At 37.0% G+C, this 69683-nt stretch overlaps 7 protein-coding genes across 23 annotated transcripts; 3 read left to right on the top strand and 4 right to left on the bottom strand.

Moving 5' to 3' along the window:
* Positions 1–5070: 5070 nt before the first annotated feature.
* LOC103431975 (probable sodium/metabolite cotransporter BASS1, chloroplastic) lies at positions 5071–13591 on the bottom strand. The gene is made up of 7 exons (XM_008370148.4): positions 12895–13591; positions 12372–12465; positions 12237–12270; positions 11894–11948; positions 6019–6102; positions 5646–5933; positions 5071–5355 (listed from the first exon to the last, which is right to left on the bottom strand). Exons 1-7 carry the CDS (start codon positions 13468–13470, stop codon positions 5203–5205), a joined length of 1284 nt encoding a protein of 427 aa, XP_008368370.3. The 5' UTR covers positions 13471–13591; the 3' UTR covers positions 5071–5202.
* A 900-nt stretch (positions 13592–14491) lies between these two features.
* LOC103431991 (protein FLX-like 1) lies at positions 14492–23486 on the bottom strand. Of its 10 annotated transcripts, none has more exons than XR_001789715.3 (8): positions 23303–23473; positions 22170–22829; positions 21904–22067; positions 21676–21758; positions 21323–21483; positions 17237–17332; positions 15509–15632; positions 14492–14841 (listed from the first exon to the last, which is right to left on the bottom strand). XR_001789715.3 is itself a non-coding variant. In XM_008370165.4 (5 exons), exons 2-5 carry the CDS (start codon positions 22748–22750, stop codon positions 21391–21393), a joined length of 921 nt encoding a protein of 306 aa, XP_008368387.2. In that variant the 5' UTR covers positions 22751–22829; positions 23303–23486; the 3' UTR covers positions 21132–21390. The 10 variants fall into 10 exon arrangements, 6 of the variants coding, with proteins under 6 accessions (XP_008368387.2, XP_008368396.2, XP_008368391.2 ...); XR_011573233.1 differs by having other exon boundaries at positions 21676–21752; XR_011573235.1 differs by lacking the exon at positions 14492–14841 and having other exon boundaries at positions 14979–15632; positions 21676–21719.
* A 2039-nt stretch (positions 23487–25525) lies between these two features.
* LOC103432019 (uncharacterized) lies at positions 25526–27140 on the top strand. The gene is made up of 2 exons (XM_008370190.4): positions 25526–26326; positions 26904–27140. Exons 1-2 carry the CDS (start codon positions 25688–25690, stop codon positions 26949–26951), a joined length of 687 nt encoding a protein of 228 aa, XP_008368412.2. The 5' UTR covers positions 25526–25687; the 3' UTR covers positions 26952–27140.
* Positions 27141–28038: 898 nt separating this feature from the next.
* On the bottom strand, positions 28039–31457 carry LOC103432031 (bidirectional sugar transporter SWEET2-like). The gene is made up of 7 exons (XM_008370199.4): positions 31145–31457; positions 29699–29735; positions 29358–29574; positions 29107–29265; positions 28880–28999; positions 28591–28748; positions 28039–28344 (listed from the first exon to the last, which is right to left on the bottom strand). The coding sequence occupies exons 1-6, from the start codon at positions 31203–31205 to the stop codon at positions 28635–28637; spliced, it is 708 nt and encodes a 235-aa protein (XP_008368421.2). The 5' UTR covers positions 31206–31457; the 3' UTR covers positions 28039–28344; positions 28591–28634.
* Positions 31458–38108: 6651 nt separating this feature from the next.
* Positions 38109–44602, top strand: LOC103419076 (rRNA 2'-O-methyltransferase fibrillarin 1-like). Of its 2 annotated transcripts, XM_029089124.2 has the most exons (7): positions 38111–38251; positions 38701–39113; positions 40272–40367; positions 40535–40612; positions 40744–40920; positions 43720–43788; positions 44236–44602. In XM_029089124.2, exons 1-7 carry the CDS (start codon positions 38236–38238, stop codon positions 44404–44406), a joined length of 1020 nt encoding a protein of 339 aa, XP_028944957.1. In that variant the 5' UTR covers positions 38111–38235; the 3' UTR covers positions 44407–44602. The 2 variants fall into 2 exon arrangements, with proteins under 2 accessions (XP_028944958.1, XP_028944957.1); XM_029089125.2 differs by lacking the exon at positions 43720–43788 and having other exon boundaries at positions 38109–38251.
* A 2705-nt stretch (positions 44603–47307) lies between these two features.
* Positions 47308–50785, top strand: LOC114819667 (trifunctional UDP-glucose 4,6-dehydratase/UDP-4-keto-6-deoxy-D-glucose 3,5-epimerase/UDP-4-keto-L-rhamnose-reductase RHM1-like). The gene is made up of 3 exons (XM_029089123.2): positions 47308–47536; positions 48374–49948; positions 50038–50785. Exons 2-3 carry the CDS (start codon positions 48386–48388, stop codon positions 50479–50481), a joined length of 2007 nt encoding a protein of 668 aa, XP_028944956.1. The 5' UTR covers positions 47308–47536; positions 48374–48385; the 3' UTR covers positions 50482–50785.
* Positions 50786–52083: 1298 nt separating this feature from the next.
* On the bottom strand, positions 52084–65688 carry LOC103408057 (alpha,alpha-trehalose-phosphate synthase [UDP-forming] 1-like). Of its 7 annotated transcripts, XM_070808247.1 has the most exons (19): positions 65488–65688; positions 64283–64455; positions 59276–59702; positions 58966–59063; positions 58424–58812; positions 57631–57745; positions 57368–57469; positions 56677–56827; positions 56444–56532; positions 55751–55799; positions 55479–55579; positions 55017–55204; positions 54557–54674; positions 53841–54017; positions 53642–53764; positions 53469–53556; positions 53184–53314; positions 52987–53085; positions 52084–52713 (listed from the first exon to the last, which is right to left on the bottom strand). In XM_070808247.1, the coding sequence occupies exons 3-19, from the start codon at positions 59631–59633 to the stop codon at positions 52312–52314; spliced, it is 2778 nt and encodes a 925-aa protein (XP_070664348.1). In that variant the 5' UTR covers positions 59634–59702; positions 64283–64455; positions 65488–65688; the 3' UTR covers positions 52084–52311. The 7 variants fall into 7 exon arrangements, with proteins under 7 accessions (XP_070664348.1, XP_070664347.1, XP_070664349.1 ...); XM_070808246.1 differs by lacking the exon at positions 64283–64455; XM_070808248.1 differs by lacking the exon at positions 65488–65688 and having other exon boundaries at positions 63898–64309.
* Between the last annotated feature and the right edge of the window lie 3995 nt (positions 65689–69683).

Here is a 69683-nt window from a genome sequence, read left to right as displayed (position 1 = left end):
ATGGAAATATATATATATATATATATATAAGTGTGGGGCTTTGAAAGGTCAAATCAGTTGAGGAAAGGCTTTAAGCCTAAACCCCAAACCTAATGGTTGCAGACATTTTCGGCAGAATTGGTTGAATATATATATATATATGGTAGTATCACATGGATGTTGTCACATTGGGATATATATATATATATATATATATATATGTATAGCAGCGTCACATCAGGCAGGTATATATATATGTATAGCAGCGTCACATCAGGCAGGTTTATATATATATATATATATATATATATATACACACACATATATATGCTGATTGCATGGCCGACAAATCACATCAGGCAATCTGGTTTACATGTATATATGGGCAGGCCTGGAAATTTTTATTGACCTCGGCCCCAATTACTCTCGGCCTCGGCCCTGCTCGACCCCAATTATTCTCGGCCTTGGCCCTGCTTTATGATATTACCAGAACAGAGGTGACTTTAATGCCGAGGAACAAAATTTGTTTCGGCAATACGACGAGATGTTGTTGGCTATGAACCAGTTAATTTCCTTAGCCATTCGGCTTACGAGCCGAAGCTCAAGGAAACTGGGGGGCTGTGTTTGGACCCAAAATTACATCATCGGCCCGTACAATCAAGGCCGTTAGGTGGGCATAGCTCCTAACCGTCGGATGAAAAGTGAATTACATATATTTTTAATATATTTCACGATAATTATTCTGATATCAAGATATTATCCATCAAAGTGATTATCTTGGAGTTTATGTTAAAGTATTTTTACGTCAACAAAAAGATTTTTTCTCCAACATGATTATAGTTATATTTCATCTTATCATGTAGTCTACGGCAGTTAGAAGTCTAATTCACTAATGATATACTCGATGGGGTTCAACTTGATGAGGCATCTGTAGTATTTTCACTTGGCCGGTCAAATAGGGATATGCCACGTGAGTTATATCATGCATGGGATGAGCAAGAGATAAGGATGGCATACCATGAATTATCGGAATTGTTTCCCAGAGTCATCACCATGTATGCACGTGGTCAAGTATTTGAAATTTTGAGCCTGGCTATCACCGATTCAAGTTGTGATAATCGTTAGTAAAGGGATTAGCTTATCAAGAGTTAAAAAATGGCGGTGATATCGTGTATTAGCACGGGGAGGAGGTGGTAAAGTTGCAATTAGAGTCCACAAAATTATCAACCGCATACTCGTCCCTATAAATACAAGACTCGGTGCAACGGGAGAGGACCTCCAATTCAACACCACAAAATTGCCGTGCGCAAACCCTCTCAACAACTTTGAGATTTTTCTATTTTCTTTTTCGCCAACACATCTTCAATTTGGATAAACAGTACTGTGAAGGCAACCGGTGATATCTTCAGTCGGTATAGATAGCACTGTCACCGTAGAATCAGTCGGTCTCGCAGCATCTTCAGTCGGCATAGATAGCATTGCGTCGAGGGTGACTAGTTATCTATCCAAGTCTCAGTCGAGAAGATTTTTGAATCTTTATTGGCAGAGGTCATCTCATTAGCCTTTTGGGCGAAGTTGGGTGTTACAAATTATTACATTCGGCACATTGAAAGCCAAATTTGATATTGAACTTCGCAGAACTAGCAGCCTTGTCTTCAGGCTCTAGAACCCGAAGGTCGAGAGTGTTCCTTCCTCGGCCGCAGTCGCAAGATTCAGAAGTCAGCAGCGCACCCAACGCAACATCAACAAATTTTACTCCTCGCCCGAGCTCGGCCGACGAGTTGGCACGTCGCACATACAACCGAATGACGTAGTTAGCTCATAGATTACTCGGCATACGCACCACGTAGGCTTGGTAGTTTTTAGGGTCAACAACAACATATATTACTGAATTTAATGGCTGAATGTGTGATCAAGAATCCACAAATATCTAGCAAGTGGAATATCTAAGCAACTTACACTAGTAAAAAAAAAACTCTTGTGTGACGAAACACACATCATCATCCAAAGTCACTTTGCGCGACGAAACTCTAAACTTCGTCGCTCAAAGTCTTGCGTGACAAAATTTTGTGCGACGAAACAACATTGTTGCGCAAAGTCTTGAACGACGAAATTTTGTTCAACAAAAAAACACATCGTCATGCAAAGTGTCACATCTCGGCCCGGGCCCCCACCACATCTCAGGCTCGACTCCGTCGTAGCACGATATTATCCGCTTTGGGCCCCGACCACGCCCTCACGGTTTTGTTTCTGGGAACTCACACGAGAACTTCCCAGTGGGTCACCCATCATGGGATTGCTCTCGCGCGAACTCACTTAACTTCAAAGTTCCGATGAACCTGAAGCCAGTGAGCTCCCAAAAAGTCTCATGCTAGGAAAAGATGGGAATATACATATAAGGCTTACATGATCCACCTCCTGGGCGATGTGAGATGTTACACAAAGTCTTTACAAAAATAAATAAAATAAAAAATTATTTTTTAAAATCTTTGCGCGACGTAATTCAAATATTTCGTCGCCTAAACCAATTTATTTTCGTTTTTTACTTTGTACGTATAACACTTAAGAAATTGAACGGTATATATATTTGTTAAGTAGCTTTAAATTTATTATTGTAGTTCGGATCGGGTTTTTGTTAGAAAAATATATTATTGTAGTTCGGATCAGATTTTTGTTAGAAAAATATATTTTAAATTGACGATCGAATTAATTCATTGTATTCATATAGGGTCAAGGAGTGTAACTGTAAAAAAAACATCAAAATCGAAGTTGAAATAACCGTTAAATCGTGATTTTTAGTTTATAACCGTCAAAAAGTTTTGTCTCATTCCTTGATCTCTAAATGTTTGTTTTTTGCGATTTTTGGCGTACATGATCTCGAAGTATATACAAACAAGTTTGATCGTTGGATCGTTGAAGCTAGTTTCGTAAAATGCGTATCCCATTATTATTTTTATATTTTATATTGTTAAACTAAATTATTTTTTTATTTTTTATTATTTTCTTTGCGCGACGAATACACATTTGGTCGCCTAAACCTTATTTATTTTAATTTATTTGTATTTTAAATTGTAAAAAATTATTTTCTTTTTTATTATTTATAAAAATTATTTTTATAAATTTTGCTCTACGAACCAATATTTCGTCACGCATAATCCTTAAATTTGGACGGAAGCCAAAAACAGGACTTGGGGATTTTTTTTAAGACTTTGCGCAACCAATTTTTTGTCGCTCAAAACTTTGCGCGACCAACACTTCTTCACGCAAAACTCTAAAAATTTGGGCGGGCACCAAAAATGGGACGCGGAATTTTTTTTTAAGACTTTGTGCAACCAATATTTCATTGCGCAAACTCATATCCTTCGTCGCGCAAAGTGTTACGGCTTTTAAAACCAAAATAACTCCTCCACCATTTTCTCAATGTTTTTCTCTACTCTTACCTCTCCTCTCCCTTTCCCTCTCCCCAAATCTGATCCTCTCTGTCACACTCACTTCTCTCACTTAATCTCTCTTCTCTTTTTTCACTATCTCTCACTTTCACTCACTCTCTCATCTCTCTCTCACTATCTCCTCTAATTCTTTCACACTCACTCCTCCCTCTCTCATTCTCACTCACTCTCAATCTTGCCAAAAGGTATATTCTCCCCAAAAAAAAAATTCATTAATGTGTATTTGGAGTTAGTTTTGAGTTTGGTGTGGGGTTTGGGGTCGAGTATAGGATGAGGAGTGAAGTTTGGGGTCGGATTTGGGGTATACCAATTTTAGGGGAGATTATGCCAATTTTTTATTATTATTTTTTGTTATTTTTCTGTTATTTGACTATATTTTTTTTTGTAGGGAATCGTCGTGACTTTGACGGCTAAAGTTGAGGATTAAGACGCTATCAAAACATATCCGCTGCCACTACCACCACAATAGACTTGTATTAGGATTTTATTATTGTACTTTGTTAATTTATGTGTACATTTTGAATATATTATATATATTGGATAATTTGATCACTATTTTTCATATGTAATTTTATTTTGAATATGTCAATTTAAATTAAAGTAATTAAAAATATCATACAATTAAATTAAATTAAAAAAGTAAAAATTCGAAAAATCTTACGGTACCAAATATTTCATTGCATAAACAATTAATATAATTAAATTAATATAAGAGAAATAATAAAACAAAAAGTCAAAAAGCTTGCGCGACAAAATATTTCGTCGTGCAAAATATTAAATTAATTTATTTTAATTTAAAATTTTAAAATATTTCGTCCCGCAAAGTTACTTTGCGCGACAAACTTCGTCATCGCGCAAAGTAGCTTTGCGCGACAAAGATTAATTTTCATCATGCAAACTCTATCGTCACGAACCATGCACGATCAAACTTTCATCTCACAAGGTTTTGCGCGACGAAATTGTACTTTGCGCAACAAACTTGTTTCGTCGCGCAAAGTGTTTTTTGTAGTAGTGTTAAAATGCATTGATGTATAGTAGGGACTCAAAGTGCATACCACATATCTAAATATTTGGAAGAAATCTTTAGAGGACAGACATAAACATCTGCAAGGCCTGCCAATCCAAATGAAAATTCATAAATCAAACAGCTCTCGCATAAGTATACAATAAACGATCTTATTTGAATGAAATTTGGTGGAAATGATTTGGTGGGGTGATTGATTGAGAAGTTTGGGACACTTTTTGAGGTTTTGATTTGGGATTAGGGATTAGGGATTAGGGATTTGAATTGAAATATAAGACGAATGAATTGGATTTGTATATGTAAATTAGGCCAATTGATTAAAATAGTGTACCTGCTCTCTTGTTTCCTAGTTCAATCTTCCTTTTAGATTTGACTATTTGTAACTTTTCTTGTCCAAGATAGAGGGAATATATAGGGTAAAATAAAGAACCGAAATGGTGGATTGGACGTAGGATAAGAAATAAAAACAAAACCTACTAGAAATTGATTTTAGTTTTCAGTTTTCATTTTGTTTACTCTTTCCTAACCTCCCGCCGCCATTCCTCCATCTTTGCTCATCCCTCCTTTATCCTTTATATTCCCCCTCTATACATAACAAAAAAAAAAAAAATCCAGAGAGAAAATCAAAGGATTCACATTGAAAGGTAAAGTACATACATTGTTCAACTTATTCACAGACCAGCACCGGAAAGTGCAAATCCAACTGTTCCGCAGCTAAAACGTTCGAAAAGAAATTCCGACAGATACATTTCAATCTTGCTTCTGGGTTGGTACGGTCTGTCTCCAGAATCCTGCCAAGGCACTACCCAAGATTGAATGAGAAACGCTGGAAACAGCACATGGTACCGCAGTTAGAGGGTTTCCGAAGTGCTGACCGGCTAGAACAATTCCAAGCACCGAATTCTGAAACATAGAAGAGCCGATAACAACACTAGAAGACAACTGATAACGCATACAAATTGACATGGATTCTTTCAATCATATATACACACACATCACACGTGTGCGCACCCACACAATACAAGCAATCATATGGCTTTGGTTCAGAATGAAATTAACAATTGACTGTAATGTCGTTTCGATTGAATAAATGAATGCAAAGTCTTTTCACTAGAAAGTAAATAGCAGTGGAAAAGCTGTGAAACTCTCTTTTAAAAAATCCAGAAGAAAAAAAACAATCCAATGATGCTTACCTGCATGCCAACCTCGATGGAGATAGTCCTTGATGATGTGACATCGAGCCCAAGCATCCTTGAAAAGATGTATCCAAAGAAAAATCCACTTGCATGAAGAAGAGCGGAAGCAAGCACCACTTGTTTACCAGATGTAAGGATTGCAGATGAACTCTGGGCAATTGCATTCCCACAAAGAACACCTACAGTTGCTACAGCAATGGGTGGCATCACGGGGGAGACGAATTTAACCAGGCCTTGGAAATACTGATTCAGAAATGCACCCGCCAAAACAGGGAGAAGCACAACCTGTGTTCAAAGCATATGGTACCTTTATATAATTTAAAACAGCAACAGCTATAACAAGACAAAGGCAAAACGATTGAAAGCTTACCTGCAGTGTTGAGAATAAGAGCCCAGCTGCATCTACGGCAACATATTGGCCGGCAAGTTTAGCTGTGAGAAATGGGGTCATGATCTACAATATAAAAGGGTAAAAGAAGTAAGGTTCCTTGAAAAAAGCTTATAATTTAAGTCATTAGTAATAGTAACAACAACAACAACAACAACAAAGCCTTTTCCCACTAAGTGGGGTCGGCTATGAATCCTAGAACGCCATTGCGCTCGGTTTTGTGTCATGTCCTCCGTTAGATCCAAGTACTCTAAGTCTTTTCTTAGAGTCTCTTCCAAAGTTTTCATAGGTCTTCCTCTACCCCTTCGGCCCTGAACCTCTGTTCCGTAGTCACATCTTCGAACCGGAGCGTCAGTCGGCCTTCTTTGCACATGTCCAAATCACCGGAGCCGATTTTCTCTCATCTTTCCTACAATTTCGGCTACTCCTACTTTACCTCGGATATCCTCATTCCCAATCTTATCATTTCTCGTGTGCCCACACATCCCACGAAGCATCCTCATCTCCGCTACACCCATTTTGTGTACGTGTTGATGCTTCACCGCCCAACATTCTGTGCCATACAACATCGCTGGCCTTATTGCCGTCCTATAAAATTTTCCCTTGAGCTTCAGTGGCCTACGACGGTCACACAACACGCCGGATGCACTCTTACACTTCATCCATCCAGCTCGTATTCTATGGTTGAGATCTCCATCTAATTCTCCGTTCTCTTGCAAGATAGATCCTAGGTAGCGAAAACGGTCGCTTTTTGTGATCTTCGCTAGATTGCTCCAGTCATTAGTGTGGATAAGTATATAAATGGATAGAGATAGGAAAGCAAACACAAGATGTACGTGGTTCACCCAGATTGGCTACGTCCACGGAATAGAAGAGTTCTCATTAATTGTGAAGGGTTTACACAAGTACATAGGTTCAAGCTCTCCTTTAGTGAGTACAAGTGAATGATTTATTACAAATGACATTAGGAAATATTATGGGAGAATGATCTCTTAATCACGAAACTTCTAAGTATCGGAGTGTGGTGTCGTCTTGACTTGCCTTATCTGTCTCATAGGTAGATGTGGCATCTTCTCTGGAAGTACTCTTCCTCCATCCAGGGGTGGTATCTTTAACTGGTGGAGATGCACAAGGTAATGTATCAATTTCACTTGAAGCTTACTTGTAGTTTCAGGCTTGGTCAAGCGCGATACAAACCATGTAGTAGGAGTCCCCCAAGTCGCCGAGCTAGGGGGTCTGCTGAAAGAGGTGACAGATAAGGTAAGCAATCAGAGCTCCGACTGATTGTTCACCTTCTCCCCATCTTGCAGCAGCATGAAGGATAAAGAGAAGAAAAATGAGAAGAGATGATATGAGATACTTTTGCTTTTGAAGAAGTAACTTTCCACAGGCTTATTCTTGAACTGAGCTGAAGGGTTTTCTGGTTTCCTCCAGAGTATAAGGCCGACTGGAGAATTTGAGGGTCAAAACAAGTCCATCAAATCTAGAGTACGTTCCACCCTGCTGATATGGGATACTTTTGCTTTTGACAGAGTAATGGATGTATCGGCACGTGTGCTGTTACGCTTGTCTCCACATGCTTCCTTGTATCCTTCGCACTTGCCCTATCTGTTCCTCAAGCAGATGCGGAATCTTCCCTGGAAACATAAGATGTTGAAGATGAGTACTCGAGAGCAATGTCAGGTAAGTAATCAGGTAAGGGGTTCCAGGAAGTCAGTTCCTGGCTGGAAGCTTGATTCCAAGTGCTGACTGATTGCTCTCTTTCTCCTTGTCTTGCAGGTAAAAACAAGGCCAAAGGAAAAGACAGGGAAAAAGCATGATATGGGATACTCTTGCTTTTAACCCTGATGATATGAGATATTCTTGCTCTAGTATAGCTTGTTTGCAGAGGTATTATCGGGGGGAAAGAAAGCTGAATATTTCGAAAGGCTTCGTTGGGAGTGCCCTCTCAGATATGATGAAGGGTTGAGCATTTTTGCAGGTCTGCCTGTCCGTTGGGGATGGAGGTCGACATATATAGGAGTCTCCCTAACAACAAGTAGTAATGTTATTCCTTTACCCTGCTTGGTCATAGCACAATAGTGGGAGCTGCCAGTTTCACATGTTTTAACTCTGTCAGAGCACTTTGAAAAAAGTGGTCTGTGGTATCTGGCTCTCGAGATTCGGAGAACGATGCCTCTTCGATTTTTGAGAAAGCAATCATGCTGGGGGTCTGGCTCTCGAGATTCGGAGAGCAGTGTCTCTTCGATTTTTGAGGAAGTAATCATGTTGGGAGTCTGGCTCTCGAGATTCGGAGGGCGGTGCCTCTTCGATTTTGGAGCAAGCAATCTTGTTGGGAGTGTTGTCTCGAATGTGAGTAAAGGTTGGGCATGTTTGCTAGTCTACCTTGCCACGAAGCACAAAGGTTGACACACAGGGACTTTCCAATTATCCAGCAATGGTACTGTTCCTTTACCCTCTCTTCGATTTTGAGAAAGTAGTCATGTTGGGAGTCTGGCTCTCGAGAATCGGAGGACGGTGCCTCTTCGATTTTGGAGCAAGCAATCTTGTTGGGAGTGTTTTCTCGAATGTGAGTAAAGGTTGGGCATGTTTGCTAGTCTACCTTGCCACGAAGCACAGAGGTTGACACACAGGGACTTTCCAATTATCCAGCAGTGGTACTGTTCCTTTACCCTTGTGGGTAATAATATGGTAGCTAGACCTTCAAAATTTATGTGTCTAAACTTTGTTAGTGTTGTTTCTTTGCAATTCTTTTACCCTTCTTGGTCAGAGCGATGTAGTGGGAGCTGCAAGCTTCACGTGTCTCAACTTTGTCAGAGAACTTTGGCAAAGTTATCTGTGGTACCCATGAGCTATTGTTGCGTGTGGGAAGTGGGTGATTGAACAGTAAGATTCATGTGCTTTCTACTTCACCAGAAGTCTTCGACAGAATGCCCATAATTTCTGCAAAGCTGAGTGTGCGTGTGACAGGTGCTGACAAGGCTAGAAAAGTAGGTGCCTCTTCGATTTCTGAGATCGGCCCTCGTGGTCTCAAAGCAGCCCAGCTTTTGAGAAAGCGAGCGCCTCTTCGATTGATTCGGAGAACGATGCCTCATCGATTTTTGAGAAAGCAATCATGCTGGGGGTCTGGCTCTCGAAGATTCGGGGAGCAGTCTCTTCGATTTTTGAGAAAGTAATCATGTTGGGAGTCTGGCTCTCGAGATTCGGAGGGCGGTGCCTCTTCGATTTTGGAGCAAGCAATCTTGTTGGGAGTGTTTTCTCGAATGTGAGTAAAGGTTGGGCATGTTTGCTAGTCTACCTTGCCACGAAGCACAGAGGTTGACACACAGGGACTTTCCAATTATCCAGCAGTGGTACTGTTCCTTTACCCTTGTGGGTAATAATATGGTAGCTAGACCTTCAAAATTTATGGGTCTAAACTTTGTTAGTGCTGTTTCTTTGCTATTCTTTTACCCTTCTTGGTCAGAGCGATGTAGTGGGAGCTGCAAGCTTCACGTGCTCAACTTTGGCAAAGTTATCTGTGGTACCCATGAGCTATTGTTGCGTGTGGGAAGTGGGTGATTGAACAGTAAGATTCATGTGTTTTCTACTTCCCCAGAAGTCTTCGACAGAATGCCCATAATTTCCGCAAAGCTGAGTGTGCGTGTGACAGGTGCTGACAAGGCTGGAAAAGTAGGTGCCTCTTCGATTTCTAAGATCGGCCCTCGTGGTCTCTGGGTAGCCCAGCTTTTGAGAAAGCGAGCGCCTCTTCGATTTCTGAGATCGGCCTTCGTGGTCTTTGAGCAGCCCAACTTTTGAGAAAGCAAACGCCTCTTCGATTTCTGAGATCAACCCTCGTGATCTCTAAGCAGCCCAGCTTTTGAGAAAGCAAACGCCTCTTCGATTTCTGAGCAGGCGCCTCTTCGATTTCTGAAGCTCCGTCGAGTGCAGATTTTTATAGGGGCTGGCATTAAGTTCCAAAGCACACTTGAATCTCCACCAGTAGAAGCTTCATTCTTGCACTTCTAAGATCTTGATTTGTCCGACCTCTTCTCTCTTCAACAACTTTGAAAATGTCTGGCCCCTCCGACCGTCGTTTTGACTTGAACCTTGTTGAAGAGGCAGCCCCGCCTTCTCCAGACAACATATGGCGCCCATCCTTCGTCTCCCCTACTGGTCCTCTTACCGTTGGGGATTCCGTGATGAAGAATGATATGACCGCTGCGGTGGTGTCCAGGAACCTTCTCACTCCCAAAGATAACAGACTACTTTCCAAACGGTCTGATGAGTTAGCTGTTAAGGATTCGCTGGCTCTCAGTGTTCAGTGTGCAGGTTCTGTGTCTAATATGGCCCAACGCCTATTTGCTCGAACCCGCCAAGTTGAATCATTGGCGGCTGAAGTGATGAGTCTCAAACAGGAGATTAGAGGGCTCAAGCATGAGAATAAACAGTTGCACCGGCTCGCACATGACTATGCTACAAACATGAAGAGGAAGCTTGACCAGATGAAGGAAACTGATGGTCAAGTTTTACTTGATCATCAGAGATTTGTGGGTTTGTTCCAAAGGCATTTATTGCCTTCGTCTTCTGGGGCTGTACCGCGTAATAAAGCTCCAAATGATCAACCTCTGATGCCTCCTCCTTCTAGGGTTCTGTCCAGTACTGAGGCTCCAAATGATCCCCCTCCGGTGCCTTCTCTTTCTGGGGCTCTACCGACTGCTGAGACTTCTCCTAAGCAACCTTTATGAAGGCTCCCTCTTGTGTGTTTATTTTGACTCATGTATATGTACATATTTGTAGCTTATTGGGGATATCAATAAATAAGATTTCCTTCATTTCAACGTACTGTGTTAAAAACACCAAAGCCTTCTTCGCTAAGTTCTTTGAATTTTCTTTTGTTGAAGCTTGTATGTTGAAGCTTTCTGAGTGGAGCATGTAGGTTGGGGTAGTGTTCCCTTAATTTTCCGAGTGAGGAAAACTTCTCGGTTGGAGACTTGGAAAATCCAAGTCACTGAGTGGGATCGGCTATATGAATCTTAGAACGCCATTGTGCTCGATCCTGTGTCATGTCCTTCGTTAGATCCAAGTACTCTAAGTCTTTTCTTAGAGTCTCTTCCAAAGTTTTCCTAGGTCTTCCTCTACCCCTTCGGCCCTGAATCTCTGTCCCATAGTCGCATCTTCTAATCGGAGCGTCAGTAGGCCTTCTTTGCACATGTCCAAACCACCGTAACCGATTTTCTCTCATCTTTCCTTCAATTTCGGCTACTCCTACTTTACCCCGGATATCCTCATTCCTAATCTTATCCTTTCTCGTGTGCCCACACATCCAACGAAGCATCCTCATCTCCGCTACACCCATTTTGTGTACGTGTTGATGTTTCACCGCCCAACATTCTGTGCCATACAGCATCGCCGGTCTTATTGCCGTCCTATAAAATTTTCCCTTGAGCTTCAGTGGCATACGGCGATGATTATAAATCCAAACAAGAGAATTGGTCATTTCAATTTAAAAATTCTGATTTTTGTCCAAATTTCAAGTTTATTTCCCATGTCCAAACGGTGGGTTAAGGTCTAATCTTTCAGCAGATCACTTTAGGTTGAGAATCGAACAAAGGAAAATTTTACTCATAATTCATATTTACCAAATCATTTCCAAAGGGAGATAGTTTGATGCTCCCCGTAGCTTTTGACAGGCAAAAGAAATTGATATGACAGAATGTTAATTAAAATTTAATTTTTCCGCAAGTTTTAGCAGAAAATTTGATTCAAACTTATCTTTCTAACCAGTTTTCAATGTATGTGCAAAAATTTGGACCATACCAGTTCACCACTTAAAGAACAAAAAAATATCAAAAGAAATTTATGTCAGTTTACCAACCACAGCTGATAAAGTGCTTGCTGCTGTCATTAAAACCGAAAGTGCCACATTTCCACTGCAAAAACAACAAGGTCATCAGATCCTCTGGCCAGGAGAGGGGAAAAAAGTAAAGTAGACTTTTGTCACCCTAGTTTTTGAAAGTTTTAGTATCATCCCTTTCGGTCTTATTCATCTGAGAAGCAAGATGGTAAGCAAGGTGCAAGTGAAATGAAGGCGTGCCAATCCTGTAATATTTTTTTAATATAACATACCCATCCAACTCACCAACACTCTGTTGGGGCTGGCAACATAAAGGGGTGGGACAATTACGACAAGTTGATACTATTTCAGATGATTCATGTACCGTGCAATATAAGTTACAATGTTACTTGCTGTTCCTGCAAAGAATTAACCGGGGAAAAATTGTATTCAGAAAGAGCGGTGAAGATTGAGTAAACATAACAACGATATCTACGAAAAGACTGGCACAGATACATACCACCTGGGCAGCAACCAACCAATATCAAACCAGCTGCATAATACGATGGCAAATTCAAAAGCTTGCTCACAAAATATCCTGATAAAGGCATCACCTGCAAGTAGCACTCACCATTTAAATCGTAAATGTTACATATTTGCGCCTAAACAGATCAAAGGACACATAACCATAAGTTTTAACCCCAGTACAAAACAACATGGAGTTTGAAATGTTTGCAAGATCAAAGTTGTTGACACTGGAGCCTAAGATAACAGGAGGCTGAACACTGCAAGGGTAACTAAGAGTGCTAAACAAATTTATATATTCGGAGTCGCCAAAAACAAAGACATTTCCTTGAAGGCTTGAACTGGAAAATTAATACAAATATCAATGATTTTATGTGATATGAACACAAAGGCTAATGACTACAACAATGAGCTATATGCATCAAACAAAATGTATTGAACGGCATTCAGTATTCGATTCAATTATGTACTAATTAAATATAAGCATTAATATACATATGAAATGTGGAGCTACAGACCGAGTACTGAAGAACAAAGCCAGCAAGCAACTCCTTGGGCATAGCCAAGGCGCCACGAAGGTCGGCGAAAGTGAGGGTCATGCCCATGCCGAGCATGGTCAGTGTCAAACCTAAGATGTTGTAGTTGGGTGTGACCCAATTGAAGGAGCTCGGCTTGAGCAGCCCCAACAGGCACCCCAAAGCAACCCAAATCGGAAATGCAGTCGACACAGCCTCACCAACCAGTTCAACCCAATCTCTGAAACTCCTAGTCGCATTTGCGTTGGAGTTGTTCGACGAAATGCCGCAGTGAAGCGGAGCTAGTGGTAATCGTGCGTTCTTGGCTGTTGGTATCGGTGAAAAGGGATTCGAGGGTAGATGCCAAGTGGGTTTGCTGGGAAATTGTGGTTGCAATTGTGGTTGCGAGTTGCAGTGGGATCTTAGAGCGAGCTGAATGGAAGAAGAGGAAAGAGATGTGTTGGTGTAGTGAGAGAACGGGAATGATTTGGATGTCGGTGGCGATTGGTTTGAAATGGGGTTCGGTTGGAATTTGAAGAAGCCTGTGATTCCATGGGGATATGAGAGTGACGACTGCATTTTCCCTCTCCGGCTAGTGAGTACTTGATTTCGCTTTCAGGTGTTTACAGTGTTTTGCAACTGGCTCTTCGTCATCTAACATGCACATGGCAGTCAAGATCTAAAATTCTGTTATCCACACACCTATTTTTACTTTTCACACACCTTTGTTAATTTATATCCGTTGATATTCTTCAATTCATCCGATCCGACAGCCGAAAACCCAAAAGGTGTGGGAGAAGTAAAAAGGGGTGTGTGAATATCACACCCCTTCTCTTAACGAGGCACTTCCAACAAGAGAAATTTAAAAAAGTAACCATATTTTAGATCTCATAAAGAATTATAATCATTATTTTAGTTTTATGATAATTCTAACCAAAACTTGATGTAAAAGTACTAATATACCTTTAATAACAAAAAAATTCACCATTGCTCTTAACCATGAAAAAACAATAATTAATTAAAATCTTGAAGCATTAAAGAGATAGCCTCTTGAATACTACCCAGTACCCCTACTCTCGAACCCCTCCATTTCCTACACTCTTTTTTAATTAATATAAATAAATAAATATATATATATAGTAGATATTGATAATCAAATGTAATCAGAGAACATGAAAAATGAAGATAACCTAGTAAACTAAACATAAAACCATGAGAAATCGGTAAAGGGTGCTCTTTTGGTTTTTGGTTTAAGGTGAGAAACCAGATGGTTGCGAGAGAGTTTAAATGAGGTTTTGTTTTTGTTATGAGAAACTCTAATATTAAGGGTATATTAGTACTTTTACATCAAGTTTTGGTTAGAATTATCATACAACTAAAATGGTGGTTATAGTTCTATATAGAGTCTAAAATATAGTTACTTTTCCAAATTTTCCTTCCAACAACGGATGGCACTTGAAAATGATAACCATATCAAAGTTGATTTTCGGACATTTTCTCCTTCTCGACGCCTCTCTATTTGTATTTTTTTATTTTCTTTTGATTCCATGCAAAAGGGCTAAAGAAAAACGTATTGGAAGAGAAAAGGGGTCTGATACGATTTGAGATCATAAAAAGTAGAGGATAGCTTTAATGAACGTTTTCAGTTTTCTTAAAATCTTCATTAGTTTTCAAATATGACATTGTTTACCATTATTGTGTTTCTCATGCATTCTCCCTTCTGTAATAAAGCAACCACCACCACCTCATTTCCACTTCCACCGTCGCCACCATTTTCCAGAAGCCACCACCAATTATGCCACCAACACCCTCATAATCACCGCCGCCGCCACCATATACCACATTACCTATACGTTCGGTATCAACCCCCCGTCTACATTACCTACGGTATGTATCCAACTCCGTTTCATCTTGGGCTCGATTCCGAAATTTGTATTCATAAGTTTCCACCTACAATAATGCATGCAGGGAAAAGGGAACTTTGTAAATATATCAAAACAAACCCAGGAGATTTATAATACCAAGCAAAAGACTACCCTCAATTTACCCTGAAAAATAGAAAGTTACCCTTCCAATCCAATCCCAGAGACCGAAAAAGGCTTAAGATTAGGTTGTTTTTTTCCAATCATATAACAATTTCTTTCTGTTTTTTGGTATCATGTTCAATGTAATTCAATAGGGTAAAGAACATTAACAGGATCGTTTATTTTTCGCTCACCGTCGATTTGCTCATAACTGTGTTATCTCACTTTGGAGACTCCTCTTCAGGGAAAAGGGTTCTCCGTCATAAAACTAAAAACCATTATGGCGTTGGCGTGTTTGGATGAGGAATTTCCAAGTACCAAGAGATTTAGTCAAAATTATTTAGAGGTGCACTAGAAAACATTAGATAGATGGATTGAAAATACGCTACATGAGCATTACAAAGCGACTAAATAACGGCTTCTCAAATGGCTCCTTGTAAGCAGTCATTTCAAATGCATCAATCAAATGCTCTGCAGTGCACTTCTACAGTCCTTCCTAAGTCCCTTGGTACTACTACAATCCCTCGTCCAAACACAACATTAGTATCTTAGAAACGCCTGATTAAAGTAGTACGTAGTGCGCAGGAGGATACCATTTATGGTCGGCCAACATACGATCATAAGATCGAACCGCCTGGTTGTTTGTTCGTTGCATTAAGATAACAGGGAACCAAACCATTCTTGCCTTTAGCTTGTGCCGCAATAAGAAATCACCACCTGAGAATATAATTCAACTTACCAAATAAATTGCATACAACAAAACTCTTTGAATATATGCAAATGCTTGCAATAAATTCATAAAAACATTTGCATACAAACGTAACAATGCAAATAATGTCGAGCCAAACATGGTTAGCACTTGTGAATCATGTTTATTGACCCGCAAAATCGGACACGATTATTTGATTTTCAATGTGTTCCTATGGAGCAATCATACACTAAACTCCAACAACTGCGTCCACAAGACTTCTAGACTAGGTTGAAATACTACTAGAAGGATTTCAGTGGGTTATTACGAAGCAATCAATTGCTCAGCCCCAAATGGATCATCAACTGTGTCCACAGTAAAGCTTTCACAAGGCATTTCCATAAGAGGAACTAGGTTGACGACTCTAAAAGGAAGGTTTTTGGCCTCTACCACAAATTGAAGCTGACCAATTCAGATAGTAAGGAGTTGAGTCGTCAATGGTTCTTTAACGAAGGAGAGGAAGATTGGGAACTGGTTTGAACCACACATTAAGTACTTAATAAGGAAAATAAAATGAATCAGCTTACAAATTTTCGGTAGTTAAATATATCCTAGTACACATATATCCTGTCTGAAATGTCTCCTTTTTTATTTTTTCAATGGAGACTTGTAAGAGTAATTCATTCTTTTTGTGTATGTGAAGAGTAATTGATCATTGTGAGAACTTATGTTTGATTGTGGGCACACTATTTTAGACAAAATCAAACCAAGTTGGCGGAGCCCTATTTTTACCCGAGTCTCCTCTTTTTTCACCTCTCCCATCCAATCACTCCCTCTCTTCTTTTCTTTGTCTAATCTAACTGCTAACTTATATGGGGATTATTCAATTCAAGACGGTTCCAGCAACCCTTGAGCTTTCTTTGAGAACTGTGTCACGGAACTTAAAATTAAGCGGCATAGGAATTGAAATAATCCTCTGGGTTATATTTTTTTATTCCTTCTGAAAATGTAGACTTTAACTGACCCCTAAAACCTTAACCTGGGTTCTCTCCTTAAACCCGCACCAAAAGTAACTATGTCGCTATTCTCAAGAGCCACTTGAACCACCAGAGTCAAGCTGATTCTTTCTTGCCAACAACATTTACAATCTCCCCACAAATCCGTGTATGTCTAATCTGAAGCACAGGTATCCAAGAGGTTTAATCAGCAATCGTCACCTTTAGCCATTGCATATTAATTAAAGATTCTCTTATTACCTTTTAGGAAACCTTTATCCAGATTTTAAAACCCTAAATCCTTTGTTCTCTCTGCAAAGTTTCACTCTTCTCATAAGCTTATTTTGGAAATTCATTAGATTAACCTATGTGACAACTATTTCTAGAATCATGGCTCTAACTTTCCAAGTCACTTTAGTAAGAGTATCAATCTTGCATCACCACATATGAGCCCATTCAATATTTTCAAAATTTGCTTATTACATCATGTATCTGTCTTCTTTTTCAAAAAAAATTCTAAAATGGTACTATTACCTCATTTATAATGTATTCTGTGCTTAATTACAAAACAAAAATAGCAGTAGCATCGAAATGATAAACCAAAAAAGAAAGGTGCAAAGTTGAATGGCTAGACATACCTCATGAGCAGATTTGCAGTAATCGTGAGCGGAACTCGAGAGAACATTGGACATACATGGAAGGCAGCAGATTTGCAGGGTCAAAAGATTGTGAACCTGGAGATGAAGACATACATGAAGAATATCAGAGACCAGAAAAGCATATAAACATGTCATCATTTCCTCAATTCTAAAAGATGCAAGAGATCATGAACAAAACTCAAGAGAAAATAGGACATAAAGACAGACTTGATTAAACACAAATTCAATAGGAAACAGCATTAGTTACAGATTCATATCTCCATTCCACTCGAGAAAAGTCATGCAATAGGGTACCATATGCAGCTAAACCCTGCTCCATTATACAGCTTCTTAAAATGAGTATAACATACTTACACATAAACCAGCTAAACACTGCCTCTGTCACCCTCCCCAAAATACAGGAAAAAAATTTAGGTGGCAGTATAATCAGATGGATGAACTAGTGTATCGGGGCAGAGAGAAAACTAAGCGGCCCTGACGTAAGGCTTAAACCATCATATCAGATAAGCATAAGAACTTAAATATAAAGTTCTACATCTGAAAGTTAGTTATGCATTTATTTTAGTCCTACGTATAAAATAACACCCAAATAAAGTAGTTGAATCATATATAATCTTCCAAACAGTGCCGTGCTCTAGTAAAAGCCAAAAGAAAATTCATGTACAGTTTTAAGATCATAAAGTTGTGATTTCCATAATGGAACACACTACACAAACTAAATGTTGCGCATAAAGTTTCTGTGGTGAGAGCTGGTGGTAAATCTACCAAGGGGGGTTTCATGGTCCAAAACCCAGCCATGTTGCCAAGAAAAGAAAGAATGCTGTCAACTGAAAACGTCAGCTCCTCCTAGGCTAATTCTACTATGAATACTTTAAAAAATTTCATAGTCAGTAATTTCAAATTCTCATCAGACGACATTAAGCTCAATAGTGCACCACAACTCAGATGCTTCATTACAACCCTTGCATACCTAAACCAAAAGAGGTTATATTCCCTTATGCTTGTAACAAGAGTTCCTCATGCTTCAATGTAAAGCCTTTTCATTCTAAACTCGATATCCAAAGTATCCAAAATGACTTTTGTTCTACCAAAATACTATCCAATTTTATATCCAGCTTTACTTGCTTCTAGTAATTTATGATATAAAATACTGCAGTCAAGAAGGAAAGCAAGCTCTAATTAACTTTACATTAACTACACACATAGCAGACCTGAAATACGAATCAGTCAGAGCTTGCCCATCACAGTAACAATGCAAAACAAAATATCCTGAGAATAAAATCCTACGTGCTGCCAAGGTGCAACCATGGAAGTCTAAACATTATTCCATTGATTTGAAGTCTAAGACCCAACAGGCGTAAATAAGAGGATCAAGGATACCAAGCACCAAACTACCTCAACCACAGATCACAAGGAAATTCCTAAAAAATGCCACTGACAAGGGGTTTGGACACAAAACTAATGAGTCCAGTTCTAAAGAAAACCCAATTTTGCAGTAACAACTAAGAGGGGAATATTTAGAAAAGCATAGAAGAACAAACAAAGACTGGGAAAAGTCAGAAATTTAAATCACTTACTTGACTGGAAACTCATTCTGCAGCTCCATTGTTGAAAGTCTTCTCAATGAACAGCATACCTCATATTATGAATACACTCCCCTTACATTTATGCTGTTGTTGTTCTAAAAGAAGCGAGATACGGAAAGAAAGTTTCCTTAAGAGTATCTCTTGAACTCAACTCATTGAAAAAACTCATCAAAAAATTGAGCACTTTCTCACAAGTTCACAACTAAAAAATCTATGCCTTGAACAGTCGACTCCCGTTGTCCCACAAATTGTCTCACCATAGTTTTAGTAAATAAATGAATGACTATAGAACTTATAATCCATAAGTCAAAAGTGAAGGGGAAGAATGAAGACCTCTCTTTACATATGCCATGCACAATGAGAGAAGAGAACGAGGGGTGAGAGAAGAGAGAGAAAGAGGGAACACTTTACTAAGATTTTCCTAGCCGTGCCGACAAACTAACATGCACAATGAGCGAAGAGAACGAGGGGAGATAGAAGAGAGAGAAAGAGGGAACACTTTACTAAGATTTTCCTAGCCGTGCCAACAAACTAACTAAATTGTTCCACTAAGAAAACAGATACAAGGAATCTAACTCAAATTATAAGCAGTGAAAATTGACTTCAAACAGATTCAAGTTTCCTCGGTGCAAAGGTTTCCTGGACATAACAAATCAAGCAAGGGGTAACAGCTCATTCAAACTTCACAGCAAGCCTGCACCGGAGATTGTAAGTGATTTTGAGGAGCGCTTCCACTCATGAGCAGCATAACTCAATGGAAACCAACATACTCACTCGAGACCCCCAAAGTACGACATAAGCCACCCAACAACGTCTAACAAAACTAAAATAAAGCCCATGGCTAACAAGTTTGTTTATGTACTGCTGCAAAAATTTGGTTATTAGCACTAACAGTAAAACAATGGCGAACGAAATCTTAAACGGCAATTTTCTATTAAATCTATGAAATATAATAAGTTAATGGTCTGTCCTTGAGTATTCAGTCCAATATCCCAAGAAATTTTTACATGCAGTTCTAATATTAATTGATGTTGCTACACCTTTTACGGATTCAATATGAATTCTTCCTTATTCCTTGTTTTGGGACTAAAAATGATATTACCAATCCCACAAAGCTTACTCCTTTAAATAATTTTGCATGCATTAAAAAAATGTCTTAACTCATTGTTTGTAATTAGAGTCTGAGTCTCGCCAAATACAACCAAAACTCCACAACTGGTATCAATCCAGAAATCTCCAGAACATCAAAATCAAAATCATAACCAACTAACCAAATAAACATGAAGAGTTGATTCACACCCTGTTGATTTAATGTGGGCTGTACAAAATAATACAGTAGTTTTAGAGCGTTTATCTTCTCATGTGTGCGGTTGTGTGATATGTTCTTCCTTTATAGGATTCCATGAAAAGTTAACTTTCCTGAGTTTTAAGCTAGCTAAGCTAGCACGACCATTATGATGTGAAAATGAGGCAACGATAATATAATAGAATGGACAATATTACAAGATGTACAAAGTCAACAGACAGGAAAAAAACAATATTGCTTAATACAAAAGAGGAACAAGAAACCCTAGGCATATAAAAATAAAAAATACATTGATCGTAGGTTAGCACATAACAAATTCACCAAGTGCTTACATAATAATAATGAAAGAAGAAATGACAAGCTACAATGATAAAGGACTTGAGTCCTCATATGAATTGAAGAAGTTGTACTACCAATTATCAAAGATCAACTTATAAACATTCTGGGCCTGTTTGGCACAGCATCTGGAAGAACGCTTTCAAATAACCAAAAGTGATTCTGAAAATGTTCGACAGAAAACTTAACAGTCCTTTAGGATTGTAAAAGCACTTGGGACTTTGATAAAAAATTGTTGTGCTTCTAGTAAAAGTTCTTCTAGCAGGACTGCTCCCCTAACACTGCAGTAACCAAAGTGCACAGGCAAGAAAGCTTCTAGGGCAGAAACCTAATTAGCCTTAATATATATGGGCAAACAAGATGCAAAGAGAAACTAACCTTAAACAATAAATAGGAAGAGTATTAATAAACCATATTTGCTAAGATAACAGAGTTCACAAGTAAATGACACGAATTCATAATCAAGGGACTGTAAAACACTAGCAATGTTCTTGCTTCAAACCGGACGAAATTCAACAAACTGACCTAACAAACCAAGCATCTGATATATGAAGAGCACAAAAAAAGTACAAACAAAATTCAGAAAATATTATCAGCTATCCATATACAACAGTTGGCAATGTTTATATATTAAGGAAACGGAGCATTGATATCATAATGAAATTCATTTTAGAGAACATAGTACAATATGTGCATCAAAGAACACCAAATTATGAAAACTTTACTGCACCATCAAGGCAATTTGATTTGTGATGTGTTTAGGTACAGTTACTAAAGGCCAAATAAACAAGAAAATTTCCAAAATGTCTACTATCAGATAACACTTCAATCACAGACCTAAGCATCTAATATGCTGCAGCCAAGATACCAGTCAGGACAGGGCTCAGCATCATGGATGAACTAGCTTATCTGTGTCCCTGAGCTCGCTGCATGTCATAAGCACCTGACGAACCGGGCATAGGAGTATACTGAGGAAAATTTTCAGCACCATTATGTACCTGAACAATGAGGGAGGAACTAATTAAAACATATCCTCACTTAGAAGAAAATAATGTATGCATAATAGCCCAGCAGTTTACACAGATATGAATTATTGCATGGGCACATACAAAACAAAAACATCAATGCTTTAATCAGGCATGCACACACACAACGCCTATTATGAATTCATGAAAGAGAACAAAACTTACAGGATTCATGCCATAGTTGGCAGGATAGGGATTTCCTGCATATCCTGCTTCAGGATTGCCATAATTTGCATTATAACCTACAGCTTTAGAGAAAATTAAAAGACAAAACCCACAGCAATTTCATGTGAAGTTCCAAGTAAAGAACATATAACATATAATTATCATCAATCTGTGCATATGGCTTCAATGTTACAGTGACAACCAATTTAAAAAAGCTCCAATGTATACCTGGATTTCCAACAGCAGCTGCAGCTCGTGCTCTCTTCTCAGTATTAGCAATTTCTGCACGAAGTTTCTCCAGCTCCCTAGCCATCGATGTCAAATTCTTCTCCATGATCTGACCATGCTCATAATTCTCTGCATATCCTTTCTTTTCATACTCAATGGCAGCTCTAAATGCAAACAAAAACTCATATGGTTAAAACAAATCCATAGATTATAGTCAAAACATAAAAATAAAATTCAAGCACAAAAATAAATCATGCAAAATCTACCTAGCACGTTGCAATTCCTGTTTCATTGCTTCAATTTCTGCTCTCAAAGCTGGTGCTTGTTGCAAATCAGCAGTCATTCTAGCCAGATCTTGTGTCATTGCTTGTGCCTGAGCCGAGAGCTCCTGCCTCGCAGCAGTGAGCTCCTTGATATCAGCACGAACCTGAAGAAGTTCATTCCGCATGGCCTCAACTCCACGAAGGTCCACTTCCAAACGAACAGACTTGTCATACAAATCTCTCATTTGAACATCCTTGTCTGCCCGCAGTGAATCAACATGGTAAGCCATTCGCTGCAACTCAAATTGGGCAGCCTCCAATTCCTGCTTAAGTGCAACATGGGTTGCAGCCAGCCTTTGGTTATCACCTAGAAGTCCTTGTATATCTTGATGTTGAGCCGCAAGATGCTCCTCTATTATTGCAGGGTGGGGAGGACGTTGTCTGGGACCCATGCCAAGCTGAGATTCTCTCATTTCCTCGACTAATGCTGGATGGGGCATCGGCCCAAGTCCTCTTCCATATGGGGATTCATGAACCGGAGGGGGCAATCCAGTATGAGGTGGTCCACGATTTCTTCCAGACATGATTTTCTTTTACTCAAAGACTCAACTATAAAAATATGCTCTTCTCAAAAATATCAACCAAGCCCGTTCAGAATCAAACCTGAATGACATCAAAATTAATCTCAATTATCTACCAACGACGAACTTATTTCTCACAGCCACCATCAACCTTAAAAGTTCAGCCAAACAATCAAAACCCAGCTAGAAACCTCAAATTTTAAACATTCGAAGGCATAATTCTAACCAAGTCTCTTTCTTCTAACTCACTCAACTATATTAAAACAAAATCGGAATTATAATCCATCAATTTAATCCACATCCATCTACCTAACCCTACGTTTGGTTGCCAAGAAAACACAAGAAATTAAAAAAAAAATCAGAATTCCCAAAATTATTACAACCCAGCAGAACTGAAACCAACTGGAATAATTACATTCAAAAAATTCGAATCATATTTTCGTTTTTCGCGCCAACCAAACAGAAAAGGAATTATATCCTGCGGAAAGTAAAGTGATACTCGACGAAGGTAGTTGAAACAGTAGGAAAAAAGCGCAAATTGTAGAAATTAATAACCTTCGGGAAGGTAGAGGGCTAAGAGAATCGTACGGAGTGGCTTCTGGGCATGGATTCCGTCTCCGAACGAGCTCGGAGTGGTTCAGAAACCCTAGCACTGCAGATTTTCCTCGCGGGGCTGTCTTGTGAATGAGAAGCAAGGAGGAATTGGAAATAGAATTTCATTTTTCTTTTTCTTTATTTTAAAATTTTTTTTTTAATAAACCATAATATTCGGTAAACTTTAACAAAAAAACCATATTTTTACACTAAATAGTCAATTCTGATACTATTTACTTTACACGTTATTTTGTTCTTATCGTTAAAACTCAAAGTTTTTAAGTTTTTTTCATTAGTTTTCCTTAATATCTATCTGTGAGCCTTTGCAAGGGTTTGCCATAAAAATGTAGTTCAACTTCGCATTTGATGAAATCGAACTTAAGAACTCTCACTTATAAATTACAAAAAATATCACTACATTGTAGGACCAAATGATGTGGTGCGAGTTTGTGTGATGGGCCATTGGGCCCCAAATCATATCCGAATGACATGTTTAGTTAGAAGTCGCCCATAAACACGATCAACCCGACACAATGAGTCAACCATAATTTAATGTCAAACTTGTCATTCAGGAGAGTTGAATCTAAATACCTCTTACTTACAAATGGAATAACATAACTCTTCAACTTTTTCGGACTCGTTTGGAAGTGTTTTTAAAATGACTGAATGTGTGTTTAGTTAAAATATTTTTTAAACCAATCCGTAATAAAAATCCATGTGGATCCTAGAAAAACAACTTCGGGCTGTTTGAAAGTGTTCATGTAAGCAGTATATATATGTGGTGCTTCTTTCAAAAGACACTTCAAGTGTTTTTGAAATCCAAAATTAATTTCCCCAAAAACGTTTACAGTCATTTTAAAAACATTTTCAAACGAGATGTTAGCCCATCTTCCGTAATTCATGAGTAGCGTCATGCTCTGTATACTAGTTTGTTTTTTTCTATTTTTTTTTTACTTTTGCTTGTGAAGAAATTGAAGTTCTACTATAAAACTAGCTGGTAATATAAGGCGTAGCTAACTTATTTATAAACTCATGTTAGGTCCCTTAATCTCAACATCTTGCCTAATTTCGCAAGATTTCTAAGTTGTGTGCTATTGACTTCTCTTCAATGAATAAATCACCAATCGAGAAAAGAAAATAACCTAGACCGCCACATATTTATTAAAAATTGGAAAGACTTTTATAGCACGAATATACTAACACAATAATATTCCGTATCATATAAGTTACTCTTGTTACACTTGCAACTCCAATACTTTTTTTTCTATCTAAATGCATGCATGTGCAATTGTTGATGGAACCACATCCCTTGCTTCCTATTTATCCTCCATTGTCCTCAACATAACATTGTATGTGACATCGTGTCACATTCAACCCAAGAAATGTCAAATCTCTTTATGACACAAGGAGATTATAACGGCAATTAGTCCTGCATTTGCGTTTGGACGAGGACTTTTAAAATTTTATATAATTAAAGATAAATTTACTAAGTAAGTTAGTGATGTAAAACAAATGGCAAAATAGATTTAAGAGGAAATGAACCGTCGAAAGATAAAATGACGCAATGAAAATTTGCAGATTTGGTGTACAAACTTCGATTTGGGCCCGTGATACATTTTCAGGAAAGAACAACAACACGAGTCAAACACATTGCTTTGTTGTAACATACGATGGATTTTGACCATCTAGGATCATTTCAGCATCCAAAACAGCATTTTAATTTTCATAATAAAAATTGAACATTTAAGTTGTCATCTGATTAATGTTGAAATAATGTAATTTTAAATGTTGGGAGTCCTTTAAGTTGTTCAATGAGTCGTAATATGTCTACTTAAAGCCTTTGACTGTTTCAATGTACTTATTCAATCATCAATTAAACAAACAACTTTTTGGGATTTCTCTCTATTTTCTGGTGGATTCCAAATTAACAATTCTTCAAGAATTTATGTTTATAATCCTTATACACTTGTGCTACGTCAATTAGTCTCAAGTTCGACTAAAATTATCACTAAAATTATCAACGAATCCAACCGTATCAAACACATACACAACGAAAACTTGAAAGGGTATCACTTTTGCCTCTGTTCTCTCAAGGCAATATTATCCGCACTCCCGGTTTGTCATCTTGCACTCATGTAAGTAGTAGTGGTAGTAAAATAGAGAGAGAGAGAGAGAGAGAGAGAGAGAGAGAGAGAGAGAGAGAGAGAGGTTTAATTAGGGTTTAAAACAACCATGAAGACCCCATGACTGCCTTTACTCCCCAACGGTCGTAAAAACTCAACCAAATAGAGCAACTAAGCCCTGCAGCCAGGCGGTGGACCTTCACGTGTAGACCGTACACTATCAATGCAGAATTACTGCATGCACCTTTCTACGTATAAGAAATCATCATTCTTTTTCTACCTTTCCAAATATTCCCCATACAAAACCATCAAGAATCTAACTTTGTTTGTTACTGCACACCATATAAGGAGACGAGGGAATTCCATGGAAGCCTTGTGGAATTTAGAAGACAAGTGGAAGCTCTCAACCCAACAAGCACTTCTCCTCTTAGTTTCCGCTGCCTTCGCAGTCATCGGTCTTTGCATGGCAGCGACGGTTTTGCTAAAGAAGGCTCAGAGGAAGCAGGAGCAGCAGCTTGTGATGAGCAGCCAGCGAGAAGCTGTAGTAGGACAACCGAAATGGTCTGAGCCGAATTGTGGTTGGGGGTCGATAAAGAGAGCGTTGGTGAGCTCGGTGCGGTGGAGCAGAAGGAGCAAGTGGGAGGAGAGGCGGGGCGGGAGCTGGAGAGAGATGCCGCTGCCGCTGCTGGACAAAAGGGTTGAGGTTGAAGTGGGGTGGCGGAGCCATAACTCGGACTCTCCTGTGTGGCAGAGACCTATACTTATGGGTGAGAAATGTGAGCTTCCTAGATTCAGTGGGCTTATTCTCTATGATGAAAGAGGTCGGCCTCTGTGCGACTCCCACAAGGAAAGTAGAAACCAGGTAAAATTATCAATGCACTACTTTTTTCTTTTGAATTTTAACTGATTAAATTTATCTAATTATTTCCTGAGATCATAAATTTGCTAGTTGTTAACCAATTTCACAATCTTTAGCATGCAGAGACTAAGACATATTTTTCTGTGCATATATATAGTAATGTAGTGATCACATGACACATTAAATATCTGACGGTCTTGGCTTCATCAAGTTAGCTAAAGCAGAATACTCTCCTTGTGCACTCAAGTTTGAATTTTCTTCTTTGCTGTGTAGCCTATCGCCATGACTTTTCTTTTACATTCTCCTTTTCTAGAAACCATTTTATCGATCCCAATCCGCCCAAAAATGGTAGGATTAGAAGGGAGGACTAAAAACCATTATTCTCTACCTTCAATACTTGAATTTAGAGGATTATTCATTCAAATTCAAACACCAATGTCAGTAAATTACGTAAATCCGGGCAAAACACGGACATTTATCGATTGCTCATTGTGTACATTGAGACCGAAGAGAAACCTTATTTTTTGATCAATTGTTGCTTCTTTCTAAATCAACATATTGTTTTTGGTTTGATGTGCAGGAAAAGACTGGTGGTGTTGGCAGAACAACTTTGAGGGACTTGCTGTAGTTTTTCTAACAGAAATGTTCTAAAAAGATTTACCAACACAGTGTGGTAGGGATTTCAGTAGCCATGTGGTCCAGTTTTCTTCAATATATATAATAACCCTTTGTGAGAAAGGAAAAAATGAAGAGAAGATATGTGATCTAGCTACCAATGATGTGCATTATGAAGGTTTTGTGTTCAATGACAGAGAAACATAGTGTGCACCTAACAGAATGCATGATCGCTTCTCGCTTCATCCGACGATGATTAGAGAAATGTTATTGGCATTCCAAAAGAGTCATTCTGAACTCGTCTGTAAAGAAAAAGACGAGGGAGGATCCAGTGCAGAATGACTACTTTCGAGTGCTAACTTGATGATCCATAGAGGTTCCCATGTTCAAAATTAATCTCCCTTTCCCATCCACGTTCAAGAAAATATATAAACGGAGTTTCGAAACTCCGCATGTTAACCAACAAATATCTTAGAAAGCTTGGCAGTAAAGATATCGAAAAACTTGTTTCTGCAGAATTATTGCTATCAGCTAATCATCAGTCGATCTTATAGTTCCTTTCAGTCTAAATTAAAACTTTCTGCTCACAGCCTACTCTCATGCCTCAAGTACCTAGGCTTGCTACCCACGTTTCTTTTAAACCCTCCCGTGTTTTTTCGGAACAGAGGTTTCTAGTGAAGATAATATTTCTGCTATGTTCTGATGGTTTGCTAGAATGTTTCTTCTAAAACTTGAGGTGTATGAGTCAACAATTTAACTTTTTAAACGTTTTATGCTATACCACAAAAAAAGTTTATAATTCAGAAGACGATTGAATTTTCCTAAACTCCCTAAAAGAATACGAAACAAAATAGAAACACAAGCAAAGAGTAAAGTATTTCATGATTGATTCTGAAACAGGCAGGCACAATCACAAATCACATATACAAAAAGAAGCTGAGAAAGGAAAGTGGAATTGAAACCGCGGCACTGCATTGAGGCAGGATGTGTTTCACATCCGGACCTTGACTTCTTCCGTTCTTTTCCTTAAGATATATCAAAAGTGAAGCTGCTAAAGCCATATAAAAAAGGGCTTTACAGGTTTCAAGTTGATGTAGGAATGATGGGAAGGAAGTTGATTTCACGATCTTAAACAATTCCATCGTAGAAGTCATACCAAGTCATGAATGCTACAGATTAAAAAATGGGGAAAGTGGTGTGACAAACTCTTCAAAATATCTATGATACTCATAGATGCACTTTCATACATAAACAACAGAAGACGAGGAGAGAGGGAGTGGGAGGGGGATGACCCAAGACGCAGAGGAGATTGAAAGGCCGAAGAACATACTTTTTGCTTTCAAGTTGGTAACAAGCACCACTCTTCACTTCAATCGTTTTGCCTACTTGATAAGATTCGTTCTCACCTATTAACAGTCAAAGATGAATTCATTAGATTGGCATGACATTAACTTTACATTTACACAACTATTCAGGGAAGGGAAACCCATTACCCTGGCCACCAAACTATTTTGTGTCGGGAAAATGGAGCATATATAGCATTTATTTGCGATATATTTGACGCTCAGAAGGATCAGACTTGTACATGCTAGAAATGAGAAGAATAAGGTTTCCTTTTGCAATGAATAAAATAGATAAAAGATAACACTTACGTCAAAGTCAAAACACATGCACTCTTCTTGTTGCTGGAACTAATTTATTCATATGAAACTAACAACGGTTCTCTGGAGTCCTCTTTAGATGAATCCTTATAATAAAAGTACAACGCTAATTGTACAATCCCCAAAATAGTTCCTACTCCATTTGGGACCTGAAATGCATCAATAATGATACTGTTAGACCTGAGAAACCAGGAACATTAAACTGAATTGACGGCTCCAAATATCCTTTATAAAAACTAAGAAAAAAACATAGAGAAAATGTGCTGCAAGGAAATCTTACATAAACGAAGGGATCAAAATTAAAAATTCCATAAAGCAAGAAAGAGGTGCTCATTAGGAAGGTGGAAAGGGAGAGATAGAATGGCATAAATTCAACACTCCGTGTCTGGATCACCAAGTTCTGCAAAAACACAACAAAGTAAATAAGGTCAACGCAACAAAATACATAATTGATACTGACTTATACCAAAATAAAGCAAGTACCGCAAATGCCTTGGATTAACTTACAATTATAAACAAAGGAGACGCAAACATTGATATTAAAGAAGCACAACTAAGCAGTCCAACAACTAGCCGGCGCGTAGCAGCATCAGTAATTTGCAAGCTCCCAAAGACCATGATTGCAATTAGACCACAAACTGCTGCCAGCAATCCCAGCATCCTCACCTGCAAAGATAGAGGGAACTAACGGCACTTAGAACATAATAAGGCTTTCAGAAACTTCACTAAGGGTAACAACTGTGAGTAGTATAAGTAACCTTTTTTGATTTCTCAGCATATATTATGAAGAGGGTTATGTACACTAATTGAAACACCGCACCAACTGAATTGACCGTCATAACCAATATGTTATCAGAAGATACAATAGGTGATCCATACCACGTGCAGATCAAGCAGTTCAAAAGGGCATATATGTATGGGAGCCCTGAGAACTCTTCAGTGGCATGGTTTCTTATTATTCTTCTAAATGTGTGTCTGAAAGTAAGAAAATAAAGCCAGTTATAAACACAAACTGGGGAGTAAATGAAATAAAAATCGTTCTCTTTCTCATGTTTTCTGACAATGACATTTAAGTATTACCAAACTGATCAAAACTTACGCTGGTGAAACAAACAGCCCAAAAGCAAAGATGTTCCCTGCAACAGATATTAAAAATAAGTGGAACCCCAATATGTGTATATACTATATACATATATCATAATTATCATGGATTCAATTGCGAGAATCAGAAAGCACCACAGGCTGTTGATCACACTGACCACATGGTCAATTTAACACAATTAACAGCTTTTGGAAGCATTGCATGGCCAAAAGGCCCAAAACGCCTTGTAATAGCATTCACAAACACTACACTTGTAATATACTATATATATAGATATATACATACACACACATGCATGTGACAATACGATTCAGCACTCAGAATTTGAAACGGTGGGAAAGAATTTTTTTTAATATTTTTATACTTAAATTGCCTGTGTAACTGGGTGTTTCTCCTTTTAAAGTTCTAAGACATGATTTGCACACATGTCCAGGCATTAATATTTAAAAATTGTAGTGTAACACAAACATGCCGTTATAGTTCAACGCAAATTAGTGATGTCTGATATTCTGAATTTGTTATTGAGCACAGTAAACCTCAGAAACTACTAAAACATGGAAGTTAAAGCATCTGAAATCGAGTAGCTACTTAGATGGGCAAATCCCACATTTATGAGTCAACAGCTTCGTTTAGAGTAAGCGGCAAAAGCTTCAAGTCAACCTAACATGTGAATGTGCGTTTTTGCTCAGAGTTGAATGCATTGTTGTAGCTCAGTAAAAGTACAGCATTTTTGGAAGCCAAAAATCCTTTAGAGACAATAGAATGCGATCGGGACATTGCTTTCAGTAAATGCCATATTCCTAGCATCGAAATTTCTACTAAACAGGGCGAGAGGAAGATGTTTAAACCCGAGAACAGTCATGAAAATAAACACATGACAATACAATCAAATTACTTCCTTATTGCTGCTAAAGCTTTGAAATTTGACTTTTCGGGTGATACTTTGGGAGCCCCGCAAAAAGAGAATTCTTTGGTGATGCACAAACAATTGGTTTCATATATTTACAGTTCTCTCTAATCACTATAAAATAACATCAGTATCTCTTCGGATTTCAAAACTCTCGTTGACACCGACTTTGAACTAACAATCCTGAAATCAAACTATAACCTGGGCTGCTGAACTAACATGAAGACTTTTGCCTAGTTGACTAGAAATCAACAATCTCCTCTTCCATCACAATCCAAGACAACAGAGCCAACAGTTTCCCACAAAAATTAACCTGCTGGAATATCACACATACACCAAAAAAGGGCTTTCCTTTCCTTTTGCAATAAATGCAATACCAAAAACCAACAAGTTCTTCAATAGTAAAGGTTTAATCTTTAATGGTTAATTTCCAGTTCTTAATTAAGGAAAAATTAAATCCAAAATACAATAACAATTCAGACAATGCTCACAGAAAAACCCACAACTTAAAAAGGGGTTGAAGAGAATAAAAATACCTGCAATTCCAGCTGCATCTTTGCAGATTATGAGCACGGAATTTGAAGCTGTAAAAACCATCAGTCCCTTCAACTCCAACTCCACGGTAAACCAGCCAGAAAAATAACCCAAACCACCTTTTCAAATAAAACACAAGAGGGTTATAGTTAAACCCTCTCTCTCTCTCTGAAAGATTGGAAGTTTAGCAGAGCCCAGGTCTCTGAGAAAGGGAGAGGAGCAGTCTCCAAGGCTTTCAAGACTTCAACTTGGGAAGTTTGGCAGAGACCCTTATGATTGTTTCTGCCTCATTAATTATTTATATTTAGACAATTTACAAATGTACAACTGTCCAAAGGCTTTCAAGGCTTCAACTTGGAGAATGAAGATTTATCCGGATCCATGTGAGGATTCCGGATTCTTTAATTGTGTGTGTTTATCGTATATCATACAGAAAATATTTAAAATTGAACACAAATTGTACTTGACGAAAACTGACCGCATAATTTACGATGAACGAAAACGATTAAGATCCCATGGATCCTCATAAAGAGGATCCGAAGAGGTTCTTCATTCCAACTTGGGAAATACAAGATAGAGACTATTAAAAGCTGGAAAATGTAATGGATATTATTTTTTAGTATATTTTGTAGATTATATGATACATTCATTGATGGTTAAATTCTTTCTTTAATGATTTAAAGAAAAAATTTCAACAATCGTCGCATTATATAATATACAAGATATAAATATAGGGACTTATAGCCTCTTTGAATCAATCTCGTGGGGATCCTCCTGACGAATTGATCTCATCCGTTGGTACAAATCCAACCGTCGACTTAGTTCCAAGTCTTGCTCTTCCTTTCCCCAACTATCTCTTCCCCTTCCTCTCTTCTCTCAACTCCTCTTTCTCCCTCACTTCAAAGCACCCGCCGCCACCATGTCACAAACTGAATTCAATCATCAATCGTCATATTATATAGTAGGCTTATTGTGTACATTATGCGTTCCATGTTAATTTGAATGAATGTGATGCCTGCATACAGAAATCAAGCAACTTGAGTTTTATACATCTAACATTATTGTTACACTAGTGTAAATTCAAATATTGGTATCATAATTAAATGTTTCAGTCCACTATAAAAGTGTAATTTCTATGAGTTTAATATATTGGTATCATAATTAAATGTTTCGGTCCACTATAAAAGTGTAATTTCTATGAATTTAATATATTAGTATCACACTTATTTTTTTCGACCTAATATAAGAAAACACGTAACCTTCTTGTGTTTCTAACACAAAAAAATGGGAGTTTTTATAGAAACTGAGAGGAAAATATCTTTCTGAAATATTACAATTTCATTACTTAACAAAATAATTACATGAGTATGGTATTTATAGTCATAACAACAATAACAACTAATAACCTCTCTAACTAACTTGTACACATAGCACATTACAAGTAGGTAATTAAAAACAGAATGTATGTCATGATTTGGCATCCTCATCTTTACACCCCCTCAAGCTGAGCTTGGAAGAAGTTGGAGTTCCAAGAGATAGCTTGGATTGAAGAAGAAGAAACCAGTTCTTGGTCAAAGATTTAGTGTGAATATCAGCAATTTGGTCTTCAGTACACACATACCGAACTTGAAGCAGATTAGCAAGAACCAACTCTCGAATGTAATGATAATATATCTCAACATGCTTTGTTCGAGCATGAAAGACAGGATTGGAGGCAAGAGAGATAGCAGATATGTTATCACACCAGATTGTAGGTTTGGAAGATAAGGGAAAACCAAAATCATGAAACACCTTACAGATCCATGTAAGTTCAGCAGCAGTATGGGCCAGAGATCGATATTCAACTTCAGTGGAGGATCTAGCCATTGTAGGCTGCTTCTTAGCACTCCAGCTGATTAAGTTTGTGCCAAGATATACGCAAAAGCCGCTGGTGGAACGACGATCAAATAAACAACCAGCCCAATCGGCATCAGAGAATGCAGAAAGATTAAGAGAACTTGTCTAAAACCATAAACCATGATCAGAGGTGGCTTTGAGGAATCGGATAATCCTTTTAGCAGCTTGCAGATGAAGATCAGCGGGAGTATGCATGAATTGGCATACTTGATTGACAGCAAAAGAGATATCAGGCCTAGTCCAAGTCAAATACTGTAAGGCACCAACCAGGGATCGATATTCAGTGGGATTGGAGAGAGGAATGCCACTGTGATCCAGTTTAGTAGTGCCAAGAGGAGTACAACATGGCTTGGCACCGCCCATTTTGGTTTTCTGAAGCAAATCCAGAAGATATTTGCTTTGATGAAGAAATAATCCTTTGGATGAGCGTTGAACTTCCAACCCCAAAAAATAGTGAAAAGGACCTAAGTCCTTGACTGGAAACAGAGACCCAAGTTTCTGAATAAACTGCTGGCACACTGTCGGATCGGGACCACTGATCAAGATGTCATCCACATAAACCAATACTATAACTAGAACAGGATCTTTGATGACAAAGAGAGATGCATCAGAACAAGATTGAGTAAAACCAAAGGACTTGAGAGCTTGAAAGAGTTTATCAAACCATGCCCGAGGAGCCTGTTTAAGGCCATATAGAGACTTGTTGAGTTTACACACATGATTTGGCAGATTAGAATCAGTAAAACCAGGAGGTTGTTGCACAAACACCTCTTCTTGTAAGTCACCATGAAGAAATGCATTACTGATGTCAATCTGATTTAGAAACCAATTATACTGAACTGCGACAGTTAACAGAATCCGAATAGTGACTGGTTTAGCTACAGGGCTAAAGGTTTCTTGATAATCCAGACCTTGTTGTTGGTGAAAGCCCTTGGCAACTAATCGGGCCTTGTATCTGTCAACAGAACCATCAGGCCGTTTCTTAATGCGAAATACCCATTTGCTTCAGAAATATCTTTCTGAAATATTACAATTTCATTACTTAACAAAATAATTACATGAGTATGGTATTTATAGTCATAACAACAATAACAACTAATAACCTCTCTAACTAACTTGTACACATAGCACATTACAAGTAGGTAATTAAAAACAGAATGTATGTCATGATTTGGCATCCTCATCTTTAGTTTTAACGAAAAGCTCACGGTACTGTTCATTTTAACGAAAAACCATATTTTTACACTAAAAAGTCAAACCTGCTACTATTCACTTTACCTTTTATTTTGTCCTTATCATTAAAACTCAAAGTTTTTAAGCTATTTTCATTAGTTTTCCTTATAAAAATCTCTTTCATGTCATACTTACGGTATCTTTTACCCACGTTGAGAACTATGGATGGAAAGTGTTAATTTGAACAAGAGCTGACACGGGTGGGCCGCCCCAATCACATGTATCATGACTATATGTTTAAGGTACTATTATATTTGAGTCGTATCAGCAACAAAAGAATATGCACATTATATGCCGTTTTCGGTGCATCTGGGTTCCATAATTTTTTTTTTATGGATAATGGTACCCAAATCAACAACTTAGGTCAAATTTTAAATCAAATGACGTGATTGTTGTTAATTAAAGTTTTTATTAACGTATTGTTTTTTATTAATGAGACATCATATGATTTACAAATTTAATCTAAAAAATTAAACTTCCAATCATTTTTTTTTAAATAATTTTTTTTTTTTTGATCTACCCAGAACTTCCTACTTAGCAATTTCATTCTTTGGGTAATTTAACACTCTACACAACCGGTCACCAAACCAATCAATTTCAGGCGCTTGATCAAATCAGACGGTGAGAAGAAGTCCTGTACGCGAACCCGGTCGCACCGAAGGAAAAATCGCATTAGGCATGCAACCCAAAAGATGTCTCTGGTGCCAAAAGATCCTACATACTCCCCCCATTCGACACTTCCATCATGACATATCATGAACATGGATCAGATCGTGGTTAATATTTAGACTGAATCTGGATTCGAAAGATATATGTTGGGGGAATTGAGAGACTGAATTATGGGTTATTTAAAATGGTGTTCAATCTAAAAGAATTTTAGGGTTTCAATTATCAAGGTTATAAATATGATTGTCAAAGTTTTACCTAAGACAGTAAGATCATTGGATTTTCAACTATCCTTGATTAACATTCATGAGTAATTCAAATGAAAAATGTAGAGTGAACTGGCAGAAGAGAAGAAGAAAAAAAAACAATACTGTCCGCATTAGGAATAAAATTACCATTTTGCAACTATACAATTAAAGTTAAGAGAAGAAATTGGTCAATTATAATAGTTTATGGGGATCTTCAAAAAAAAAAGTTTATGGGGTAATTGGCTAAAATTAAAGTTCATGGAAGAAATTGTCCAATTATAAAAAAATTAAAAACTCAAGGAGCAATGACTAAAATTAAAGTTGAGTGGAAAATTGGCAGCTCCTTGTAAGTTCGAGAGAAAAATCGACAAATATCTCATTATTTGTTCTAGTACTTTATTTATTTTTGCTTTGCTTAGATCAGATATTTTCAAAAAAGTATAGGAGGTGATGAAGGAAAAATAGTTTGGTGCTTTTTCAAAAGCTTGGTGTAATCTACTTATTTGCCACCAAACAAAACCAACAAGTAGTTTCCCAAAAAAAAAAAAAAACAAAACAAAACCAACAAGTACTTCAACATGGCATAGTATATAGATTATGTTTTTTTTTAAACAATAAAGCTTAATAAAAAAAGCTTATAAAGAAAAAACAATTAAAAAAGAAAAATTACTAAACTTAATACAATATTAACTCTAATTATGTGCCAAATTAGCTAAATCAACAATGAATTGTTAATTGTTAAGAAAAAAGTTAGTGAAGATCAAATCCGCACTAGAATGTATAAAATATAAACGTAGTTTCTTTCCTCCTCATAATAAAGTGCTATATATATGCCTAATATGTTTTTTAATTAGACCATCTTCAACCTTTGAGTTAAAACTTAAAATTTAGGTTTTAAACTAACCCAATCATTCTCTAATGGTTGAGCCTAAAACAAGTTTTGGTTAAAACCTAAACTTTGGGCAAATTTAACACACAATTCTACCCGGGGTTAAAAAGGATGGCCTACCTTATGAGCGTGGATGCGCCCGAAAAGTGGAGGTCACAACAAGGCGATGTGCCCTGAGTGTGAGACACTCAAGGGCTGACAGGAAGTGGGGCCCGCTCCTAACGAGCATGTCGGCCACACAAAATGAGCCCAACGACTCTTTTTCAATGAAGATTTTAATTTTTGGGTCGTTAATTGATCTAGCGGTCCAAATTCAAACCTATTTAATTTTAAAAAATTTAATACATTAAATCCAACGGCTGAAATCGACTATGTTCAAATCTAGCAGTAAAAAAAAATAAAAATAAATCTAAGGCGAAAAATAAATCCAACAACTAAAACAATTAAAAAAATTATTTAAATCGAAATTCACCAGAAACTTTATAAATACATGTTTCATGGGATCGATTCCATGTAGCTATTAAATTAATGATTAAAAGAAAGGGAACTTTAACGAAAAACTCCCGGTATTGTTCACTTTAACGAAAAACCACATTTTTACACTAAAAAGTCAATCCTGGTACTATTCACTTTACCCTTTATTTTGTCCTTATCGTTAAAACTCAAAGTTTTCAAGCCATTTTCATTAGTTTTCCTTAAAAGAAAAGGAGAAGCATGTGGTTGATAGAGTACTCCATAATTTAGGCTGAAAACAAAATTTGTCTAATTTTTTTAAGGATAAACTATGGATGATGTTTTAAAATATAGACGGTTCGGATGATGATATACATTACAAAATGAACCCTATAAAATGGAAGTCACAAAGTGTGTAAAAAATATGTATCCTCAAATCCTAATCCATATATATAATGAGTAATATTAGGTAGACTAAATTTGCAAACCAAATGATGTGTCATTAATAAGAAATAAGCACGTTAATCAACACTTAAGTACTAATACAATCATCAACTTCCATGTCATTTAGTTTACAAAATGTAGTCTACAAATTTAGTCTCTCTAGGGAGAATGAATTTCCAAACTAAATTTTGTAAACTAATGATGTGGTTGTTAATAATTAAATTATTACTTAAGTGTTGCTTAACGTGCTTATTTCATATTAGTGACATATTATTAAGTTTGCAAATTTCGTTTGAAAATTTAATCTCTCTAGTATTACCCATTTATATGTGTGTGTATATATATATATATTCTTTGAGTTAATTTTAGGTACACCATGATGCATGCATGCATCCATGCAGTTGTAAAGATGCCGTGAAGGGATGCAATTCTCTTCAACACGATCACTTTCAGCCTTTCACTTCAGCACGTCGCAACCTGGCTAAAGCTATACATAAATACCCGCTTAAGTATCACATCATCGTATATAATGAAAATAGTACTGCATGCTTTTGATTTTTAATTGCGATAATCTATCTGATTTGGAAGAGAGTGATGTGTGTTGATTTGATTTATAGCGATTGTTGGTTTTATTGTGTTTGGAAGATGAATGAGACTGGTAACGTATTGCCAATCGACAAGGATTATTAGTTTCAAACAAGCATATTAAAAAAAAGAATATTGCTTTAGAAAATGAAAGTAATAAAAATAGTTTTATATCTTAAAGAGATGATAATGTATATACTAGTTTAATCCGAAAATGATTTTCTAATAAAAAAAGTAATGACGTCATATCTACAAAGACGTTCTAATAGAAGGTTATACTTCTCACCTCGGTCTTATTAGGGGAAGGCTAATGCACCACCTAGCCGGTGTGGTGACGTCTAGAAGAAGAAAAATTGTATGACTGTTGCCTCTTTGTGCGAGAGGCACCCATTCAATTTCTTTAGATAACGTTGCCATGAACCGTCGCCTCTTTGGGCATTTTTTATTTTATTTTTCTTTATGGGCTTAAATTTGAACCCTAAGTTGTCCGTAACACGAAATTCCCTCTACCCACGAAATTCCCTTGGGCCGTAGCTGAACTCCCACTAGCAGGAAACTCTATATACACTCCCTTTCCGAGAAACCCTAAACCCAAAAGCGCTCTGTGTCAACTTCCACCTCCTCTCTCAATTTGATCGCATTCTCCTTGCTTTCTTACTAATCCCAGTTTGCCTTAACAATGACAACTCCAAGAGGTATTATGATATTATCACTTATATTTTCATCGCCTCGGCTCGGTCTACATTTACCTGCATATAAATTCATGTTTCAGGTTGTCTATTGCATGAATTTAATCGCACCGACACCTATGTCTTTTGCTGTTATAGTATTATTTGTGTATATTATGAAATCTGTACCATTTTGTTTTTGTCAATAATGATTCGGACTTAAGACCTCCAAAACTGACTAAACCCTAATTTGTTTGAAGAGTTTTAAATATATGTGTGCGGGCTCTGCTTGTGCATGTTTAATTGTTGCTATAATGCTATAATGCTATGTAGCTAGGTATGTGATATTTCATATTCAACATGTAGTCGGCTTTTCTTCCTTAGCACTGAATGAATGTCTTTGTATGAATAAAACTATCTACTCTAGATTAATGATTATCCTATGCTTCTTGGATTTTGGATTGAATATAATATAGGTTGTAGTGGTGCTGCTCGTGTTGCCCGCAGAGGCCTTGCTGCACCTCCTGGTGTCCGCAGAGGACCGCCTCCTGGTGTCCGCAGAGTACCCCCTCCTGGTGTCCGCAGAGTACCCCCTCCTGGTGTCCGCAGAGTACCACCTCCTGGTGTCCGCAGAGTACCACCTCCTGGTGTCCGCAGAAGACCACCTCCTGGTGACTTCAGAAGACCTCCTGGTGACTTCAGAAGACCACATCCTGGTGACCGCAGAAGACGGCCAGCACCTGGTGGAGGTGGAAACAAAGGAATTATCACCCCATATGGTGTGCATGAAGGGGTTTTCAAACATACGTCTATTAAAGGCGATGCTCTCGTCACTAAAAACATGGTCCCTGGTGAATCTGTTTATAATGAGAAGCGCATCTCCGTTCAGGTTAGTTGATTGTTTTTATTTTTTATTTTTAATATATAGACAGAATTGATGATTCAGATCTTCTAATTTCATAAGAAGTTTATGCAATGTACCCGAGAAAAAGGTTTGTACTATATACATATCTGTTCAATATTCTTCTTAATATTATATGTATATGTGACCCTTCTTACACATCCCAACTCCGTTGTAGACGAACTAGGATCGATGTATAGTACGTGCTCTCGTATTCCCTGTATGGTACCATGTATACCTATAAACAATACTATGTGGTCAATGCTCAATACCTGTTCACTATATGGACAATACAATATAGTTGCTATGTTATTCTGCTCTGTGAACAGTTGAGTACATACATATGCAGGGTCGTCCCGCTGCGAATCCAACAAAAAGGCCCTCCTTATTTAAATAATAATAATTTTTTGAACAATATATTCATCAGAATTCAACAATCAATATTCAAACTTAATTGAAATCAACATCTCACTTTTACTAATTGAATAATCTCCGGTTGTCATGAAATTATAATTAGGGTTCTTCCACAAAAAAAGGAGCACGACTGAAAAAAAAGATGAAAATACACTATGTTTGTGGAAGAAGCTCAAGTTAGTTTTTTATTGCTACAAAAAAATGGAAGGAAGTAATACACAAGTCTTTTATTGCTAGAGAAGAGTGGAAATTAATATTAAATATAGACTCCACTTAATCAATTGTACTATAGATAAAATCATATGATGATGATTTTTCTTTTTAAGCAAAAACTTTTTTGTTAGAAAATTTATACTCATGTAATATAGAGGAGGATGAATTTTTTTAAAGGGCTCAGAAATTGATGTGTTACTCCACCTTTTGCACGTCTGTGGCCTTTGAGTATACCTTTACATGCAGCTTTCTTCTCGATCACCTGTTCAATATTGTATGAAACTCCCCTTAATTTGTAAAACTTTGCAGTATGCCTTTACATGCAAGTTTCTTCTTTTTATTTATTTGAAAACATGAATACAAAACATTTTAATTAATTAAGTTTGATGGCCTAATTAACCCCTTTTAGTTTATATATGTTGCATTATATAAAACAACATTGTCTGCAGAGTATACAATTATTATTTTTTGTATAGAGAATTGGTTGTAATTACTATTTATTTTTGTAATATTATTCAGAATGAAGATGGAACCAAGGTGGAATATAGGGTTTGGAACCCGTTTCGTTCAAAGCTGGGAGCTGCAATCTTGGCGGGCATTGACATCATTGGGATTGTGAGTTCCTCTATCTTGTACAATATCTTATACACATGTCTAGCAAATTTTATGATAATTACAACATAATGAATCACACCCTCAAATATCATAGTTATCTTTGTTATTTCTATAAATTTAATTTATACGTATAATTGATTAATTGTGTATAATTACTTGATATCAAGAAACCGGGAGCTCGAGTTCTCTACCTAGGAGCTGCTTCAGGAACCTCTGTTTCTCATGTATCCGACATCGTTGGACCTGTAAGCCTATCCCGACCAAACGCTCTAATTGTTTACCATGAATTAACAAGCAGTTTACTATTAACACTTCAAAATAAACATCATGCATTTGTATGTTCCAATATATATCTCTCGTTCGTTCTTCTTCATAGACTGGAGTGGTGTATGCGGTCGAATTTTCCCCTAGGAGTGGTAGGGACTTGGTAAACATGGCAAAGAAGAGAACTAATGTCATACCAATTATTGAAGACGCAAGACACCCAGCAAGATATCGGATGCTTGTCAGCGTGGTAGATGTCATATTTACAGATGTTGCTCAGCCTGATCAGGTTTTTCTATACACAGAATCACCAATTCATTGTTTTATTTGTAGCACAGAATTACTGTTTTAATTTTCATACTGAGTGCTTTCTCATGGTAACAATCTTGCAGATACGGCATAGTTCGCACAAGGGTTTTTCATTAGCCATATGTTGCATTTGCTAAACCAACATTCCAAATTATTTAGGGTCTATTTGAAATTTTTTTTTTGTCCTTTGTTTTTAAACTAAAAACTTTATGGTAGCAATTTTCAATTGAAAGATACTTTTTTATTATTTTTTAGTTTTAGTTTATACAAAAATGAAAACAAAAAATTGATATGAAACAGTCCTTTACAAGATCAAATTTTACGTAAATAATTTGTTTTTGTCAACTAATATTTGAGCTGTAGTAGGTAAACTTTTTTAATGCTCTTTCAAATAATTTGAAACATTTTTCAAAGTTTACCTGTGGATTGTGGCACGAAATTGCTGATTTTCAAAGCTTGAATTATTTTCGTCTCTAGCATGTGATGTACTCAGGAATTCCCGTTTATTCAATAAATAATGAAGGGGAGATCCAATACATACTGAGTGTCTGATGCTAATTTGAGTTGATCATCATATGTGTGTGTGTGTTTTTTTTTTTTTTTTCATACTGAAACTCAAATAAGGACAAATTTAGTTTTTTTTTGGTGAACAATTAAGTTTAATATACCAATTTCTTTTCTTTTTCTTTTTTTTGAGTGTGACAACTTTTTTTACTTTTCTTTACATTTTTTTTAATTTTTTGTCACATTTTTAGCAATAACTACTTGTAGACGTTGCCCATTTTTATTGTACTGACAGTTAGTCATGTGACATAATTACTGACCTGTCGATAAATTCTCGGTTTTGAGTTGTTTTAATATATATCAATTAAGCATGTGGTGTACTCAGGGACACCATTAAGCAATCAATTAAGAGTGATTCTAACATTGAGTTGCTAATCGTAGTTGGTTATGAATTATTTTTACCTCATTTATGCACTGATTTTCAACAATTTCATAAAATTTAAGATCTGTATATTTCTAGCCTTGCATGTGCATGTAAGTTATAAATTGAATTAAGCCAAAATCTTCGAACTTCATGATTTTCACATTGATCTACTTGGTGTGTGTGTTATAAATTGAATTAAGCCAAAATCTTCGAACTTCATGATTTTCACATTGATCTACTTGGTGTGTGTGTGTGTGTGTGTATTTCTAGCCTTGCATGTGCATGCAAGTTATAAATTGAATTAAGCCAAGATCTTCGAACTTCATGATTTTAACATAAGCATTAGATGCGGAAATACAATAAACAACCAAGCGTAGAAATAATCCCAAATATAATTTGTACCTAGGCAACGAAATATTAAGAAATTATTCCGTCGAAATCGTACCAATCTACTAATTTATTCAATCCATTAAAAGCATGAATGTGAAACAGTGAAACAAAACTATAGGAAAAACATGATTAAACCTATGAATCATGACCAACATTCATCAATCCAAATATAGAATAAATCAGAAATTGCATTGACATCCACAACATAAAATTTGACATTGAAATTCCGAAATAAAATTGAAATAATAAAACTACATAATCGTAATAGAGGTTTCTCCTCTAGCTTTAGCTAGAGAGATTAGTTCTCCATAAACTAAAATAGAATAAGAAAAAAATCTAAAATTATGAAAGAGCAAAACTCCACCAAAAACATAAAAATGGGAATGGTTATACTGAGCTGCTGCGCAGCCAACCCCCATATCCCTCTTGAATAATGATCATTTATCAACCCCATTATTAAGCCAATTATAACTTAGCCGTTCCTTGTTCTTTGCCTTCCCATGTCTGTTTCATTTTCTTTCCATAACATGACAAGCTTAATCACCAATTTATTATCTTTGCCTCTTGGGTTAACTCGTTGCAGACAGCCCCATCTTCCTTTCTTCATCTCACCGTTTATCTTCTAAAAAATTCCAATAAGTGACCTGACAAAAAGATCAAGATAAAATGAATATCAATCCTCATGTATATTGTAAACCGCAATATGTGAACTATACACTTCAACCGATGTCATAAGGCACTCAAACTAATTTAGACCAACTGATTAAATTAAAACAAAGGATTTATGACATGATTTTGGTCCAATTCATTAGCCTGACCATAACAACAGAAAGTCATATAATTCCTTTCATTTAAATCCAACATATTATCAGAAAATGTAACATCCAAGGTGAAATAAGATATGCACTCATCATTGACCAACATTACATCACAATTTCGATAAATTACTAGAAAAATTACTTAACGGGTATAATGAAAGAGCATTAGACATGCACTTTTGAGCAATTATCAATGACAAATGCTCTAATCGTGTTTCTGTCCAAAGTGCACATTAAATGGGTATGTGCACCATATATATAAGGCAAGAGAGAACAACTACTTTCTCCACCGCCGACTGAAACTGATTAGGATCTTATAGCATTTGCCATCATGGATCAAGGTACGCTTGATTGTTTATTGTATTTTTCCATCTAATGCATATCTGAAAATCACGAAGTTAGAAGATCTTGGCTTAATTCACTTTATAACTTACAGTGCATGCATGCTTCCAAGGTTAGAGGTAGAACACTGGAATGTCAACTTAAATTTATATATTGCTTAATTCGATTCCTCCATTCTGTTAAAGCTCACAGAGATGGTGGGGAGGATGAATTACTTTATTTTTATTGTATTATAAATAGTTTTTTTTTTTTTGTTATTTCCCCCGAAAGTCCGCTTTGCTATTTAATCCTTTCTTTGCAGGCAAGGATTTTAGGTTTGAATGCAAAATATTTCCTCAAAATAGGAGGTTGTTGTTTGATGTCAATCAAGGTTTGTGTTGCCCTTATTGTTGTTCTCAAAACTGCTAATATACTGTTTCAACTTATCTTTTTAGGCTATTCTGCCGGTTTTCACCCTTGAACATGTACCCCATTACCTATAATTTCCCAGTGACTGAACTTTAGACCAAAACTTTTATAAATGGCCACTTTAACTATATATATGTCGAATAACTTTTTGTTAAAAATTGTCACATTTTAGTAAGCTAATAAATTATTGGCATGCACGTATGGACAAAAAATTAGATGGAATGTGGTTGAACATGACGAATGGGGGAAATTAGCATTTATAGTAGTTTAGCGAGGAAATTGGTCCAATTAAAAGTTTAGGGAGCAAACCGGCATTGGGGAACTAGTTCAGGAAGAAAATCTGAAGTATTTGGTTCTTATTAATCAGCGTAAAAGGATTGGGTTTATATTTTGTTCTGCATTTTTCCAGGCAAATTGCATAGACTCCACTCTACCTGCTGAGAAAGTTTATGAACTTGAAGTGGAAAGAATGACGGCAGAACAGGTGAAGCCTAAACAAAGGGTGACACTTGAGCCATTTGAACGTGACCATGCTTGCGTAGTTGGTGGCTACCGAATGCCAATCAAGATACAAAAATAAACTCTCTGATGTTGGTGCATACTTGTATGCCTGAAGATTGTCTCTCTTTTGAGATTCAGCTCTACTAGAAGATTCCTTTGATTTCAAAATCCTCAATTATTAAGACTTACTGGAATAATTATAGTACTCTATTTTTCATACACGCGGTATTTTATCCTAAATATTTTTTTTTAATCAAACGATATTATTATGGGAATCTTGACGAAAAGCTCTTAATACTGTTCACTTTAACAAAAAAACCACATTTTTACATAAAAAATCAATCATGGTATTATTCACTTTACCCTTTATTTTGTTCTTATGGTTAAAACTCAAAGCTTTCAAGTCATTTTTCATTAGTTTTCCTTATTATCTACACTAAAAGGAGGGGGTGGACTTAGCCTCACAATGGGTTAACAATAATGTGGTTCAAATTCATTTTTGACGAGAATCAAACCTAAGACCTCTCACTTTCACTTACAAATGAAAAGGAATATCATTAAACCGTAGTATTAAGTGGCTATTTTATTCTAAATTTATTAAAACTATGCAGAGAAAAAATCGAACTTGAGTGTAAAATGAATAATTACTAGTACTTAACAAGCATTTTTCTCAACTTCTGCATGATGACAATGTGTCTTATCGCACTACTAGGGCAAACCCCACATATAGAGTGGTTAGCTAACATTATTCCTTTCGAGTTAGCTAGGCATAAGGGAAAAAGAGCAAAAGACACATATCTCTGTTTGGTATGCGCCTTTATTTTTCACGTGACTTATATGTGCTGCATGTAATTTCTTTCGGTGCAATAGGTACCTCTCGTGAGACAATAATAATTAAAGACCATTATGACTTATTTAGATCATCTTTAAAGGAGATGTCAAATTATAAGAGTTAAATTACTAATGATGGTTGATGTATTACTCTGAAGCCTTATGTCAAATTTTGTACTTATTCAGTCGAATTATCAAATATTATTTTATTATTTAAATGGAGTTTTAAATAGTTGTAGTTATTAAAAAAATGTTGAAACAAAATTTTTATTGGTTGAAATGCTAGTAGAATAAGGGACCCACCATTAAAATGAATTAAAAATAAATTAGACATTGATGTCAAATTTGACTCCAAATCACAAAGCCTTCAAATTTAGTTAGCAAATAATATTTCGGTTTGAGAGATTTTTGATGTCAAATATAGACCGTGACATTCCACCTAGAATTTTAACATCTCATTTAGAGATGCTGTTAGTAACGTTTTATATAACAGTTTTTCATTTTAAACATGTAAAACCCAGTGTAACATGTTTTTGATAGACTATTAATAAAGAATGTCTCTGGAAATAAAAAATCCACATACGCTTGAATTCTGTAAAAGTTAAAACATAATAATTGTTAAGAACACGATCTAAAAAAATAAAAAAACTTTCCACTTTCCACCAAAGTTCGGAACTATTTCACTCATTCCACACGTAACTTACTTCTTATATACGTTAACTTCCAACATATGCACATGTTTAGAATATTAGAATGTGAACATGTTTAGAATATTAGAATGTGTGATCTTTTAGGTCGGTACTTTACAACCCAGAAAATTAGAGATGATTGAATAATATATAGTATGATGATTAATTCCTGGTAAGTGCTTACGCATTACTTAGCTACCATATTGTTTGACAGCCAGAATATACTCTTGTGTGAACAGCTATTACATGAGAAAATTCGATATAAATCCAGTTTTATTAGCCACCATCAGTTATAGTCCACATTCATTTAATCAACAGTACTAATAATATAATCTCTTTGTCAAATCTTTACTTATAAATAAAAGATTTTAAAATCGATTCTCGCTAATTGCGAATTCAAATCAAATTGTTATGATTATTCTATTGTAAGATCTACATATATAATATCAAATATTAAAAAAAAATTAATATAACCTATCCAAATGCAACCTTAATATGGTCACAAGTAATCTCAATCTTATTTGTTCGCCTTTAATTAGGCATTAACCTTTTTGTGCTAGCATATCCAAAGATTTCAAATATCTTTTCCATCAAAATTGGAAGGAAAGAGGGAAAATAACAATAAAATCATGTCATGGTACGTTTATGATTGAAAAAACTTCAGTTTTCGACAACGGTTTTAGCGCATGTGCAATTGTGGTTAGTATTTTACCCGCTTTGAAATTTGAATTCTAGATTATTTCAAAATGTGGACGAAAAAACACCAACGAAGCATGTCAAAAAATTTCAAATACCCTCATCTTGAAAATAAAACAAGAGTCAAGCGAACAAAAAAAATCTTATGATGAAAGATTATGGTAGTTTTAAACAACCGATTGACGCGTGAATAACTGTCAGTAACATTCTACTTACATTAGTTGACAACAGTTAATAAAACCTTAGCGTAAAACACGCGTCGAAATTTGATTGGGTGTTGTCAAGAAGTTCACCTGGTAAGACTTGAAATTTGAATTCTAGATTATTTCAAAATGTGGACGAAAAAAACACCAACGAAGCATGTCAAAAAATTTCAAATACCCTCATCTTGAAAATAAAACAAGAGTCAAGCGAACAAAAAAAATCTTATGATGAAAGATTATGGTAGTTTTAAACAACCGATTGACGCGTGAATAACTGTCAATAACATTCTACTTACATTAGTTGACGACAGTTAATAAAACCTTAGCGTAAAACACGCGGCGAAATTTGATTGGGTGTTGTCAAGAAGTTCACCTGGTAAGACCAAAATACCCCATGATCTTGACGTCATAAGATCAAAATTCTGACTTGCAAACCAAAATTTGCGCCCAGCCTACCCCTACAAAAGAGGCGGGCCCGCAAAACGCGTGCCGTTGTAATTTGCTCAACCGTCGGAGGGCATTTCAGTCATTCGGTCTCTTATACGGCTCTCCTTAACTGTTTCTAAGATTTACAGAGGGCGTATATATACATACAGAGGCTCTGCACCCTCTTTCTTTCACAAATGAATCGGTGGCCATTTTTCTCTCTCTAGTTTCTCTGCCTGAATCTCTCTCTCTCTCTCTCTCTCTCTCTCTCTCTCTCTCTCTCTCTCATCGCTTGCCTCCTGAGGCTTCGTCTCTGAATTTCTCTATCTGGGTTGGTCGATCTTGACCGAAGCTAAATCTTTAAGTAAGCTTATTACTATCTTTTCTGCAATTTTTTTTGTTACATTTCATGTGGACAAAGTATTGGATCACTGCTTTGGTTGTGATATTTGTGATTTGGGTACTTTTGAATCGTTAGATCTGTGATAAATATGTAGAATTTGAGTGTTGGGTTTGCTATTAAGCTTTGATTTACTAACATGGCATTGCTCAATTTTGATCTGGGATCTGTGAAACGAGAAATGGGTTGTCATGAATGGGGATGAGATTCTGATGTTTGCGTGTTTAGTCCAAATGGGTTGGATGATTTGATGTTTTCATTTGTTTCTGAATATGCATGATCTGAAATTTGATGTATCGGTTCTGTTAGATGTGATAGGATTCAGTGAATGTTTTTGTGATGTGTTGTGGTCTTGCTTCTGTTTGATACCGATTCGGGCATGTTTACTTGCTTGTAGGGGAAGGAAAAAACATAAAAGAAAAGTTAATCCTTAGTATATAATGAGGTGTTGGTAACTTTTTAAGATATTGATGAGTCCTTTCTAAGAAATTGGCTGTATACGGTGTACTTGATTTGGCAACTTTGCGCTTTTAATCACCAAATTAGAAACTTTATATGTAATTTTGGTAGCTCTGTTTTGTTATAAACTAAGGTGATCTGTCATTTGAATTATCTGTTTCCTATTGTTTACAGTGTCGTGATAATGTCGTTTTACCGAGGGTTATGGGATAAATGGAAAGTTTGCTTTACATGTCCTTCTAGCTCCATTGTTGATTTTCAGTAGTTTATGTATTTTGGTATGTATTGGTATATTGTTTTAGCTTCGGTTCTCATTGTAGTTTTCTAATGTTTGATATTTAGACGTTTTCCAACATGGGTTCATATACCCCCAAGAACATCCTCATAACTGGGGCTGCTGGCTTCATCGCATCTCATGTTGCCAACCGGCTCATCCGCAGTTACCCTGGCTACAAGATTGTTGTGCTTGACAAGCTTGACTATTGTTCAAATCTGAAAAACCTCCTTCCCTCCAAATCATCACCCAATTTCAAGTTTGTTAAGGGGGACATTGCCAGTGCTGACCTTGTCAACTATCTACTCATCACTGAGTCGATCGATACCATAATGCATTTTGCTGCCCAGACCCATGTCGACAACTCCTTTGGTAACAGCTTTGAGTTCACAAAGAACAACATCTATGGCACCCATGTTCTCCTAGAAGCATGCAAAGTTACTGGACAAATCAAGAGGTTCATCCATGTCAGCACAGATGAGGTCTATGGTGAGACTGATGAAGATGCTGTTGTGGGAAACCATGAAGCATCTCAACTTCTCCCAACAAATCCATACTCTGCAACAAAAGCGGGAGCGGAAATGCTTGTTATGGCATATGGCAGATCATATGGATTGCCTGTTATAACTACCCGTGGAAACAATGTCTATGGACCAAATCAATTTCCTGAAAAATTGATTCCGAAGTTCATTCTGTTGGCCATGCAAGGGAAGCCTCTGCCCATTCACGGGGATGGTTCTAACGTGAGAAGCTATCTATTTTGTGAGGATGTTGCTGAGGCTTTTGAGCTCATTCTTCACAAAGGAGAGATTGGACATGTCTACAATATTGGAACAAAGAGGGAAAGGAGAGTTATCGATGTGGCCAAGGATATATGCAGACTTTTCTCAATTGACCCGGAGACAAACATCAAGTTTGTTGAAAACAGACCTTTCAATGATCAGAGGTATTTCCTAGATGATGAGAAGCTGAAGATTTTGGGGTGGTCAGAGCGCACCCAGTGGCAAGATGGGTTGAAGAAGACTATAGAATGGTACACTCAGAATCCTAATTGGTGGGGTGATGTATCTGGGGCTCTGCTCCCTCATCCTCGAATGCTGATGATGCCTGGTGGGATTGAGAGACTCTCGGAAGAGTCTGAAGAGGGCAAATCTGAATCTTTTGTCTCAAGTAATCCCCGAATGTTGGTTCCACCTTCCAAAGCCAGTGGCTCTCCTCGTAAACCTCCCTATAAGTTCTTGATCTATGGTAGGACTGGTTGGATTGGGGGTGTACTTGGGAAGTTATGTGAAAAACAAGGGATTCCTTATGAATATGGAAAAGGGCGTCTTGAGGATCGCTCATCGCTCTTGGCAGATATTCAGAATGTCAAGCCAACCCATGTGTTCAATGCTGCTGGTCTGACTGGTAGACCTAATGTTGATTGGTGCGAATCTCATAAAGCAGAAACAATTCGAGTCAATGTTGCTGGAACCTTGACCTTGGCAGATGTTTGCAGAGAGCATGGACTCCTGATGATGAACTATGCTACTGGGTGTATATTTGAATATGATGCTAAACATCCAGAAGGTTCAGGAATTGGGTTCAAGGAAGAGGACACACCCAATTTCCATGGTTCTTACTACTCAAAAACCAAGGCCATGGTACATTTCACTGAGAGTTCTTGGTTTTATGCTCTTTTCTTTATTCTTCCTCTTCTCAAGTCTTACGTTTGTCATTTATTTTTAATCAGGTTGAGGAGCTCTTGAAAGAATTCGACAACGTCTGCACTCTCAGAGTTCGGATGCCCATCTCATCTGACCTGAACAACCCTCGCAACTTCATTACCAAGATCTCTCGTTATAACAAAGTGGTAAACATTCCTAACAGCATGACCATCTTGGATGAGTTAATACCCATTTCTATTGAGATGGCAAAGCGGAACTTGAGGGGCATATGGAACTTCACAAACCCTGGTGTCGTAAGCCATAATGAGATCCTGGAGATGTACAAGCAATACATTGACCCAAAGTTCACATGGGCTAACTTCACACTCGAAGAGCAAGCCAAGGTTATAGTTGCAGCTCGAAGCAACAATGAAATGGATGCATCCAAGTTGAAGAAAGAGTTCCCCGAGTTGCTGCCAATCAAGGAGTCGCTGATCAAGTACGTCTTTGAACCAAACAAGAAGGTGTAAGCCAATTTCAGTTATAGAGCTCGGTAAAACCTCCGCCATCCATATTAGGTGATATATGCTTAGATTACCTCAGTTTAGTTCAATCAGTATCACTCATTATTCATTTTTAGCCATGCCATTATTTCTTGTATGCCTAGAGGGTGTTGGGTATAATTCTACTAAGTGTGCTTTCTGTGTTTTCATCCGGGTATCTTACTTTCCTTCGTGTTCCGTTTTACAAAAACTTTCCACAGATTCGGTTCCCGATAGGTATACTTATGTAAACTTGTTTTACATTCTGTTCAATGAAGGTTGTGGTGTTTAATTCTTTTGTTTTCAGCTTATATAAATGTGCGTGTGTGTGTGTGTACACTCGTTCATGCATTGCTTGAATTCAAAAGCCAAAAGCAATGAAATTCCAGGGAGAAATGGTGTTTAATTCTTTTGCTATGTTGCTCGCATCTTCCCTCTGCCCTCCCCCTCTCTTTCTCATCTTTTCTCGCCATGTCGTCACTCTCTCCCTCTCTCTCTCTCTTTCCTCTCTCCTTCACTCCTCTCTCTTATAAACCCAAACAAATTTGAGAAGCCCAAAGAAATCAGCACGGTCATCGCTGCAAGCGTCGTTCGATTCCGTCGCCAATCCGTTCAATTTCGCCGCGAGATCTGTTCGACTCTGCCTCTGTTGTTGCCATTGTCACGACTCACGATCTGGTGGTGGCTCAAAGTTGCCTCAGGAACGTTAGAAAGATTGTACATCTTTGGGAACTCTGCCGTTACAAGTTGGTTCTAAGGGGCAACTGTATTCGTGAGTTCTTAACAAATTTTGATTTCTGCGCTCTTGTTTTCGCCTTTTGCATTCCTCTTGATTTGTACATTGATTCTCTTTTGATTATTTAATTTAATGATTACAAAGAAAGAAAAGATTACATAAAGCCATCTGGATTAGTGCACGACTAAAGAGCGGTGGGCTATGTTTTATCCCTCCAAGATATATGTCCCTACAAAACATATCTTTTAATGTGTAGTCTCGATTATTTTTGTTCATCTCCATGAATTATAGAACTATAGTACTTAATAGTTTATTAGATTTAGAGGGGGAGAGAGAGAGATATGAAGTCCACGTGGGCCCCACAAAAAGCGTGTCGGAGGGCTGAATGCGACCCACTCAACTCGAGTGCTACAAGTAGGAGGCAGATTGTCTGCCCTCCTGTTTGGATGCCCTTCCCATCTCCTCCTATTTTGTGCAGTTACGGTTAAGCCACGTTAACATTTTATATTAATTTTTTTTATAGAAATAATAAGACAAAAAATAATAAGAATATAAAATGTTAACGTGGGTTAACCGTGATCGCATAAATAGGAGGGGAGGGGATGGAAAGAGCATCCAAACAGTAGGGCAGACAATCTGCCTCCCTACAAGTAACCAACCCTGCTTGTTGACTAGAACATAGCCTCTTGTCGACTAGGAATATAGCTTCCTTGTGAGAGACGGACTTTGCACATTTCCGAAGTAAAAATAACCTATCGCCCTTGGCTCGAGATGGCCTAAGGCGAAAAGGGGATGGCAAAATCACCCTCCAAATTTGATAGTGGAAATGACACATGCAAATAAGTGGAGACAAATGAAGCAAAAGAACTGCATATTTGAGTAAGGATATTACTTCGTGTGGTGTGTTTTTTTTTCTTCTTCCTCTTCCCAAGTCTTTGATTGTCACTGGTTTAGATGCTTTCAATACCTACTCTATCACTCAATCTAACACTTCAATTGAAGCATTAGAAATATCTACGATGTAATAGCACTCAGAAGCATATGAAGCTACACTTTCGAGAAATCTTAGAGCATTATATCTCTCAATCGGAAGATGAAACGCTTGCGGAAGATGCACCGGCCAGTTCCTTCAGAAACGAGACAACATCATCCGAGGACTGAAGTAGATAGCGAGCATTTGTGCGAGTCCGCCCCACAGAGCAAGAGTAGTAGTTCTCCTTCTTCAGATCAAGTACGTTCCACGAAATCTTTTCTGGAGATGGCCATCGTGGATTCGTGGTGTTATGATTTGCATTTTTCTTCTCAGAGTTTGGTACAAGCCGTTGCGCCTTGCTCTGAGATGATTTTGACCCGCCTTTGATTGCCGGAGCCTTCAAAGAAGATCTTCTCTCGTTTGGTTTTAGTCCATCGGATATCTTGGTTCTTGGAAGACCAATCGGCTCAAACGGAAGATCTGGCTCGAAAAAGGTGTACACATCTTCATCCTGAAATGAAAATGAACAAACACTTGAATCAAATGTTCTCCATTCTCCGCAGTTGGAAGTTAGAGCATATAAACACTCTTTCCCATACCAGAAAAACATCATAAATCAACGAAAAACGAGGGTTTCGAGTCTTCAACATGATAGTATAGCATGCAATGAAGGATTAACCTCACATTCTGAGTTTTCCTCATATCAGAAAGAAAGCTTTCAGAATGACTCAAATAACGAGTTCAGAGACGAGCAAATACATGACTTGCAGAACAAGAAAGTTACCTTGCCAAGAAAATGTCCAATACACAGCACATAATCAATGGGGGACGTCATGGATTTACTGTGAACTATCTCTCCCAATATACGGTCAATTGCTGCACCCTGAACCGAAAGAGAATTTTCAGAAACAAAACAGTTGTTTGAAAAATATAAGCAAAATAATTTCAACTGTTTTCACAGGCAAAGCATCATAGTTTCACCTTTGTCACACCAACTGCTCGAACCTCAACAGACCGGCTACCTTGAACAACATCAACAGAGGCATTAGAAATCGGGCCAGTCCAGAGATGCTGCAGCATATCTCTTGCTTGAAGTCTTCCAAAATCAACATCTGCGGTTATGATAAGGTGAAAAGGAAACAGAAAAAAGTAGGAATTAGAGTAACCAAAGTTCACTTGTTCAAAAAACTTTCTCCAAGTGAAATTGGGTTCAACAAAACCGATTTCTTTTTCTGCTTAGATGGTTTGAAAAAAAAGAAGCTATACCTGCATATTTATAATTCCACACAAGGGAAGTTTCACGTTTATCAAAATGTGATCGTGGTGTTCTCTCTGTGAAATATTCAAAAACATGCTGAAAAAATAAAATCAGCATTATAAGTATGAAGGAACGAGGATACAACTAAACCGAATATTACTTGAATTCAAGACGCGAGCACCTTCACACTGTCAACCCATTCCATATTCAAATGTTCAGGCATTGTTGTCATCCATTCTCCCTTTGTAAGGCGTAAAAACATCCCGTTTTCAGCTGCCAACCACATATCAAGCTCCCCAAAGTTCTGTAAAAACACCTTAATTAAAAAAGGGATAAGATAAGGGTGGTAAGGAACTTAGATGTGGAAATCGATGTTTTACATCATCTAAGACATATCTGTCACTCCCACTGATGACGACAATAGTTGTTGTCGGATCATTGGCGAGTGCTGACAAGGTTTCTTTCAATTCGGGGTGCAGTTTAAGTTCCATTTCTTTTATTTGATCACCTCGTCTCTCAGGTGTGTCCACCGGTTCAGTCAATGTCACGTTGAATCCCTGAGTTCTCATCACCAGAAAGCTCAGATGGATGAAAGAAAATGCCAACCAGATGCTAAAACCATAAAATCTTTTAACTGTGATGCCTAAACCATAAAATCCAAACTGGGCTTAGGAAGAAAATTCAGCTCTTTATGTCACCGAAGAATAGATAATAAAGAGTCTCACAATCGATGAGACAGCTGAATACTTCACTGTATTAAAATTGGTGAGAGACTTGATGTATTATTGGCTACTTAAAATGTCAAACACTTCAATGGAAGCAACCTTTATATGCTGCCAGTTTACTCAGCAAAGAAAGGCATGCTGCATAACCAAAACCTACAATTTGGGGAGTGAGATTTGGTGTGTACAAGTAGATCTGATTACCAATAAGACATTTCTAGAAACCTGAGCATTGCATCACACTTCCTATACTTGACCAAGAATACCATGAAAATCCGCTAAAATTTGAATACCATGTAGATACCTATGATAACGAAAGGTTTGATAGAGGTACATGAACATTACTTCTTAACTGGGACATTCCCATGACATACCAGTATGATCAATCGATTATTTGCTTGCAAATAACTTTGAATTGCGTCCTTGTTTGGAAGTGGTGGCGGCACCTGTCTGGTCCGTAATTGTGCCTCTACAACAGTATCGTTCAGTTCACTGAAAAATCGTGATATGAATGTCAAGTCTCAGTGCATAATCTATCTACACCACCTTTTAAAATACAAGCATGTCCTTCAGGATTTTTGTAAGGGTCAAGGTATCGGAAACTGCGTAGGCATATGTTTCCAATTTCAACTCAGAAAACATATTATTGCTAAATTTTTAGAGGTTTTACATTGTCCTCGAAAGCTTAAACTGTTAAGATGTGGAGGAAAACAAAATGTATGCCACGAATCGCCAAGAACCATGTTAAATTATGTTGGTTTACCATCGTTAGACATCGCAAAGAAATAATTTTGTGCTTCAAGAATTAAACACACGACACTCAAGCATGCATACCTTACAAAAGTTTCGGCCCATTCCTGTGCAGTGTGGGTTGTCACGTGTAAAAAATTATGCTTGTGTCGCTTCTCTCTTTCTTCAGAGGGCATATTCAATGCTTGAGCAATTGAATTGGCAACCTCTGTGATGTTCCACGGGTTCACTAGAATTGCTCCAGCACCTAAAGACTGTGCGGCACCAGCAAACTACACAAGGAACAGGAAGTGTCAAAGCAAGAAAAAGGACGAGGTAAAAAGATTACACTCGAGTTTACAGTTCTAAAGACCGAATATTAGATTGTCTTTTAAGATGATTCTGTATGCGTTTTTGAAATCAGATAAACTTTTCGTGTATCCGATTCCGATCCAAGCCATGTAACATGGCAGCTATAAAAACAGAATATAAGTTCATCAAATTGGTAGAAATGAGAATTTGAGTGAAGATGAAGCATAACAAAGCACGCAAATTTCTAGTTATTACCTCACTAAGAATAAGGACCCCTCTCTTTGCATCCTGGCATGCCACAAACTCATAACTGACAAGATTCATTCCGTCCCTCAGAGATGTGACAAGTGCTATATCTGGACAAATTGAAAACGAAACCAAACGGACACAAGGAGATTTTACTAGCTGAAAAGTTATATATACATTTTCTCAGATACTAGCTGAAAAGTTATGTCGAAAACTTATTTGCTCGCAAAAAATGGGTTAAAAGAAACAGGGAACCAGAGCCAGAGTATGTAGAATGGTACCAGTTACAGCATATAGTGCACACAACGCATGAAAGTCAAGAGAACGATCCTGTAGACAAAAAAAGAATTGGTTAGGAAGTATTCGTTCAAATCTCGAGCAAACTTGATATATGTAAGAAAAACAACTGCTATTGATAATGCGGAACTCTTTTTATTTCATCCTAGTGGCTCGGCTTTTCAAAAAAAGTATCTTCAAAATTTGAGAATCTCAATGAATCCTCTCCCAGACCCTGCGTAAAACGGGAGCCTTGTGCACTGGGTACGACCTTTTTATATATTTTGTTTACCCCACCCAATAAAGAATACTAAAGCGTTATCCCCCATACATGGTCTTACAATTTTGCAGAGACCTATGTTTTTGGTAAACAGTCGCCCGGGCCTAGTCACTGAGACCCCCTTTGTGAGGGGGCACCCCTTAATAAGGTGCTACAAAACTACTACACCTTATCGCATAGTGCTAAGCAGGAGATATATAATTCCACTGCAGATGAACTTTAACCAACTAATGACCCTTGTGGCATGAATCCAAGCATTTTCAAATTTAAATTATGTCTCCTAATATGCCATTATCATACAGAATGTTAATAAAGACAGACCAATAACGTCGCACATCAACATCCTTTGTATTAAATTCCACCGAGGCTCTTTCAATAACATGTTGTGGAATAGTTACTTAGAAAATCAAGGGCATACCAGGTGATGTATTGGGACAGCAGTCAAAGTTCCAAATCTTCCATTTATTCGGCCAACAATTTCATGAACCTGGCTTGTAAGTTTTTGATCTGTGAAAATGCAAGATAAGTAGTTTATACATCACCATCAAGATAAAACAAAGAAATGAAACGAATATATAGATCCTAGTTTATTCTAAATGCAACTAAGAGTACAAAAAACACTTGACAAAGCATCCTAAGGAGGGGGCATACACTCTGGAACATCCGTTCTTGTTGGCACCGCAATTTGCAGCAAAACCACTTTGTCACGCCAAGTTGGGTTTTCCTCAAGAAACTTTTCAAAAGCCAGTATCTTCTGAGGAATCCCTTTAATCATATCAAGGCGATCAACACCTAGCATTACCTGCAGTGTTAAAAAAACAGTCATAACTAGAGAAAAAAGCGGCATATATAGTAAAATAAGAAATTGAAAGATTTCGTTAAATTGTTCGTTTGGAAATTTCCCGAAAAAGCTAATCGTAGGTTCTTCTCTCCATCCGAACAATAGGGCCGTTATGCTCATTACTAAACTTGTTGAAGAGATGAAATATAACCAAGGTATATCTTTTTTATCAGAGGTTGAATCGATCATCAGAAGAAGAAATTTGGAAATTTCATTTGTTTTCTCACTGAAGACCCTAAACAAAAGACCAAAAAAAAAAAAAAGCTTCTAAGGCTTCTATTCCCAGCATCCTTTTCGAAAACGAACTCACTTGTGAAGTTCCTTGGAGTAATGATGCCAAATTAAAGAAGGTAACAGAAATAAACTTCTGTGTTTGAGTTGCAAGACTGAGCGTGCTACCTTTTAAAACTACCCATGTGTTTGGCAGATTTCACTAGACAGAGATAAAAGGCGGATTTGTCCATGTGTCTAGGATCATTGAAACAACAAAAGAACACTTACCTTTCGCCCAGCGAACCGTTCTTTCAATTCCTTAATGTGTTCTTGTACTTGAGGAACATCAAGTGCACGTATGAAGCGGTCTGAATCTATTCCAATAGGAAACTGAAATTAAAACGTGCAAGTACAGCTAGAATTAGATTCCAATGTGCGTATATCACTCAATTTGTTAAACGCTAAACGTTGTATAAAAAGATACTAGAACCTTAAAAGATAGAATACCAAAAAACAAGAAAAGAACAGGTAATAATTGAACAGATACAGACCGCAGCCACTCGAGTAAGCCTTCCTTGATCCTCAACTCCTTCAGGTGTGCCCTCAAGTCCAAGAATGCGAGTGCAAGCACTAACAAAGTGTCGTGCATAGTCGTAAGTGTGAAAACTGAAAAAACAAGACAATAAGTCACGGAACTTTCTAGTTGCTATGCATATTAGGTTTTTGTGCATGAAATCACTTCACACAACATCTCAAAGTACCAATAGAAATTCGAAGAATTTATAGTTAACTAAAGCTGTCAACACTATTCCATTCCTAGTAATTTGATACCCCATTATTGCCTCCTCCTTGTGCTAATTGAGATTGAATTATGCTTTACCGATTAGATATTCTACTGTTTTATGGTTATTAAGGATGATTGTAGCATAATTCAAAAGAGGAATGAAGGCAATGTTCAGAACACGTTATTTCTACATAAATGGGGTCTTCTATTTCTGAAATTTCTATACCATGTGAAATACAATAAGCCATATCATGCCTCATGCCAGCAAACGAATGCAGTTGAAGATAGCTTAGCACAAAAGAAACAGAATATCACGGCTAGACCTAAATATTATGCATCGCGGATGAAAGCCAGATAGTTTTAAGCATTTGAGGAATATAACAAGATGTCATTAGTTTTTGCAACATGAAATACTTTCTCAATGATAGATGCAAAAACAACCAAGCTTGATAGATTCAAAAGATATGCCAAATGTCTAGTAACAGCATTTCTCAATTATCATCAGCAAAGTAAACTGCAAAGAAAATTAATTACTGGTGCAGAATGTAAGGAATAATTACCCAACTAAATCAGCTGCAAGAACTGAACGGAGTAGTTCTGATCGTGATGGCAACGTCCTATGGATTTCAGAAGAAGGAAAAGGGGTGTGGAGAAACCAACCAACTTTTATTTTACTATTGTAATCCTTCAAGCATTTTGGAAGAAACATAAGATGGTAATCATGGACCCAAACTACATCACCCTCTTCGTAGTGCTCATTAACCACGTCGGCAAACATTTGATTTGCCTTCTTATATGCAGCAAACTGTGACTGGAAACTCCGGGTGGTGGCAAGTCGGTCTTCTTGTGGAAGTCCAAGGTAATGGAAAAGGGGCCACAAAATATTATTGCAATAGCCATTGTAATATTGATGAACAATCTCCTCGTCAAGAAAAACTGGGATACATCTCTGTAAGGAACAAAACAACCATCTTAAAATTTCATGGACATTTACACCGGAAAGTGTTGTATACATAAGCAAGAGTGAAAATGAGCTGAACCAATGTCTATGAATGACGGAAAATTTCAGTTTTAAAAGAAATCCAGGTACAGAAATTTGGACCTTCTCAGCGAGAGCTCTAGTAAGTGCCTTCTGTCCAATTTCATCCGGCACATTTACCCCGGCCCAACCAATCCACCTTGCCTCAAACTCCTTTATACCTGCAGAAAAAATAAAAAACCATCCAGTACAAATTAGGTTCATCTTTGCAGGTTAATTACCAAATCATAATCAAAATGAAAGGGATATCATCACTGATGAAAATCTTGTCCCCTTTATGAAAATGATAGACACGGGACTTCGATAAAGGAACAAAGATGTTAAACCGGTCATCAGTATTTATTATTTAAAGAAGAGTTAAAACACCACATACCCAAAAGTGCAGTGACCAGACCCCCTGCACTCATCTCCAGAGACCATGAATCTTCGCCTCTCCTAATTGCAGAGACCGGTAACCTGTTAGCCACAACCAACAGTCGTTGCCTGCTAGGCCTCCGCTCTTGCTTTTCGCATCCCTCATTAAGCGCCCTTGCAGCTGCAGCCCCTTCCAAGAATTGTTCAATATAGGCGGCTTTTGAGTTTTCATCTTCTCTTAACTGCAACTCAGGCTCAAATGGTTCATTCAAGTTCAAGCCCCTGTTATTTTTCCTTAGCTCCCTTTCTCTCAAGAGCCGTTCAACTCGATTTGGTGGGATGTGGTCCGAATTACTGTTGTACTTGTTCCCAGGCATACGCTCTCTCTATTAGTGAACCCTCCCTTCTAACTTTATTAACACAAGTTATCCTCGGACAACTGTGTCCTACATTCCGTTTAAAGCAAACAAAGTCATCAAAACATCGCCACAGGCCGCAAAAAATCGTAACACACTCGGTCTGAATATAACAAGGCCATCTCTACAACAGTACATGATAATCTTGGCACACAAACAAAAGTGACAGCAGGCTTTTTACCAAAAAAAAAAAAAAAAAAGAAAAAAAAGTGACATCAGGCTTACTGGAATATTAAATAAAATCATGCCAAGAACATGATCCACAGACAAAAAATGGGGTCTACCGCTATCTCGTGGTCTTTTAAAGTAGCAATTTAAAAACTCACATTCATAAAATCGACATGAAAAAGGTTAAAAGCATAAAGGCAAAAGAGTAAAAAATGGCAGTAACAGGAGATGACAGAGAGAATAAACCCCACGGCTCTCGGCTAGTGGCGGAGTTCTCTGGTTTTCTCAGCCAAAAATTATGAACATCATACAGATGAAACAACAACAGACACCGAAATAGGAAAAAATAACTGAGAAAGCATTATCATATACTGTTTCGATTAGCATACTTAATCCTGCCCGGAGAGTTCAGAACCAGCACAAACAAAACAAGAGTCAAATAAATAATAAATGATAAATATTAAAACTAACAATTCTTGAATTCTCTCTAGAAACCCACCTCTCCCTTTGAGTTTGAGTCAAATATGCCTTTGGAGATGGATGTCAACTAAAACACAGTCACTGGTTTTGAGAGGGAGGGGGGGGGAGAGAGAGAGAGAGAGAGAGAGAGAGAGAGAGAGAGAGAGAGAGAGAGAGGAAGAGAGAGATGGTAATCTCCAAAATCTGAAAACGTAGTGAGAGAAAAAACGAAGTTGCAACAAAATCCTCATGTAAGCGTTATAAGGTACTGAAATCCTTACAGCCATGCAGGAGATATCAATCATTATGTCGTAAACAGAAAAATTTATACCCAAACAGAAATACTTTGCTTAGTGGTTTATACAAATCTGCTGTATTAGCAACTAATTAATTGAAAATCTGAAAGTTTTTATTTCATTTTTTCTTTGGGAGTGAAATATGAAGATAATTTCTGCCGCTTACATAATTCTACATTTTTTTTAAATAAAAACATTTATGCGTCAGATTGTCCTTTCCTTCTCGAAGACCTTCGGAAATTGAGAGTACTATGTCAACCAATGCATATAGTGGAAAGAAATATCTTCTCACTCGATATTTATCCCATCCAGAACAAAAGTTTGAACAATTTGTTGCTAAAGACCAACCGAAAAACAACTGGAACTCACTTCATTGCATGTCTTTTTTGTTACGTCATTTTCTTTTTGTGATTTATACATGTGAACCGAAGATGCTATGATTAGAAAATGCGATTATGAGGCAAAACCTTAAGATAAAAGGAGTGGAGGAAAATCTAGAAAGACATGAAAGAAACTTTTAAGAAATTAAGGACATGGAGTACTTGAAGCGGAAGACTTAGCACAAAACCGAACACAGCGTCGTTATAAAATTCATACAGCCTACACCGCTCAGTAAGATAAACATTGTTGTTGTTTTTTTATTTTCTTTTTGTTAGATCACTTTCCACGTTAACACATGATTTTGTTCAACAAATAGAAAAAAACACTTGATTGTTTTTTCTTTCGTTTTATTTTAAACTTAACAAATTAAATTAGCACAAGCACACAACACACTTCTTAAGAATATATAATATAAGTTCCATCCAATTTCATAATTTGGTACTTCGGATCAAATGAAAACACGATATATTCTCATGTTTTAAAAATATAAAAATTTAATTCTCCTATTTTTTATTAATTAATTGTTTAGTCCTAAAAAACTTCAAGAATTTTGGGATTCTATCTACATATTACCTAAGAATTTTTAATTTCAAAACATTTACCAGTTGAATGTGTAAATGGAATCCACAAGTCAAATGTTGAGTAAAGAAGGTAGTTAGCATTCTATGCATAGCAATGTAACAGCTAACCTATTTAGATTTAATAGTTTTTTTTAGCTCGTCTAGTCTCAGTTAACTAAGTAATCATCCATCAATGATTGTTAACCTACTTTATTAGTAAGACAACAACAAACATTGACAAGAGTGACAAAGCACATCAACCAAATTGTTGCTACATGGTAGCGACATGACCAACACCCTAGAATACTGGACGACGCACATTTGGGCTTTACAAAATGTTAGGGCTGTCGCATGTTGAAGTGTAGCTGATTTCTGGCCGATGATTTATGCAAATTAAGTACACCACTAAAATGCCGCTATAGCTAAATGAATCATGTCCTAGAATCTTGGACGACACATATTTGACCTTCATAAAACGCATAGTTGGTTTCTAATTGTAATCTCTGCAAAATACATCACTACAAAGTTGCTTTAGGGACATGACCTGCGTCATAAAATAGTGGACGACACACTTTTGGGCTTCAAAAATGTGTACAGGCAATCGTACATGGACTCGTGGCTGATTTCTAGCCGGTGATATGGGCATACCATATCACTAAATTGTTACTATAGCAACATGACTCACATCCTAGAATACTGAATGACATACGTTTTGGCTTCAAGGAATGTTTGGAGCGGTCGTACGCGGTTGTGCGTGGAATCGTGACTTAATACGAAAGGAAAACAAAATTATTTCTAATATAAGGATTCCTTCAATATTTTCTAGCGATTTTGATCCTATATATCTATAAATTGACTTCGATTTTCAAAGATTTATAGGGAAACAACTTGTGAAAATGGGAGTTTCTATATATTTTCTTCTTATAAGGAAAGATCAAAGCAAGCCACATAATCACATTTTTTTTATTAATTACATATCTGATAAACATAATTTAATCAACTTATGTGATTAGATTCATTAGAAGCAATAGTTTTTTGTCTCTGACAAGGACAAACAGCAGACAAACATTGACGAAAACAAAATTTTTGACTGAAGCGTCAACTGCTAATTGATGGACTTTCCATCACTACAATGTGACCACAACACGCTCCATCTGACTAGGTTGTTTGACATGTCGGTAACGCAGCTTGCTCTCCACGCATTAAGTTCAAATTATTCTGCCTACACAGGGAGCAGTTTCATGTCCTCACACTCTTTTTCTATTTTATACACCCGGTTTAAAACTGTTTTTAACTTTATCTTTTTTATAAGACAAGAAATAAATAAGAGTGTACAGTTTAAAAAAACAGTGTGCGAAAATCATTTTCTTCTAATAAATTAGTAAGGTAAGGAAGCTAGAACATGCAAACATGTGATTCATTCATTTGGTTCTTAGATTATAAAGCCAAAAAGGGCGTGGCTGCGCATAAAGTTCAGGGACAGAATCATTGAGGACCAAAGAATAAAACACTAATTAAGCATCCATTCGGGAATGAGAATCCTTTTCGGATTCTCTTTGTGAGGATCCCAGAGATTCTTTAATCGTGTTCATTCATCGTACATTATACGGTCAAAAATCATTTTAAAATTTTTATTTAGTATTGAACACAAATAGTAAATGACGAAACTTAATTACACGATTTATGATGAATGGATACCATTAAAGGATCATCTGGATCCTCACAAAGTGGATCCGGAGAGGAACCTTATTCCCCATTTAGGTCGAAATTCTTAGCAGGGCCATCATTTCATCCACAGACAAGTCGAACATTGACTAAACACGATGAAATATAAAGCAGCGACAATGCTTACGACGTCAAGTTTTATTTACTAAACCAAGAAGAAGCATCAAACACTTTCGTATTCAAGTATAATGATTTGTTAAGCATTTAATTAGGACTAATTAAGCACCGACAATGACAAGGTATCAATTCTTCTTTTCATATAGCTTTGGAGTCCCTACTAGCAGGGACCAAATGTCCGAAAACACCATAATCAGGCCAAGTCTAGAGGCAAAAACTATATCAAGACGCCACTCGGATAAGAAGAAACAGTTAATTAGTTTCTATAATCACTTCCTAATAAAGAATCGATCGTTTACAATCTGCAATTAATCTAGGTAAAAGTAAGGACCTCTCTAACGTTCGGAAGGGACTATTGGACCTTAAACAACCAGAAAAACTTGAACATTCCAACAATGGTTCAAAAGAAGCAAATTTCTGATTTATCCAGCAATCAAAGTGGCATATAAAATAAGGTAATTAAACATGAACACAAAAACACAGGCACTGGAAATCTGAGAGGAAAAAGAAAAGGCTAACCTTCATTGACTAGTTGGAAAAAGAGAAAAAAAAACCTTTTTTCATGGAACAAATTACGCCACAGAACTTTTTAAGTATCTTCTTCTCAGAGTATCTTTTGAGTGATGATAAAGATTTTCTGGTCCTCTCTCCTCTCTGGCTTTTTGCTTATCGAAAAGCAAAGGAAAAAGGAAAATGGGGTGACAAACAACCACAAACATGTGACGAAATGGAAGGAAGCGGCCAATGAAATTGTAAGTAAGTCATATGATGTGCATGCAACGCTCAGTGTGTTGTTTTCTTCTCTGCTACAGCAAGCCAAATGGAAAACAACAACTTATATGACACACAATTGACGTCCTGTGATAACATATCACATAATGAGAACATGCAAACAAAAACTTACACATAAATCAAGTACATGTGGACGCCACTGTGACGGTGTGTTCCGTTTGATATAAGTCATGCATTCTCCAAGTGGAATTGGTAATATTGCTTTGCTTTGCTTTGATGTGCTCAGGTCAGATAAGGGGAGGGATTCTTTTACCTTCTATGGTGCAAAGCTCTTGGAACACTCACCTAGTCAGAGAATATGCAGAGCTAAACTTAAATTTGTCACACATGCAAACATAAAGCTTTGGCACACAGAGTTGTGTGGCCCCCAGTTTGATGCAATATCCTGAATTTTGGACCAAATTAACCATCCAATTTCATCCAGTCTAAGCAAGCAAGTTCTTTTGGTTTTGGGTTTGGACAGTAAAAAGGGCACACATCATGGGCCAATTTTAGTGGAATCACATCAAGGGCTGTTAAAAAATTGAAATTCTAATGTGCCGTGGGGTTGAAAACAAACAAAACTTTTTATTGTCAAGTTGCTTAGATGAGTATGTCTCTTATGTACTTAAATTCGAAAGTTTTATTCCTAACTTAAATTAATTACAGTGTGACGAATAAAAAAAATGATACTGCATTTCAAACAGCAAAAGGAAATGGGAAAATAACTCATCGAAATTTGAACGGGAAACATTTCAGATTACATCTGAAGGTTAGAATTCTAGTAACATAAGAAACTTGACATTGTGAAAACTACCACTAGCTGGAAACCTGAAGCTTCCTATGCCCTAATCTTTTTGTGAATTACAATTTCATCCTATGTGTATTCCAGTGGACAAATCAAGTTCAATAGTTTTGTAACCTGACCAAGCAATCCAAAAACATAAAACTAATGAGTGATTAGAATAGCTAAGGGCTAAAGCTAATGAAGTTAGTAAGAACCTAATCAATCACTTGACAGAAAGTCTAACGAAATTTAAAAGTAATAGATATGAAAAAAATGTCTAGTAAAAGAGTTTTGCTAAACTTGAGGATAGTAAGTAAAAATAACCCACGTTTATTGACAAATAAAATGAAATTGCTCCTAAAATTATTACATTGCCTAAAAAGATTCGCAATAAACTGAAATAAATATATGTTATGATTTCTTGAAACGCTTAATCCAGACTTAACTCGCAAGAATCAGTACAACTACGACAGCAATCGGATTCGATGCAGTTGCCAACACTCAATCAAGCAAAACGAAAGATAGTTTGCATTCAGAAAGAAAGAGCTAACCGATTCGTTCGAAAATCGACTCGAGCTCCCAACGAGCACTGAGAGCTCCTCCGTCGTCCGATTGCGAGAGAGAGAGAGAGAGAGAGAGAGAGAGAGAGAGATGGAATGTGCTATGGAGAAGTGAGAGAGGGGCAATGTAGTAGGAGGAAATATCTGGGAAGAAAAGCGAGCGAGAGAGAGGAGAGAGAGTAATTGGGAGACAGTGGTAGCGTCGTCAGAAAGGCTTTTATGGCGGGAGAGAGAGAGAGAGAGAGGAGGGGCTACCAATCATTTGGAGGGAATTTGTTCCCCTTTAGTTTATTTTTGAATCTTTTTTTTTTCTTTCTGGATAAAGAGAAGAAATAAAGAAAAAAAAAGGCGATGTTGTTTTATTTTGTGGAATTGGATTATGACAACGCATGAACAAAATCTATAGCAAGAAAAAGTAAAAATTTTCAATTGTTGTAAATAGTAGGTATGCTTGTCCACATGTGTATAATAATGTGTATAGTAAATGCTCACATGCATATAGTAAGTCTTTCATTATGTTGTTTGTGATTTGCTTCTATAAAAGTAAGTCGTATGGAACACAACAATGAGTTTGGGAGATGAATGTGAGAGGTTCATGGGAGAGATAGAAGGAAGAAAGGAAGAGAGAAAAGAGAGGAAGAGGAGAGGAGATAATAGAGTGAGTTATCTTAGTACTCTTATTATTTCAGATTATAATGAAAGCACCACTGCTGCCCCGAGGACGTACTCCAGTCACACTGACTATAGAGGAACCTCGTAAATTTTGTGTCTTGTTTATTTATTCCACTGCACACACCGTCGATTTTACAACACGTTATCAGCATGAGAAGCTCTCATATCAGTGGAAAGCACAACGCCACAAATCCTGTTCACCTCCTTCAACTGGAATCTCACATATAAGAAAACTTTTTCATTTCATCTTCAAATCTCAGTACAATTGATTTTCTTGAAGCAACTATATATATTGTTGTATGACTGTATATCATCCTTTGCAGAAGCAAAAGAGTACATACTCAAAATTCGTAGAGAATTTGACAGCCATGTAAACAGCCTCGGAACTCCAACTTGCGAACCTCGGATTGAAATACTTTCTTCTTGAAAGTTGTTAGTCTGCTCAGTATCTACAACATATCAAAATTTCAGAAAACTTTAACGGTGCGATTGTCGCAGATGTCTGAAATACCAAACCAGTTTCCAATTTTCCGCAAAAAATTGGACAACCACCTTATGAGTACCAAAACTCCATTTCGGTAGCTCAGATCGAAATTGTTTCTTCACAAAAGTTGTTTGGTATCCTCTTATCCATATCATACGAAAATTTGAACTAAATCTAACGGTTTGATCTTCTCATAAGTTGCAGACTCTCTTGACTCCAAAACTTATGGGAACTGTTTTGACTTTTTCAAAACTCACCGGAGCAGGAACACCAATTGGAACCTATTGTTACTATTATTTCCTGAGTAACCAAAATGACTTCAAAACTGTGAAATAAAAATAAAAATAAAAGGAATCAAACAAAAGAGGTGGCAGACCAAGAAAAAGAAAAAGCAAAAGATGATGACTTAATCATTTCATTTTTTGTTTTGGCATATTTATGTGCATGGTGTTGGTTTAAAGCCCATGTCACAAGTTCTATTTATTTAAAGCAATTTATTTATAGTGGGTAGAATTATTACCCTTTGCTTTAAAGATTTGATATTTATGTGCATGGTGTTGGTTTAAAACCCATGTCACAAGTTCTATTTACTTTAAAGCAATTTATTTATCATGGATGGTTTTACCGTCTACTGCTTTAAGTTTTGATTTATGTGAATGGTACTGAATTAAAACCCTTGTCACAAGCTTTATTTACTTAAATGCAATTTATTTACTATGGCTGGAATTACCGCCTATTGCTTTAATTTATTTATTGTACTTACCTTTTGTTACGATAAGTATATATAGGGCCCAAAGTTCTTTGATCATATCAGAACCTAAAGTTTCTTGATCCTCATCATATAAAAATGATTGGATCTGAAGTTCCATCATGCAAAAGGATCAGACATGAAGTCCCTTGATCTTAAAGATCAGGACATGAAATTCCTTGATGAGTATTGTAAGTTTGAAGTGCCACAGTACCTCAACTTAATTGTAATAAAGGACATAAGAGTCTCAGTTCACAGACTATTAAATAAGGACCAGAAGTTCCTCATGTCCATACTCAAAATGGTTTAGCAGAAACATTTATTAAGTGGGTGAAATTGATTACCAACGTTCTGCTCATGAAAACAAAATTGCCAGTTTTCTACATGGGGACATGTAAACTTTACATGATGCATTATTAATTCGGTTGAGACATGTTACCAACCATCAATACTTCTCAGTACAACTCGTGTTTGGGAACCAGCCAAGCATTATACTTTTACGAGTTTTTGGTTATGTTGTCTATGTGCCTGTAAGACTGCCACAACGTACTGAAATGAGGCATCATCGCAGATTAGGCATTGATGTTGAACATCATCTATCATTCAATATTTAGAATCCTTGACTGGGGATATGTTTACCGCGTGGTTTGTGGACTATCATTTTGATAAAACAATTTTCCCGCCGTTAAGGGGAGAAAATAACATCGTTCCAGAAGAACGATGAGAAAATATCATTCCAGAAGAATGATGAGAAAAGGCCGTTCCAGAAGAACGAAGATAATTTATCTTATTTTGATTCACGAAGCAATCAATGAGAAAATGAAATTGGAATAACTGAATGATGCAACGAAAGTGATGAAATCACATATACTTGCTGCAAATGTGCCTACAAGAATTGATGTCCTTGTTGGACAAAATAATGAGACAGTAAATGATTTATCTGTTGCACGCCTGAAGCGTGGCAAACTTTTAGACTCAAAAGGTTTAGTCATTTGAAAGAAGAAGAATATGGCACTACTGAACTATTGCATTCCCGAAGCATAACTGTTGCATGCCAGAAGCATGACAGTCACCGTATGGATACACGTCCCAGATAGGACAATCCACGGACATGGGAATATTGATGTCTCATGCATATAGCATGATAAACGTATAGGTTCGAATGACTCAACTCCCCGGAAGTGGAGATTAAAATCCAAGCTCTATAACACTCAAGAGGAGGTTATGATTCACATTCTCTAAATTACGACTATCCTGGAAGAAATAGTGTAATACCCTTGAAGAGGCAATGGATATCCAAAGAAATGAAAAATTTTTATGCATGTGCATGCACATGAGAATATGAGATCACTGATTGATAATAACCAATGGTAATTTTGGTTTTTACAAGTAGCTACTAAATTCATCAATGAGCTGTGTTAATATTGAGTCACGTTCTTTTGTTCGTCGACGAAAGGAAAATTATTGGCAAAAAAAATGGAGAAAGGCAATTCCATTACAATTTTGTAAGAACGTGGAAAAATGGACCTATATATATTTGAATATAATACAAATAACCAAAAGATGTTGAACCAAGGAGGTTACATTGGCATTGGGCATTTGTAATACAGTGAAATACACTCACATGATATGACACAAGGTATTAAAACCTGAAATTATACTCTTGTAAATGAGTTCATATGAATGGAGAATTATATACGAAAGGTTGTGAGTCGCCCACATCATATCTCCATAAGTAAATTCCTCAAGTATATATGAGAGCAAATTGCTCTGTATAAATTCCAAAGGAAAATGTGTCATGAAGTGTAGAAAATCCTTGAAGGATTCAAATTGCTTGAAGTAAGCCCCCGAAGGGTAAAGCATAAATTATGTATTCAATACCAATGGATGTTATAAATTGTCTTAGTGAGTACTATCATTATGATATTGTTGCAACATACTAAAATCTCTTGCAAGAGTCAATGACATTAAATTAGAACTCATGAAGAGTCAATGATATTAAATTGAGACTCCTGAATAGTCAAGATAGATTATAAAGTGTTGAGAGAAATATTGTCCCAAATTGCAGATTGAACAATCTACCAACACGAATCTTATCCATGATGTTTATGATTTTAAAGAACCATATGGATTGAAGATTATGAGTTGAATACTCAAATGATGTAGACACTAAGAATAATCATTTATCTTCGTGAGGGTAAAGATAAATTAATATTTGGTCCAGAAGTACCACATCTTCGTGAAGTATATGCTTTATTGTATTTGGCACAATACATTGAATGA

The sequence above is a fragment of the Malus domestica genome, chromosome 11, assembly GCF_042453785.1.
Source record: "Malus domestica chromosome 11, GDT2T_hap1".
Lineage (NCBI taxonomy): Eukaryota > Viridiplantae > Streptophyta > Magnoliopsida > Rosales > Rosaceae > Malus > Malus domestica.
The sequence above is the reverse complement of the archived record's forward strand: the minus strand, read 5'-3'. Positions and strand labels throughout refer to the sequence as shown.

What these genes read in the sequence shown, in the direction of transcription:
- LOC103419076 (XM_029089124.2), top strand. An exon ending in AGAAGCGCATCTCCGTTCAG is followed by an intron (nt 39,114 to 40,271) that starts GTTAGTTGATTG and finishes AATATTATTCAG; the next exon opens with AATGAAGATGGAACCAAGGT. An exon ending in ATGTTGCTCAGCCTGATCAG is followed by an intron (nt 40,921 to 43,719) that starts GTTTTTCTATAC and finishes CTTTCTTTGCAG; the next exon opens with GCAAGGATTTTAGGTTTGAA.
- LOC103432031 (XM_008370199.4), bottom strand. Translation starts at nt 31,205, where the DNA reads ATGGTTTTTACAGCTTCAAATTCCGTGCTCATAATCTGCAAAGATGCA. An exon ending in AGATGCAGCTGGAATTGCAG is followed by an intron (nt 29,736 to 31,144) that starts GTATTTTTATTC and finishes TATCTGTTGCAG; the next exon opens with GGAACATCTTTGCTTTTGGG. An exon ending in ATTTTGATCCCTTCGTTTAT is followed by an intron (nt 28,749 to 28,879) that starts GTAAGATTTCCT and finishes GATGCATTTCAG; the next exon opens with GTCCCAAATGGAGTAGGAAC.
- LOC103431975 (XM_008370148.4), bottom strand. Translation starts at nt 13,470, where the DNA reads ATGCAGTCGTCACTCTCATATCCCCATGGAATCACAGGCTTCTTCAAA. An exon ending in GGTTGGTTGCTGCCCAGGTG is followed by an intron (nt 12,271 to 12,371) that starts GTATGTATCTGT and finishes AATTCTTTGCAG; the next exon opens with GAACAGCAAGTAACATTGTA. An exon ending in CAAGCACTTTATCAGCTGTG is followed by an intron (nt 6,103 to 11,893) that starts GTTGGTAAACTG and finishes TTTATATTGTAG; the next exon opens with ATCATGACCCCATTTCTCAC.
- LOC103432019 (XM_008370190.4), top strand. Translation starts at nt 25,688, where the DNA reads ATGCAGAATTACTGCATGCACCTTTCTACGTATAAGAAATCATCATTC. An exon ending in ACAAGGAAAGTAGAAACCAG is followed by an intron (nt 26,327 to 26,903) that starts GTAAAATTATCA and finishes TTTGATGTGCAG; the next exon opens with GAAAAGACTGGTGGTGTTGG.
- LOC103431991 (XM_008370165.4), bottom strand. Translation starts at nt 22,750, where the DNA reads ATGTCTGGAAGAAATCGTGGACCACCTCATACTGGATTGCCCCCTCCG. An exon ending in AGCTGCTGTTGGAAATCCAG is followed by an intron (nt 21,759 to 21,903) that starts GTATACATTGGA and finishes TTTTCTCTAAAG; the next exon opens with CTGTAGGTTATAATGCAAAT. An exon ending in CCAACTATGGCATGAATCCT is followed by an intron (nt 21,484 to 21,675) that starts GTAAGTTTTGTT and finishes CTCATTGTTCAG; the next exon opens with GTACATAATGGTGCTGAAAA.
- LOC114819667 (XM_029089123.2), top strand. Translation starts at nt 48,386, where the DNA reads ATGGGTTCATATACCCCCAAGAACATCCTCATAACTGGGGCTGCTGGC. An exon ending in ACTCAAAAACCAAGGCCATG is followed by an intron (nt 49,949 to 50,037) that starts GTACATTTCACT and finishes ATTTTTAATCAG; the next exon opens with GTTGAGGAGCTCTTGAAAGA.
- LOC103408057 (XM_070808247.1), bottom strand. Translation starts at nt 59,633, where the DNA reads ATGCCTGGGAACAAGTACAACAGTAATTCGGACCACATCCCACCAAAT. An exon ending in TCTGGTCACTGCACTTTTGG is followed by an intron (nt 59,064 to 59,275) that starts GTATGTGGTGTT and finishes TTTTTTCTGCAG; the next exon opens with GTATAAAGGAGTTTGAGGCA. An exon ending in CTGTCCCAATACATCACCTG is followed by an intron (nt 55,800 to 56,443) that starts GTATGCCCTTGA and finishes TTTTGTCTACAG; the next exon opens with GATCGTTCTCTTGACTTTCA.